Source organism: Platichthys flesus, chromosome 7 (genome assembly GCF_949316205.1).
Source record: "Platichthys flesus chromosome 7, fPlaFle2.1, whole genome shotgun sequence".
NCBI classification, from domain to species: domain Eukaryota; kingdom Metazoa; phylum Chordata; class Actinopteri; order Pleuronectiformes; family Pleuronectidae; genus Platichthys; species Platichthys flesus.
The window spans coordinates 17,049,054-17,119,460 of NC_084951.1; the positions used below are offsets into that span (position 1 = coordinate 17,049,054).

The window sequence follows — 70,407 nt, forward strand, 5'->3', positions numbered from 1 at the left end:
AGCCTACAGAGAATTGTGGAGAAAGAGCGACAGAGAAGGAGAGAGACGGAGCAGCAGAAAGGACGACTGGAGCTGTAAAAAACAAACACTCTAACTGGGTTTAGAGACATTTAGTAATGAATGTAATCATGTGTTTACATTGACTTTGCATGTGTGCGCATAAACGTGTTGCTGCTGCTGCTGCTGTTGAAATAAATCCTAATTTCCCCAAGCCTCAGATTTCCAGGAAACGAGAAATGCATTTTTCTCTTAATCCACCGGAGCTTGAACAGATTTTACGAGCCAGAGTGGTTGTAAGATTTTATCAATTCGCCGAGGACCATGTAATCCCTCAAATAAAACATGAAAGTCTCCAAAACTGGAGTAATTAGGTTCCATTAAATGCTAAACCCGTTGCTCAAATGCATTGCGATCATCGGTTGGTATCGCATTTTAAAATGTTTTCTTTTAGGGGAAAAAACTCATTATCGCTCCACCCAACTGCAACATTTCGGTTTGAATGGAAATCCAGTTTTTTCTGCTTTGAATTGTTATAATTATAAAATGCATCATAAGGGCCTCATGTAACATCCTGTTCTTACAGGTGCACATGTCAAGTTTTTTAGGGTTGTGTAACACATGAATCGCATCCTTTCATTTATAGGCTCCCTATTGAAAAGCTCATATTTAATCTATAATATCAGGTCTACGCCAGCAGGACTTATGTGCTGAAACTATAAAAAGGGCAGCTTGATGAGAACATTTGAAGGATTATGTGGAAAAACACAAGTGCATGTGAAATGTACAGGCTTTATCCCAAGGCACGTTTTCACAAATCCACAATCTTCTCTCTGTATACGAGTGTGTGCCTGCGAAACCGATATGAGGACTACTTTGCGCCGGTCACTCATAATCTTTTCTTTTCTATGGGTGTCTGTGTGTGTGTGTGTGTGTGTGTGTGTGTGTGTATGTGTGTGTCTGTGTGTGCAATCGTGACATTCCAGCAGCAGAAACCTGAGAAGGTGGGACTCACAAGACACTGGATTCTGCTCTTTCTGGGGACCGAGGGGTGCTGAAGTGTCAGAATTCCAATTTCCTAAAAAACTGTCACTCCCAGTCACACACTCTGACCCTCTGCATCTCTCTCACATGGCCAAACACACTCTGCTGCCAGCATTCTTAGCCTCTGGAGCTTGCTTTCTCCCCCCTCTTTCCTCTCTTTCAGCTGTAAACACTGTCTCGTTTTCTCTCAGTTCCATTCATAAGGTCCCACCAGGAGAATTCGTGTCCCACACCACTGTACTGCGTCGCCACCCCCTCCTCTCTGCTTCACCCCTTTCCCCTTCCTTTCAAACTAAACACTCACTCACTCCCTTCACAGAGAGGCAAAGTAAAACAGGCAAAAGGAAGAAAGGGAGAGAAAGAGAGGGAAGAGTTTGAGAATCACAGGGCCCCTCCTACTTTTCGGAGATGCTCCAGCCCATCCCTAAATTGTGGGCCAATGAGGGTGGCTCATTCACAACTCATGCAGTCCTTCTACAATAGGTAAGGAGAGAGAGACAGAGAGAGGAAGAGACATTTACAAGGAGAGAGTGTGTGTGAGAGTGAGAGAGAGAGAGCGAGAGAGCAACAGAAAGGGAGGGAGAAAGAGTGACTGTGTTTGGGGGAGAAGGACAGTGAGAAAGGAGAGGGCAGGGTGAGAGGGAAGACAGGACAGAGGGGAAGGAAGTTACAGCAGAGTTAACCCCTGGGAATGAAGCAGGGAAGAGAATGAGGAGATGAAGAGATGAAGAGGTAGAACTTATGACTGGGACAGACTTTCAGTGAGGACAACCTGCACAGGAGGAAAAAGATCTGTGAGGGGCTTCCAAAGGGAGCGAGCAGATTTAGGACAGAGAAGAGTCAGTGGAACCTCCTCACCTTATCACATCTCTTAGGACATTAGAGAGGACAAGAGAGAGTGCAACAAGACAGGAGACCCTGCCGGTGTAGATGCAGACAGGTGGACAGTCAGACATGTTGCCTGTGCTTCTGCTTCTCTGCGCGGCTGGAGGAGTTTGGGGTTCCTCTCCCGAAGTGTGGGGGTACGGACGGGTCCAGGACAGACAGGGGCCGCCGGCATCACTTTGCCCGTCTCCATGTCAGTGTGAGGAAGATGGGATATTCGTCATGGCGGACTGCTCGGAGTTGGGACTATCATCTGTGCCGGCCAACCTCAGCGCCCTCACCACTTACCTGTGAGTAAAACATGCTCCTGTTGAGTAAGGGTGCTTGATCTTGTCCTGTTTCATCGTCACCTTTCCACATGCAGGCCTCTGACTGTGTCCTGCCTTTCCTTGACCTTTTGCCATTCTTGCCTTGTGTTTCCACTTTGTGTGTCATCCTGAACCCTTCCCCTTGCTCCCTAAACCTCATATCATGCATCGTGGTACCAACTCATCCGATATGAAAAAAATAACAACTTGACTGCCAATTGTTAGTCCCAACTTAAACATTAATTTGGAAATGAAAACACATTGCCAAGTAAGAATAAAATCACTATACATCGCATCTGGGATTTAAAAATAGAGCAGTGGGCAACAGTCCGATGGATGTGTTACCAGGTGCCACAACCCGCACATAGATAAAAACGGACAGGGGCCAAGTGGGAACATGTGTGTGTGTGTGTGTGAGAATGTTTGTGTGCGGACCACTATAGCAAAATGACTTGACCACTTCTTTCAGTGTCAGGTTTCCGAGCGCCAACTGGAGACCCAGCGTGAGAGTGTGTGTGTGTACGTGAGCATGTGTGTGCCTTTGTGTACATGTATGCATGAGTGCTTGTGCTCGTGTGTATGTCTTCTTCTAGATAATTTTCAATATCCTGAATATACAGTAAACAAACTTGTATATATAAATATATGATAGACTGAATTTACTTTTTCAGTAAATTATATATGACATAACATTACCTGGCACACAAATTTGGCACCTGTACCTCCTTGCTAGTTAACCCATTAATTAGCTTACCAGCTGGTGAGGTGGCTATCGCATTAACAAACGGTAACCCTCCTATAAAGCAGCACCAGAGCAACTTCTGCATATGTCTTCATACCTCTCTACTCACTGAGATCTCTTCACCATAGTCAGGCTATCCATTAAAGCCGTTTTATGACATGACCTCTGGGTGAAATCCGGAGAATTGGCTGCTGACGTTGACCGCAGTTTGCCTTTCACGTGCATTATTCAGGCGAGAGGTGGAGCAGCCGGGTGCAGAAGACAGAGGCAGAAAGTGACGAATTAACTTCGCTGCGTAGATCATGTGATTACAGGATCCCGACACTGTCGTCGGGGTCTTCTACGCATATGGGACCACTTTTTTCCCCTTCATTAACCCCCCCACCCGCTCGCTGTGAATCCAGCTTGCATCCCCTGATGTGTTCACATATTGAATTCTCAAGGATTTCTACAGACATTACACTAGGAAGCCAGGCAGATAAAGTCGGTAGAAACTGCGGAGTGTCTCACTTGGACATTTGTGTTCACACATGCACGTCCTCCAGAGAAAATATGGAGGAACTGCAGAGTTCATAGAATGTCTGAAAGCAGTTTAAGACTAATGGGAGAAATCTCTGTGGTTTTCAAGTCGGCTGCCATATCTTCCTTTTACAGAGCCTAGGTTGTGTAGGATCACCAGATCTTGATCAGAATATAGAGAATTAATATTGAATTAGAATCGCTTATTTCACCTTTGATGATCTGTTTTAGTCTACATACATGTAACTTAATGTTTTGTTATACTAGAACCCCATAATTAAAAAGGTGAGAATTGTTGACATTTTACCTAGGAAACTCTTAATTCTTTATTTTGATTGATAAATTGACAAAATGGTTTACTTGTGGGACTTAATTTGCAAAAAGGTGCCAGCAAAATGTTTAAATATGATCAGTGATTAGTTATGCTTGAAAGCTCAATTGGGGCAGCTGGCAGATTTCTAAACATACTGTAAGTACCATTAAAACATGATTATTAATATTATTCATCAAAAGTTTTTTTACTTTACCATAATAAGTTGGGGAAATCAAGCCCACTTCCAAAACACCACCCTGCTGTGGCTTACAGCCAGATCTCTCAAATTGCTTCACTGCGTAAGGCTCTGAGGACAGATTAGAGACAGATTGAAGTGATAGAAGTCAAATCCAGGAAATAGGGTGTGATAGAGCAGTTGCTCACTAGGGGCTCTGCAAGTATTACCGTGGAGGGATACAAGTCGGAGGGAGTGAGGAGAGATCAACAGTTTATGTTGCTAACGACTTTTAAAGAGGGACATAAAGGAAAGACAACTCCACTTGACGGATGCCCAACTGTGCAGCTGTCATTCGAGCCTGGGACTCCAGATATCACTGTGTCCCTCAGAACGTTAAAACACATGTAGAGTGTTTGGTGTTGCTAACTTCATCCAGGATTCACTCACCTCTGAGAACGTCAGGCTGCTGGGCCCATGAAGGGGCATGCCACACAACTAGGCCAGCACATACACACACACACACAAACGCGCACACACACACACATGCACACACACACACACACACACACACACTGGAAGTGAGTCAAAGAGGAAGAGTGTTGAGCCTCTTAGTCCTCCTCTAATATAAAAACATTGATGACCTGAAACTCCCTCTCCAAATGTACTCTGCTCTTAAAGGAACCACTATAGCCACGCACACACCCACAGAGGCACATGCGCGCACAAACACACAAACACACACACACGCTCTCTCTCTCTTTCTCTCTCTCTTCCTCACACACACACACACACGAGTAATTGTTCATTTCCCGTCGTTACCTAACAGTGGAACTGGACCAATTAGTGAGTTTGAGGGCTGATTTAGAATAAGATAAATAAACTCAGCGACCAACCGCACATGCCCACACACATGCAAACACATATTACTGCAGACGAGAGAAGGAGGGAATGTTGGGCAGCAGGAGAGATGCCGCAACAAATTAAGATACCGCACACAAGAGTCGCAGGTTACTCGTTTGCCTTGCTGATAAAAATCATCAAACGCAAACAAAACAACATCCCTAACCCTGCCCACATGCACACACACACACACACACACACACACACACACACACACACACACACACACACACACACACACACACACACACACACACACACACACACACACACACACACACACACACACACACACACACACACACACACACACACACAACCCAGAACATTGCACAGCAGGCCAAAGTTTCTCATTTCATCCTGGAGTATAAAAGGTTACAACAGCGGAGAGCCAGTCCAGTCCCCTCCAGGATCTGTCAAACCCTCCAGCACGCCCCACTGTGCAATGGAGGCAGGATTAGCCTTCCGGCACATACTGTAGGCTGCCGAGGTCACAGAGATTTGCTTGGGAACAGTCCACATTACAAACCACATCCACATAACGCTGTGAAAGTATATGACATCATTCACCCGTGTCACTGGAGAGCTCTTCAAAGTGAGCACAACTGTATGTGCTGTAGAAACCGAAGGGGGCAAGCCAGGCTATGAATGCTTCTCTCCATTTTCTTGGAGGACTCCAATCCATAAAGGTGGAAACATAATTAAATTATCATCAGGGGAATACAAACAATTATAACAAAATAGTGAGGTGAATGCAGATTTACTACGCTAAGGAATTCAGCTCTTCGAAGGCAAAGATGCTTCCAGCAACTCACAACAAAGTAGGTCGAGATTTATGGCAATAATCGTTTCCGTGGGCAACGCATAAAATGAGCTGTCATATGAAACGCTTTGAAAGCACTTCTCTTTGATATCAGATTAGAGAGAAAAAACACTGCCCGAGGGTGTGTGTCTGTTCTGGTGATGTGCGTGCATGTGTGTTGATGTGTTGATGAGTTGGAGAACACTATGTGCGTCGGGGATTGGTGCTGTTTTATGTGTAGCTGCAAGCAAAGTAACATAAGAGATGGTTCCGCGGTGACACAATCAGTAGGCTGTCTATCACAACTGTTGGCCAAGGTGCAAGAGAGTTAGTCAGCTGACCCCTAATAGACTTACACCTATTTAGGAAAGAATGTAATTGTGTTGAGTGTAAGTAATAAGTTCAGGATCTTGCTGCTGTACATAAAAAGTCAGTTTTGGAAGGTTGTCAGGTGCTTATGTTTACACATCTCACGTCTCTCACAGCAGCGTTCACTGTGTGCACACAGGTGTGTGGGAGGGATGGAGTGTGTGTGCATTTCGCTTGTGAGTCTGAGGCTGGAGTTGAGCACCGATTAGGTGATGCTTTGTGGTAGTGGTGAGTGCGGCGAATGTCTAACGGTGTTTTAACCAAGGCCAGGAAACCACGCCGAACGCATTACTAGACAGAGGAAAACCATGGAGTGTGCAAACGCATTCATATGTGTGTGTGTGTGTAAAGACCACCCAGCCTGCTGAGGGTTTTTTAGTCAGCATGAAGCATGAAAAATTGAAGGAGGGAAGATGAAGAAAAAGTGATAGAAACTCGCAAGGAGAAGGGTGAAGGATGCAAAATCGTGACCGAAAAATATGAATAGGAAGATTTTGAAGACGAAGGTCAAGTTTAAGCAGGAGAGCGCGCGCACTCACACACAAGCATTTAAAAACACATGCGCATACTTTACGTACACATGCAGGAGACAACATCCTGCCTCTTTGTGGTGGCCGTGACTGTAACAGTCGTGTGCGTGTCATTTAGCCATTATGTTGATGGAACGATTCCTATCATGAGCAACCGGGGGTCACACTGTAAACAACATGTCTGAGAGAGTGAGACACACACACATGAAAAGAGGGAGACGTTGTGAGGGATGAAGGGGGGAGGAAGAGTCGAGGGGAATGAATGAACAAAAATAAGAAAATTGCAGAGAGAAAAGAGAGCTGTGTGTGTCTTTCTGTGTGTGTGTGTGTGTGTGTGTGTGTGTGTGTGTGTTGGCAGTGGAGGGTCCTCTATACAGCCGCTATCAGCTCCAGCATCAGTGTCCTGGCTCCAGGCGTCTATGCTAGCCCCCCACCTCAACTACACCTCCCTTTCTTCCTCGCTCTGTTTATCCGTCTCCCCCAACCCATTCTGCTTTCCTCACCTGTTTCCTCTGGCCCTCTTTAGTAAGAAGAAGAATCCATACATTAAGTGCTTGAGTGTGTGTGCGTGTGTGTTTCTTCAGAGCAGGTGTTGAAGCTGCTCATACAGCACTAAGTGTAAATGTAGGATCACTGATGTGCAATGGAGTTCTCAGAAATTCTAAATGAGTTCATATAGCTCAGGGCAGCGGGCTGGAAAAGAGAAGGACGTGTACCCAAGCCAAAAGGTGTAAACGTTTTCAGGGTGTGTGCGTGAGGAGGTGAGTTGGATCAAAGCCGATGAACTGTCAGCTGTGATCAGAGTTGCAGAAGAGAGCCGGACCTCAGAATATACAGAAGTTGGACACATGCGATCACAGTTGGCTAAAGATGCACAAATGTTTTCTTTTCACATTTCCGTCAATCATTTTTTTTTCCAGGCCTTCATTCACTCCTTTGTTGCCTTCTTCCTCCCAGCAAGGTTGAAATGTGTCTCTCCCAAACTCCCTGGAGGCTCCGCAGTGAACAACAGAAGAAAAAAGCCACTTCCGTCTGCAACAGAAGTGATATTTATGCCAGAAGGGTGTTGGGGAGAAGGGCTAGGCAGTTAGCGGTTCGGATGGTGCAGTGGTTTGTGGTTTCCCGAGGGCAACCTGGGAGGCTTTTAAATGTCGCTCAGGGACAGACGGCAGGTAGGCAGGTAGGCGACAACAATGGAAACAATGAAAATTCCCTTAGGAGCGGCCGGCAGAGGCCTTAGTGTGCTCCACCGCTCCATATCCTGTCCTTTAGAAAAACGTAGAAAGCAATCACGACACGAGATCTCGGAGAGAACTGGGGTGGAGGAGACAGGGATCAGGGAAGTGAAGTGGAGTATGTCTTTGGACTGTGTGAGTGTGTGTGTGTGTGTGTGTGTGTGTGCACATGAGCCTGCATGTCCCAAACCGACGTGGACTCCACAGAACGGTGGTTGGTAGTTGTTGGGGTCAGAGCCGTGCTCGTTGACTGAATGTGTGAATCTGTAGGTTTCGTGCGAGCGCAGCATGACGACACAGGGGCTGTGGAATGTGCTCCCTGTGACGTGTGTTTGAAGGGTGAAGGGCTGCCTCTGACTGAGAGGATTCAGAACGCCTGCATGGCCCAGATTCCTACTCAGCCCCTTTCCAACCCTGGAAATCCATGGGAATGTGAGTGTGTGTGTGCGTGTGTGTGTGTGTATGTGCATGATTTGCACTAGCCCTCTTATTTCCACTACAGAGAAGGCATTGTCCTATCCTGGGCCGGCCCACGACAAATGTCCCCAACTGTCCCGGTGCACATACATGCATATGTGTGCATCTATACGAATGTGCACCCATGACCCATTCAAGCTGTCCTTTGTATCTGTATATGGTGGGATAGCGCATGGGTTGGATGATCTGTCTTAGTAGTATCAGACTGATTTAAACAAAACTTATAATTTTATGTCCCCATATATAAAAAATGTTACCTTGTCAGCCTCATCTCTTCTCTCCCTCAAGCAGGTCAACAACAACCAGTTTGAAAAGGGCTAAAAGTTAAACCACTATCTTTTGTCATAGTAAAATGACTAACTTCCTTATTTTTTATTTAATTTATAATTTTTTTATTCAAATTAACAAAACAGATTTTACTTGTCAGATTTATGACAAGGCATGTGCTAGAGTAATACATGAGAATGAATACACATGAGCGTTGATAGCAGTATGTGTAAGACATAGCTCTCTAAGTTCCCTCTCTACCTCAACATGAGTCTGTCTCTGCCTATCTCTGTGATCGCTGGCCAGGCCTGCCGACTAAAGTGGCTCATGTGGGGTTGGCAGAGGGCAGGTGATGACTAGTAAGAGCTAATGATACTTAATGCTGTTTCCAGCAACACACACACACACAGACACACACAGACACACACACACACACACACACACACACGAAAAGGTTGAGGTCACATTCAAGCATGGATATATGAGCACATATCCGTTTATCTACACACACAAACACACATACACGCTAACACAATGATGGGTAATGGCCTGTCCAATCTCCCTGTGTTTGTATCAGAGCATATAGAGCAGTGCTGATACAGTAAGAGTTAGCTGAGGAGAACAAATAAGCTATTACAGACACACTTAAATGGCAAACACCTCAGGAGACACACACACAGCGCATCGCCAGCCGTGGGTATAACTGCTCAGGAATGTCCAGAGGGTGGAAGACGGGATGCGGAAAACAGAAGGTGAAGAGGTGAACGAGGAGGGAAAGAAGAAGGAGTGATACAAATCTTTTTTCAGAGGTCTTCATTGTGGAGTTTTAGGTTAACTGACCTGAATGCAGAAACAGCAGTCAGGTCACGGTGAGGATATAAGGCAATATTATTACTTGTTGCTACGACTGGACACAGGTGTATTTCCCATCTGTTTTAAAGGGAGGCTTGAGGCAGCACGGCCCCTGCTGCACTTCTGCAACTGAAACCAGACTCACTCACGTCTCTATAACATGTCTGAGAAGGAGCAAAAGAGGAAATCTGGACTTTTTACATGCATGGCAAGGGGCCAAGCTAAATCTCTTAAAACCAACAGCAGCCACATGTCCTCATTGGTATGGGGTACGATTTCATCGGGTGCTGATCTGAGTTCAGTTCTAGATGTTATCTGCGGATGCTGTTAAATATATGGAGCAGATGAGCTGATCATAGATCTGTGAGTCCAGCAGTGAAGGAGGGAGAGCCAGGAGCGGATTTGAGCGGTCTTCTAACTAGATCCAGTGTCCTCCTGTTTCTGCCATTCAACCAAATGAAGTCATAATAGAGCCTGACACTAATACTCATCGGGTTTCATTTACTGTTGTATCCACTGCTGAGAATCTGCCTTGAATCAGTGTGCAGGAAAAAAAAATCACCTCTGTAAGAGATACCTTTTTAGGATTTTGGGAAAAGAGGTGAAATTTGTAACCCTGTTCTGCACATAAGTGGCATGTGTTGGTCCTGTGTTCTTGAGACAGTTTTTTTTTTACTCTGATGTAGGAAGAGGCAATGGGTCATGTGACGAGCCCATATGAAAGTCAGATAAAACGTACATGCCGAACAACAGATGAGTGACAATGGGCAGGGCTAGGAATGCCTCTCTGCCTTCCAAAGCTATGTGCTACCCACAACAGCTGCCTGTCAGTCCTGTCCACATGTTGGAGTTAGTTGTATGTTGTGTAGCGCCGACTGTTCCAACACTTCCTGTTCCATTACTTAAGTGCTTGACCTTTCACCCCCCCACACACACACACCCCCCTGGTCTCAAGACAGGGTTTGTGTGTGTGGGAGGACAAGGAACGGACACAGAGTGGGTCCATGTATGTGTGTATGTGTGTGTGCAGTATACCAGCGTATGAATAAGTCCCAGGGGGCATGAATATGTTTCCCATGACATGGCCTCAGACTAAACAGCCGCTCTCTCTACCCAGACATCCGCCTGTCATTCTCGGCAAAACCACAACGAGCAGGAAAGGGCACAAAACATGGGAACACAAAAACACAGACGCATCTCCCTTTTTCTGCCTTGTTATCTCGTCTTTTCTCTTCCTCCCTCCCTCCCTCCCTCTCTGTGGCCCTGCTCCTTTGTGGCCTGGTCCTCTCTCCGTGGCCCTCCTTGTCCAGGTGAAAGACTTCTCCTCACCCTCTCCCTCGCTCTTTGTGCCCCGTGAATGAGAAAAAAAGGGAGAATAAGAGAGGCAAAGATAAAGAGAGAGTGCCTTCGGACACAAAGGGCAGTGTACCCCTCCCAGGAAGTCTGAGAGAGAGGGAGAAAAAAAAAGCCCCACATCTTTAGAGGAAGGAGGGCAGGACAGCATTGTACCCTCCTTCCTGACTCTTTGTGTGTGTGTGTGTGTGTGAGTCCGTGTCTGTGTGTGTGTGTGTGTGTGTGAGTGTGTGTGTGCACGCTCATGTGTGACTGCGAGAGAAACTGAAGTCAGTCTATTCAGATTTAAAAAAAAGCAAACACACTTAGTCTTCACCCTCACTCAAAGTACACACACGCTTTTTCTGCCTCTGTCGCTCACACACACGCAAACACACACAACCGTTTAGGCCCTCTTTAAGGCGGCGCCCGAGCATTGACTACCAGTTGCATTGTATGGCATAAAAGATCCCCTTTCATCGCGGCCTTAACTGTTTCAAAGAGCTAAGCGGAGAGGATCTATCTGGATCCAACTGAAGACATTACTGTCATAGTTACTGTATAAGACAGCCAAGGTGTGGCTCAGCCGCTGCTAATGCAGAACTCCTGCCCTCTGGGCAAGACTCAAGTTGTTGATTTCCACTAAAGATCTATTACTCTAATGTTCCTCACACATAAGCTGCCTTCAAAGGCTCAGAGCTTACTGCCATTATTTCTGTTTGTTTGGTAAGAGTCTGCACCTGAGCGAGGGAGAAAGGCATTGGTGGGAGGGAGCAGAAGAAAGAGAGAGAGCAGAGGAGGAAGTGAAAAGGAAGGCCTCAGGGTACATGGCTCTTGTGCAGTAATTTTGTGTGTGTGTGTGTGTGTGTACTGTATATGTAAGAGAGACAGTTATGAAAAACATCCCTCTCAAAGGCAACAATGGAACTTTTTACCATTCTTTTACCTTCTAGACAACAGAATTCTCCAAAGTGAAATGTATCAAACCATCTCTCCTCCTGCTGCTCCGGCCTCAGCTTTGTCTCGCTGACACATTACTGCGCCGATGCTGGAAACACACCTGACTGATGATCACATCAGTCTGAGGGTGTATTCACTCACCGGGGTGGTCCATATCCTCCACCTCACAAAAGCCACACGGGGGCCTGGAGTGTGTATGGGTCCCGGTGGATGCAGCGTGGGTGTGTGTGTGTCTGTGAACATAAACAGGGGTGTTTTTCATATGATGTGGCCAGTTGTTTTGCTGCGCTAAATCACCAGCTCTTGTCAGAAACGCTTCCAGTTTGAAATCGGCTACAATGGAGCTGAGGGCACATTCACACCCACACACACCCACACACCCACACACCCACACCCACACACACACACACACACACACACACACACAGGCTTTGATCACAGGAGCGATAACATACTTCAGTAGTTCTGTTGACGGCGGAGAGGAAATATGATGAATCACATTATTGTAACTACCGGACTGTGTAACTCCACGCTCCAGTTGAAATTTGAAACACAGATGGGGAGAAAGCGTGAGTGTCGGCGATAGAGTGGCAAAAAAGAGAGAGGGAGAGAAAAGGGCCTAGGCTGATGAATGGACTTGTACCTCTGCTTCTTCATGCTTCCGTTCCCCCTTGAAGACAGGCTCCTTGCCATACTTACTCTATTCATCACAGCATAAAGCGGTCTAATATCCAGTGTTTTACCTTTCTTCCCATGCCAAGCCCTCTTCTCTTACACTCAAAGGCACACAAGCATGCACACAGTTTGGAGGGGAAGGACGAAGATCTGTCAGACCACGTTGTGAATCTGCAACAGCAATGGAAAGTAAATGTCCATTTCTTTCTTTTTTTTCTGAGTTTGCATAAATACTGGCATCAATTGAACCCAAGCTACTGTGCTCAAATGCACAAATCACATGCGGGCACATGAAAGTCTAATTCCTCTCCAGGGAACCAGAGAGATCACTGGGGGATTTGACAGTCATTGTGCAGGTTCAGAGCAAAGGGGGATAAAAAGATCAGTCGAGGGGCACATTTGTGAGTGTGTTTGTTGAGGGATGAACATGGGTCTCCGTGTCTGCATCTCCTGCTCCTATTGCTGCTCGGGAGTCTTTAGTTCGTCATTCAACAGGAGATGGAGATCTGAGGGGAGGAGACGCCCTGTTTGCCTCTGTCGGTTGAGAGATGTGTTGTTCTGCGATATCAGGCTCCTTTCTTGACACCGCGAAGGCCAAGATAGGGCAGCTCAGTTCCCCTCCGAATACTCACATGAAAAAATAAAGAGACAAAACCACACGACCTTCGCTTCTGTCCCTCACACACACCGACGTGCACGCACACAGACACACACACACAGAACCACAGAGCAATCTGTTTCCATGCACCCGGCAGAGTCGGTGTGTGATGTGGTGAAAGCGCAACCAGGGACTGTGCCCACCACATCTGCAGGCTCACTGGAAAACAATAGGGGTGTGAAAATGAGCGACAGACATCTTACCACACTCACCGCAGCCACCTATAAAATGGATAGAAATATTGCACACACGGACACAGATACTGACCCACACACACACACTCTCGCTCATTGGACACACACTCATGCCCATAAAACGGGGAGGCAGAAAAACCCTGATTGTAATTGTGAAACTCCCATGCGCCGGGCAGCCTGCAAATTCTTTAAACGCTCCCTTTCCCATTTCTTTTGTGGCCGTTTATTTGCGTTGAGAATATCTGCACGTCACAGCGCCAGCCGACACAATGCACATGTGGTAGTCATCAATCATAATTATCATGGTTTAAAAAAGCCACAGCTGTTATTTGATTTTAAAAACAAGCCATAGTGCAGAGCCTTCCAACGATACGTCAAGTTGTCAGCGGAGGCCTTGGCCTGCGCAGCAGATACGTCTCTCTCTCTCCCCGGGTTCCCAATGAGCTGGTTGGAGAGCACAGCCGAGCGGAGCTGCATTCAACCTTTCCCCATGACTCACCACTGTGTGTCTTTATTTTTAAACATTTTCTCTCTCCATTGCTGCGTGTTTATTCTGTCTGAGTGAGGCCGCTGTTATGGACTTCACACAACGTTTGTTTATGGCTTCTTTAATCAGGACCAGATAATGGAGAGTTGTCTCCATCCATGGGCGCATCCCAAGAAGATTTGGGTTTGTGTGTGTGTGTGTATGTGTATGTGTTCCTGTGTGGCTGCGTGTGTGTGCCTGCCTGCATGTGTGGGTGTGTGTGCGTGCGTAACCATCGTTTTATGATCAACTCTTGCATGTTCCAATAAATATTTCCCTCAGTAGCAGAGTCCTAAAATGCACAGGATTAAGGTTTGCATGTGTATTGTTCACAAGGACCCAGGAGGTGGTTGTGTGTTTCCTGAGCCATACGTGATGTCACCCAGTCCTGATTATGTCAATTTGTTTGCTGTTACTGCTTGAGATGTCATTTCCATGGCAACTTTATTATCACTTATATTTACCTCTGACTTTAATCAAGCAGTAGTGCATTACACTTGTATTTATTCCCAAATCTCGGCCCGGAGCCTGAGCGCACTGGGCCAAAATTGGGACAGACATGAAGCGTATAATTTACATGACATCACCACAGTGCTTTAGTGGAGAGCTTGACATGAGGTCCCAGGATAGCATCCCACATCAGCAATGGTGTTTTGGTTCATCACAAATGAACAGTAATTCATTCTATAGTATTTTTTAATTTGCTATAAATCTTTATAATTTTTTACTTTTTAAGAAAAATACATGGAATTAAATGACACTGATTATATAAGTTAATTAGATGCACTTTAGGACAAATGTTTTACCTTAGATTAATACCATGTACCACTGGCATAGTTGACTTTGACTTGTAATCCCCCTCTTCTCCTCTTTTATTTGCCTGTTGATACAGTTTTACAGCTTATTCATTGCACAAGCTCATCATAACTATTTTCCACAGTTGGCGAGAGTGTGTATTATGTCAGCCTTGTCCCTGTGGTGCCCCAGCAGAGGTACAGGGATGGGAGGTAATGGTGATTGGAGTAATGGAACTTGAAGATGAATTCGCTTCCCTTGTTCTGTTAAATAGTTTTGCTTCAGCACTGATTGAACGCATCCGCCCTCTACATATATGTGTCCTTGAGTTACACCTTGAACCACTTCCTCCGCAGTCAGACCTCCCAGGAGGGGGGCATCCGAAACAGGAAAGTCCCAATGCAAGGAAACAAACCTGCCATTATTATGCTTTCATAAGGAAAATATTCAAAGTCAGCAGAGGCTGTAAAAAGACTGCAAAATTATCTGAAAACCTCATGGGAAAAAGGGCACTGTAAAGATTGCAAGCTCATCACATGTGGAGAACACACCTCCTCTCACCACATCCCAGAGCCTGATGTCAAACATTACCTCTGACAAGGTAACACAGTGTTGCCGCACCAGTTAAACTCAATTACGCACATTTCTGAATGGAGTGTTGCTGTGGCTTTTTTCCACATCCTCCCCTGAAGCTGAATATAGATCCCGCCTGAAGATAGATCCATCCAGCCCCCCGTCAGCTTGGCTGCCTTGACAAACAAACAGCCAGTGTGTCAAAACTCCCAACTACGAAGGGCTTCTGAGAGCACAGTTTACACTTGCTAGCCCGGTGGTCTGGCTTTATGAGCAATGGTTATTGTCATACAGGCACACACACATGCAGACACTCACGCACATACAAGCCTCACTCCTGAAGACTCATGCGAGACCCCAAGGGCCGTGAAAGCAAAGAAGGGGTGACGTAACACCTCCTTGCTTTCATTGTGTTTATCAAAGCGATGACCTTACATGACTGGGGCCATAAGGTTATATATGTTTTCTACCAGAGGCTGACACATAAGATGTCCTTGTAGGTTGTGCGTGCGTTGAACGCGTGCATGTGTGTGCATGCGTGCATGTACGTATGGGAGCATCCTGCACCTCACCCTCTTTGACCGCGACACAGCTGCGTCAACACTCGCCCCCCAAGACACCCTCTCACGTCAAGAGTGTGTGTCAGAGAGATGGAGAGAAATGGAGTGTGTCTACGTTTCAGCCCTGAACAAAGGGGAAAGGAGGTGGTCTCCTGAGGAACCAGGGGGAGAAAAAAACAGAGGAGAGAGAGAGACGGAGAGGAAGAGAGATATGGAGGGAGACTGAGGGGTCAGATCTAAGAGTAGGTAGAATGAGACATCTGGAAAAGAGAAAGAGTCGCTGGGATGAGGAGGAAATTACAGCTGCCCAACAATGATTCATTGGGGAAAATTCTCCTCTACATCTCCTTCTCCTCCCTTTTCGTACTCCAACCTCTCTACCTAAACCTCTAACCTCTCTCTGTGTACTACTCCCACTCTCGATGATTGATCGCAACGTGAAAAGCATTTAAACATCTGCAATTTTACATGTTCCGAGCACCTTCAAGGAACATTGATAAGTTGCACACTGAATGATACGTTGACACTGATTTCTCTCCCCAGGGATCTGAGCATGAATAACATCAGCGAGATCCAGCCCAGAGCCTTTCACCGACTGCACCTGCTATCAGAACTGTGAGTACAAAATGATCAGCTTGAGTTTGATTAATAAACCAGCATGGCCACAACTCACCGATGACAAGAAAAGGTCCTTCCCCTAGCCTCTGACATGTGCAGACGTCAGTGATGGGAATTGATGACGCTTGGCCTGCCTCTGATCTCTCCTACCAGGAAGCTGCCTGCAGCAATGTGATAGTATATCTTGGGATGTCTGCATACGAGAGGGAGGCAAAGTGAACCTGATATTCACCAAGAGAGTAAATATATACGCTCCTGAAAGTTTTGAGAGAGCAGGATCTGTGCAGAGCATCCAAGCGGCTGATTTCTTGCCCTCCTTGACTTTGTTTCTGCTGGACAGCTCCGCGGGAGCAATAGACACGTAGACACAAGCGCTTGCCAAGATAAACACAAAACTATAGGAGAACTTCAGGACAGGTTGGAGAAAGTGAAAGAAGCAAAGATATGTGTTTTCCTTGCTTATAGCCTTAAGTAGGCTCTACGTGTGAACATTGGAAAGGTTTTGATTCAGGTGCCAAGACACTAAAAGCTATAAGAGTCACAATTCTTTTATTTTTTATTCAACAAAATAATCAATACGATGCCAGAAGACTGTTAAAATATGACATGAATTTCGGGAATATCTGATCTCAAAATAAGCAAACAAGACATAGAATTTGACTCATGCCACATGTGCCAAATTTCTTGACATGTTCTCTGTTCTACAGAACGCAGTTCGGTCAGCACTCGACCGAGCACGAGGTGTTGGTTTAACTTTCATGCTCTTAGCGCTGATGAAAGAACACCCGAGGTAGAAAAATCACCAAAAGGTTTTCGTACACGTATTTTGGTCAACCTCACCGACATCTGATCCAACCGCTCAGCAGAATTCAGCTAAGTCTTGGTTTGACAAAGGCTGCCCACAGATTTACCCTAAGGGTGGGAATGTGTGTGCAAGTGTGTGGAAATTCACGGGGGCTTACAGATTGTGTGTGTGGCAGCCTTCACCTGGTTCTTTTACGTCTGAGCCCTGCAGTGCTTGTGTACGTGTGTGAGAGAGAGTCTGCACTGGGTGTTTGAACAGTCCACTGTTTTCTTTGCTAATTCTTGCAGCTGCAGCCGGTGAGGCATGAGCTGAGGATGAATGTAAAAAGGTTTGCTGGATCACCATTCAGCTGACTCTGAATCCCAGTCAAAACCTGGATCTGCAGAGTAGAGCACAGCTGAATGAAGTTTTGTGACTCATTGAAGTGAGAGAATTATTGATAATTATAAGTAAATTAATTGCTGATCTGAAATGGTAAATATTAAATATATATCTGGTGCCGTATTTATCGGATCCACTGTGCAGATCGATGTCAAACGTCAAGCTTTACATTTGAATTCATTGGGGGAGAAGGGGTTTGGCCGTCTGTGGTGCAGCTTCACCTGCAGTGTTTGTCCGGACACAAAAACTCAGGATTTTACAACCCTGTCAATCTCGCTTCCTCTGCATCTCTCTCATGTTCTGATATTTTATGGATATGCTCTGTTGCTTTGTACCTCCTCCAAAGAGGATGTTCCTGCCCCACAGCCAGTTTTTATAGCCCTACTGACCATTTCTGGAGACATGGTGGGATGGCGATGATGATGTTCCAAGAACAGGGAGGAGCACATTTCTTGACATTCACCGTCTCTAAACACAAACCCAGTTGGTTTGAGATGGAGCGTTTGATGTGGGTCTGCAGCACTTGTTGGTAGCAAAGAGAGGCAAAGGCCTGAGCATGTTGTGACTGGTTGAGTGATAAATTGTTTGATGTTGGGATCTGTCTCCTTGCCTTCCCTCCCTCCCTCACTCTATCTCCCTCCTTTCAAATTCATTTCTATATCCCCCCATCTCCATTTTACTGCAGGCTATTCCAGGCTGCAGTCGCTGCCTTTGAACGTTTTTTCCCTTTTTTTTCTCCACTTTTTGGGGTAATCTCTGCTTTCTTACAAAACAAATGCTTATGGCAAGAAGTTCTGCTTTTATCTGGTCTTACAAAATGGGAAGGAGAGGAAATAAAGTTTTACTAGTAACATATATGATAACGTTTCTGAAGCGCCCTTAAATTCTGTCATATGTCTCTCATATCTTCACTCTGTTCTCACCTCTTTTGTATCAACGTGCAAACACAATAATCCTTTTGAACCTCAAATGAGGTAATTAAATTTATTCACAAAGCCTCTCGCAAATCTCACCAGGCTAAACCTCCCTTTGATTCACTGCGGCATTAATATTGATAAATTAGATTCAAGTCTAATCGTCCCACCCTCAAGCCCTTTCTAAATCGAAGTAAATCTTATTCTATTGACATCAGATCCCTCTCATTAAGCCTTCATTCAACACTTTGATTAGTGAATCGGCCATTAATTCAAATACACAAACCGGCACGCAAGTTTCAGTCAGGCTGAGCACAGACTGACTGCGTGCCCAGGGAATAATAAAAGAAGGCAACAGGCACAGAGACTGGTTACTCATCTACTTGATATATCAGAGACATGACATATCATCAAATGTTCAGCTCTAAGATCAAAGTTTAAAACTAGGAGCGACCAAGCCCTCCCCCAGAAGCCCTTTCTGATAAATACTTAAGAAGGTGACTGTTTTCCGCCCATCATCAAAGGATGTGCTGTTCGTACCTACGGAGATCACATTTCGCCTTTTCCCCTTTGACTCTCCTCATAATCAAACGTTTAGGATTGAGTCTGTCATGCTCATCTTATCATTATCTGTAGGCACTTATGTCCTCAGATCAGAGCATTTAACGTGGCCGCACAGGAAAATGAATGCCTAATCTGCGGTGCTAGCTCCTGTTATCATCTCAAGTCTGAAATTGCGATAAGTCTGTCTGGCATTATCCTTGACCTCTGGAATAACCATTCTGCCTGGGCTCTTCCCAGGCCTGTGCGAGTGCTCTCCAACTATCATACAAATAAAATCCAAATGTAAGAGGAGTGAAGTGGTGAGTGGAGGCCAGTGCTGCCCTGCTTGCCTTCCCCCTTGGTGATAAGATTGTCTGCTGATAGGCCAGGGGAATGACGTAGGTGAGGGTTAAGGGCTTACAGTATTGGCTGTTTTGATACTCCAGGTGCATAACACATCTGGGACTATCTAGGGCAATTAAAACTTTCCATTTTAGTGTTGCCAACTTTGGGTTTTGTCTGCTTGTATCTTACTCTCCCACAAAACATGCGGCCACATACACACCCACCCACCCCCACACACACATGCTGTTTCAACAAGTCTATATTTTACTCCAGTAATTTCAGAGGTTAACGCCAGGTTAAGTGGTTGACCTGCTGGCTGGACCTCTGAACAGAAGAAGGGATAACATTTCTATTGATGGACTCAGGGTGACAAAGGTCACACATGCATATGTATTTACAAATACACCGACACATGAACTGCCCCCGCTCTGCTAAAACCTGTTTCTTCTCTCCATCTTCTTTGATTCATCAACTTCTCCTATCAACCATCCTGGTCCTGCTGCCACTATGATGTCCTATCACTACCTGAGATAACATGCCAAAATATGATGCTGTTTCTGCTGTCTCGCTCTTCAATCCATCTTTTTGTTTATTGTTTTGAGGCAAGAGGACACGGTGATACACAAGATAATCAACAGTCGGTATGCTTCAGTAAAACCCTGACTGATCAGCTCTGGATAGCAGGGTGGTCTGCACCTTCGTTACCAGCGGAACCGTTCCCACTGTTCTGCCAAATACGTTTGAACTGCACTGGCTTCTATTATTATATCTGTGAAGCACTTCAATAAAGTTGAATTATGCTGAGGTGGAATTTTTATCTGTGTAGTCCGGGGGCCAAGAACAATTCTAACCATCCCCAAATCAATTTGAAAGAAAAAACAGTCGTAGCCACGGTTTGACAAGCGCACGGCGCCTTTCATTAGAAGGAGATTGATGTGGAACAACTAGGAGGCTAAGTGTGGAACATTCACTCATACGTACGATCATTTACACACAAGTACACACATAAATACACACACTGATATCATGGAAACACTTAGTCAATGGCAACTGCCGGTGCTCTGTTGATGTCTATCAAGAACGTCTGAACATTTCTTTCCTTTTTCAATATCCATCTTCACTTTCGACATAATTATCCATTTGACAAATGAAGTCTGCAAAAGGAGCATGATTCCACTCTAATGCTCTTTTGGCTTCAATGGTGCAGCTAATAGAGAAAGGCTGGGCTGGCAGTACGACGTGCACATCATACCATGGCCTTAACTACAATGTTTGTTTTCTAAAACTCAAAATTACTGGCGGTCCTGCTCCCCCCATACAAAAATACATTTATTTTTCTTTGGGTCTACCTATATCTTTTTTCCGAGTGTCTGTAAGCGATCACTGCATTTTAGTAGTGGCCAAAAGAAGGCACTTAAGGTCTCTGCAGAGAGAGGCTCAGATACATTTTACTGGTGTCAGGACCTCAGCAAGGCCTATTGAAACCGTTACCTCTGGAAAAGTACCTATTGAAATGCTCCCTGGTGAGCGCCTTGTGCAATAGCAGAAACAGAAATGGTATTGAAGTAGCAGACCTATTGTTCTCAGAGGGACAACGGACTGAGAGTATACAAGTTTCTTTATGAGTAAAAAGTCTGAATCTTAAACAAAAAGAACTGCTTTGAATGACTATTAGAATTTGTGAGGTCAACGTGCAGCAGTAAAGACAAATCAACCCTCTGTCAACTCCATCCTTTATTTCCAAGGATATATTGAGACATCATGTTGTGCAGTAGAAGTCTGTTTGACTGTGGTTCAAGTAGCATAACTAAAAGCCACCATAATAGCTTGGATATTAATCAGTCCATTTTTCTATTCTAGCATGTCAATGTGGGTCTACATCCATGTGTGTGTGTGTTTTTATGTTTTGTGTTATGAGCTCTATAAGAGTTCTAAACTGGGCTGAGTGTGAGATTTGGCAAGCGCAGGTGGGGTTATGTGGTCTGCCACTGCACAGTAATAAGGCTGAGACATGTTGACATGAGTATCACATGTCAGAGGGAGTTTGCTGGGAGCCCTCGTCCATTACCATCTGGATGATAGTGGTTTGGAAAAGGCAGGCCATGCTCTCAATCAATATTTCAGTATCCTGGCACTAATGGAAAAACTCAGCCGGAGGCAGGCTGCTTAGCATAAAGCTGAAATGTCAGGCAAATGTCACCTGTAGAGCGACGGCGCGAGGAAGAGGATGCCAGTGAGTAACGTTTAACTATGTGTGTGTGTGTGTGTGTGGGTGTGTATGTGTTTAATAAAAGTGGGTGGTCTCGAGCTGTGAAGACCAAATCTGTGTTTAAACTGCGCTTCCAGCTCGTGACCTTGAGAGTTACTCCGCTGGACTGAATGTTATTTATTTGGACATCTTATACACACTCACAAATGACCATTAGGTGCTGTGTTTGATAAACAAACTGATTGGATTGCTTGTGTGAACGTGTGTGGTTTTTCTCCCTTCGCTGTCCTCAAGGCCCCATTCAGAACGAGACCAATTTACCTCAAGGACGTGGAAAATAGCACACGCGTTTGCAACTGTGCACACATGAGCCCGCGTGTGCACACACAGCGCACACCTTACACGCACACATAAACACACTCACGTACGCACAAGCAAACATACTTCCACGTTGCACTTGTTGACCCAGTCTCAGTCTCATTCAATTCAGTCTTTACTCACTCATCAGAGCTCCCAGCATTGGTTAATGTTTCTAGGGTGTGCTCTGGGCCAATAGCAACCACACTGAATGGAATAGAATATTGTTATTTGCATACTGCCCCTACAGTAACCCCGCAGCAAGTACTGAAGGATGAAGTCATATCACAGCTCAATCCAAAAACACAGAATAAAGCACAAGGCAAAAGTTCTCTTGTGAGACTTGTAAATTTTTCGTGTGTGCCTGTGCTTGTATTTCATTTTCCTCTTTTATATTTTGCTCTCTCTCATTTTGATCTACGTGTTTCTCTCCTAGGCGTATCTCAGGGAACCAGCTGAGGTATATCTCAGGCCACGCTCTCCAGGGTCTCCACAACCTCAAAGTTCTGTAAGTAACCTCTTCCTCCTCTCTCTCTCTCTCGCTCGCTCTCTCTCTCTCTCTCTCTCTCCCCCCCCCACTGCGGTGGATCAATCCTCATCATCCCAGGTGGGTTGTTGCATTTTAGCTTTTTTGGGGAGGTAAGGGGGGTAAAGCTGTGCTCCTGCCTTAAAATAAAACACACAGGCCACGCATCATTAACTGCAGTTAAAGTTTATGGGCTAGGAGAGACCTGCCCTGCTTGCAGCTCCTTCATTCCCAAACTAGCCCTGTTTCAGTTGCAATTACACACACTCACAGGTGTAATGCAGGGACCCCCCAGTCACACCACCCACTGAGATTAGAGTAAGTGACAAAGAAATTACCCCCCCCCCCCCCCCCCCCCCCAAAAAAAAAAAAGCCACACAAGCCTGTTCTCTTAACACCCCATTTCTCATATTGTGTTCATGGCGTTATAATCCACAACCACCAGCTGTTAGGCCGCCGCGAAGTATTAAATCTCAAAGAAGTGCAAGGCGACCATAAAAACCATAGCACCTTCTGACCCGTGAGTGCAGCATCTAATGAGTTGTGGCCGTACTTCCAGTGGGGGCAAGACACGAGTATTAAGGAGGTTTTCACGAGCCTTGGCAACCGACGTCAATCCCCTTTTGGAGCATGGCTGAGATCAGTTTGAGGAGCCCTGCCGCAGAAAATAAACCCAGCTAGAGAACTGTGGTTTGTAATTCGAGGGGAATCAGCGGGGATTACCAGGCGCACAAGTCGATTCCTCTTTCACCTTGTGTTGTGAAACTCACCAAGACAGAATGAGCGAGGCAGCCGTGAATCCTGGGCTATTAAGTCATTATTGCGGATGGACACACACATCCTGAAATCATAATACATGTCTGCGAGCATTCATGCCTCACGCAGAAACACCCAGGAAAGATTTGGACAGTCCATTTGTCTTCAGAGCAGCGGAGCCATTGGTTTCCTTTCTCAATACATTTCTAAAGTCAGAACAAATGGACTGCTGACCTTGTGTAGGGTAACCGCAAGGTCCCCGCCCATACAGACACACACACACACGCACACACACACACACAGTAAAAGGTTATGAACCCAGAGTGCATTACAGCGAAGCTCCCCATGGGCAATTTCTTTAAAACAGGAAAAGACTCAATTGGCTGTATTTATCATGGCATCGGGATCCCACTGGAAACATTCCCCTGATCCTCTCAAACCGGTGCAGCATTCTTTTTTTTTTTCACCGAAGCATCGTCATAGCTTATGCAGAGAGCTGCTGTGGAACACACTATGAGACACAATGAGTTATGTGAATAAATATTAAAAATATATGCTTTTTATACCTCGAGACATCCAGAATGCACTGTACTGCCAACTTTTCAACCATCCCTTCATGCCAAATAAATGAATGCAATTGTAGAAATTAAAGATCTGACATGGCAGAGGACGACTCAAGATTGTGTCAACTAGAAAAAAGATGCAGAGGTCTTATCATATATCCTGTAATCTCAACTGTTTAACTGTCGCTGTGACCAAAGGTTTTACAATTTAAGACTGACTGCTTCACCACGATGCCACGATAAAAGGCGGTCATGGCGCCAATGATAGTGACACACCGGAACACTATACACGATAATGTCAGATGACTGGTCGCTATAAATACATAAAAGAAAAGAGAGAGAAAGAAAGAGAAAGAGAGGGAGGGAGGGGAAAGAGAGGGCTATTGTCTGCGCCCCACTTCCTCCCTGATTTTTGCTCCATTCTTCTGAGAATGACATCAGCAGCCCACCCAAGGAGCGTCTCTCTTTCTTTTCCTCTATCCTTCATTCTCTGCTTCTCTTCAAGCTTTCACTGGCCCTTTCCTTCTTGTGTCAGATTTCCCTCACTATGGAATTGTTTGCTACGCCTGACGTGCCCTGGTGCACACACGTGCACTCTATCGCCTACAGACATGCAGTTCTATCTGCAACTCAATTATCTGCATGTGCCTTTCAGAATGCTGCAAAACAACCAGCTGGAGAGTCTTCCAGATGATGCTCCATGGGACCTGCCCAACCTACTCTCCTTGTAAGTCTGTCTCACTCACACGCACAAATACACACACTAATCATGCTACTCTACCGCATCCAGCAGGGAAGGAAACATCCCCTGGCCACCCACCCACACACATCTGAGTTCTAACCGCAACGCAGGTATAGAGGACCACTGACATATTACAGACCGTACCCCAACGCTGGCTGCAACAGCTCGACATTCAACTCTGGGCTGCCTGGCGGTGGGAGTCACAGCCTGAGTGTTTCAGTGCAGTTCCTGGTAGCATCTGGAAGCCATGAGGGAAACAGCAGACACTACAGGCCGGGGAGAGCATCTTCAATGAGCTGTGAAACAACCCCATTTTCCATCAATTCCCCCTCTCTTCCACCTCCTCTCCTCTCCTCCGTTCCTATCCCACCACCCACACCGCTATCCCCCTGGCTAATGAGAATGTTTGGTGGCTTAATTGTTTCATTTGTGGGGTCAGTGTACATTTGTGTGTGTATGTGTGTGTGTGTGTGTATGTGTCAGTTTGCATGTTGTCCATCTGTAATTCCTCGCCCCCCCCAACCCGTCTCTTCACAACTATGTACCACACACGTACTCCAAATCCCAGCTTTCCAAATTAATAATTCTCTGTAACTGTCCATCAAGCCATTTCCTTAATCACAGACACACACAAAATGTTGGACGTGCACATGTAACTCCGCTACCACCTACAACGTTTCCTTGTCTGCTATTAAGCAGGCCCGCTCTCCCTCAATACAGCCATCGAGCCTGCGCACACCCGCACACAGACACACACATTCTGTACTCCCAGACAGGCACTGCATCTCAATCTGTACTTATCTGTGTGTCTTAATTAACAATTTTCTGCTATGATTATGTGCCTGTCTGTCTTTAGGCTGTGTGTGTATCTGTCTAATCATGTGTGTGGTCTTCATCTTAATTTCTTCAGATAATGAAAACACATACACACACACACACACACACACATACATACACAGCCTGTGAACAGAGACGCACCTTGTCATTACAGTAATGATAAGCCCAGCAGAGAAAGATTACTGGAAAGGCTTTGGAGTGTGAAGCTTGTCGGCGCCTCTCAGTGACATAAAACACACCAGGTAAAAAAGAAAGAGAGACAGCATGTGAGTCAGCACAGGGGTTTTAGATTGGTATAAATGTATAAAGGAGGCTTTCAACCCTAATAAATAATGACTTCATCTTGGACAAGAATCCTTTTAATCGGCAGAGATCTGAAACCGAGTCAATATTTTTGTCTTACTATTTGGAACAGGCTAATTACAACGACGACGCAGTGAGAGTTCTGTTGTTGAGTTCTATGCCATCATAAGCAGACAGATGTGTTTTTGGTCCCAACCCACAAGTTAAGTAGCATAATTACGACTGATGAGTTCCACGAGCCACATTAAATCAACATAACCCTGTGTTTTTTCTAGATTTGAATCAATGTTGTTAAACGCGCTTCTCCAAGTTCCTCTGTTGTGTAAAACTTTAGCCATCTGGAGAATTAAACCAGTGGAAGCAGGTCCACAGATCTCCTGGATCGTTCAAGAGAACTTTCTCTTTCAGCCTCTATTTCTCTCTCCTGTAATTGTACCTCAGACTTTGATGTGATGGACAGGAAATAGTTGCTGCTTTATTGGCTTCTGTGGAACATTCCGCGTTCTGTCTGGACCTTCTACAGACCTGGCAGGTCCACCCAAAGGAGCAATTACTATTTTGCCCTGGAGAACAAACCAGAGAGTTGACGGGTCTTCCGTAGCTTTCATCATGCGATTTGGGTCAGGGACAAACAATGTCCACAGTTGGAGAGCACATGATGCACAAGGACAAAATCTGTGCTCAGGAAGTGGAGAAGAGGACATTTTCTTGGATCTGTTTGTGTGTGTGAATGCAAACGCTCATGTGAATCTATACGTTTGCAGGAGGGTGTCCCTGTGTGTGCTCGTGTGTGACCGTCTGCCAGTGTATACAGTTGCCTCCTCTGATGGAAAATTTCCCTGGGGAGAAAAGCCCAGAGTTCAGAGTTCAAGTTCAGATTTCACTTTGATGATGCTGTTTGTTTGGCGAAGCCTCCGAGGGGTGAGGAGGCTGAGGAGGAGCTGCATGCTGTAGCGCGGGAATCAAAGAACCTCAGCCGAAGATTGATAAGGGGGGGATGTTTGAAAGATGAACAAGAGTTAAGGAGTGAGACGCAGAGGGGTTTGCAGCGGCAGGGAGTGCATCAATGAAGATGTAAGAAAAAAAATGAGAGTGTGAGTGGGGGCCGGAGGGAGGAAACGGAGATTAATGAATAAGTGTGAAGGGCCAAAGAAAGAAGAATAGCGGGAGGAAGTGGTCTCAGCTTGTCAACTCTGCCCTGAGGGGATCATTCATCACTTTGGACCATGTGTATGCATGTGTGCATTTACGTGTGGTGTGTGTGTCACAATCCACACGCATTGCCTGCGGGGTGAAGACACAGTGAGAAGGGGGAGGGGAGTGGGGTGGGGGGACAAAGGTTTGTTGGGTTTTCTATGGTTGAAGAGATAAAAGTGCATGTGTGTCATCAGCTGAAATGTATATCTGTGCGTGACATGGAAACACCAGGGACTGATAGCGACAATGAGACTCCAATGGAAAGAGCAAAAGAAGGAGAAACAGCTGAAGACGCATCTTTATCTGTTCCTCCCTTCTTCCGTCTACACATTTTCCCAGACGCGGAGGGAAGAAGGCTTTACCCAAGATAAATAAGGCAAAGCAGAATAAAACAGGCCTCACCTCAAGTGTTCCTACACGTTTGTGTCCGTGTTTTTCTCATCTAACATTTCATACATGTCTGTGCTAGTGACGGTAGACATGGCTTAATTAGCATGGGAATAAATCATAATGAGATGCTTCTAAGAAGCTAAAGCGAGGATGAAAGCGGGAGGATTAAGGATTTGTAATTCTCATAATAACCTTCCTGGAAGCCAAAGTGTTTCAATACCACAACACACAACCACCAACACACGCACAACTACAGATACACACGCACGTAAGCAAACATACTGTACTTAGGCTTGGTGATTATCTCGCTAATCTCAGTTCCTCTCACCCCGCAGGCGTCTCGATGCTAACCTGTTGTCTGAGGTTCCGGCCGGGACCTTTCGAGGGGTTCGCTCCCTGAGACATCTGTGGTTGGACGACAACTCCCTCACAGAGATCCCCGTCACGGCCCTGGACTCCCTGCCCGCCCTGCAGGCCATGACGCTGGCCCTCAACCAGATCACATATATCCCAGATTATGCATTCACCAATCTCTCCGCCCTCGTAGTACTGTAAGTGGCATCTTGAGTTGTTTACGTGAAACTCTCCTTTGTTGGTTTCCCAGCTTAGAAGATAAATGTTTTGTTTTGCTGACTTCGAAAAACGGGGCGGTGATGATTGCAGTGTGTGAAACTGTTTTCAAAAAGTTACTCTGGTTTTATTAATAAGAAACAATGTGTCTGTCTTCTAGCCATCTCCATAACAACCAGATCCAGAGCATGGGCGCGAGGTGTTTTGAAGGTCTACACAGTCTAGAGACACTGTGAGTATCTCACACACATGATACACAAATATGTGCTTTTAGAAACCTAGGTTACTATTACAAATTACAAATAAGACACACAATCCCACAAACACACACCGTCCTACATGTATGCACCATCGAAAGCTTGTTTCATAGGCCTAAATGAGTACCTCCACTGTTTCCCCAAAACAGAAATGCAGGCTTTGAGATGACAAACTATCAACATTAATTTTGTACTGTAGTGTTTACAATAATCACATAACCTTAGCGTAACCCCAATGGATATGAAGCCCTCCCTGAAATAAAACCTCAATAAGGTAACCAAGCGTCCTGTTTGTTGCTATTGGAGCCCTCGTAATTAACAGTATCTTAATAATACCAAGTGTAATGAATAATTAAGTGTAGTTCTAAGCTAGAGTCATAAAGATTAATGCTCTGGTCATTTCAGCAGGTTCTTGAATATGCGCCAAAACACAACCATCAAATAAACGGGAATGTGCAAATGAAAAGTTCCTCTTTGATTAGCAACAACGATCGTCAATAGGTTCCTCTGTGTTTTGTGAAAAGTAATTGTTAAGTGGCTCTGAGGTCAAACATGGCCCAGCGTGGCTACGGGAGAGTTGTTTGAGCGTACGTGCCGCAGCTTCGATAACTAGATCCTAACCACACACCGATGTGGAAACCGCAGAAAACTGACACGGCCTCATGAAGGAGGTGGCGAAAGAAAGCAAGAGAAATTCAGACAGCGCAACTGTGTCTTTGTGGTGGTCCGATGGAAACACCGTTACTGGCACGCCGCTTTACAACCTGTTGAAGTGCAAGAAAAGCTGCGTTCCTTTTTCTAAGCATGTTTGTGGGTAATTGCATTTGTTTGCAGATAAGAAAGTACTTCTGCCTGTGCTCTCAGAAGCGCATGGCCAGATTAACACTTAACTTTAAGCAAATGTTCTTGCAGCGCAATGTGAGGGAATGGTGTGTAAGTCAGAGGGAGCCATGGTAAAGGGATGAAGGGAAACTGGAGAATGAGACAAAGAGGGATGGAGACCAGAATAGTGTGTGTTAAAGTGTTTGGGCCGTCAGCGGTGGGGAGAGACGGATGATTCAGCGGGATAAGATGACAGGTGTCATTGACGTGGGGATTGCGCTGGTATGAGGGGTTAATCTCTCACAGCGGCCTCGCTTATGAGAAATACGAGAGACCATCTGCATCACAAGCACTCTCCCCAACCCCTAGTGTGTATTATAAAATCATTACTACGAAAAGCCATCCAGAGGACTGCTGGAAAACAAAGCAGCAGCATACGCACACAGGACGGCGAAGCAGAACCAGACAGACTAACGTTTCACGACATCCACGGAAAAACACATGAACCTATCAGGACTTTGTCAAAGGAATTCTTGCTATTTTTAAAAGAATAAAAACAAATCCAGTCGAGAATGCTTTTGTTCGTGATGGCTGAGGATCGTCAAAGACAGCACACATGCCAGGGTATATGTCATAAATACTTAAATACTGCTAAAAAATATTTCAGCAGGATGTGTTCACAAGCTCATCTATATTAAAGGCAAGAAAGCTGTAAAATAAATAATATCATTCTGCCACCTGTACACGAGCAGGCAACTTAGAGCATTGGTTGTTTTGATACGGTGTTTCCTGGGAAACTAATCAGAGACAGACCTAAATAATCAGGTCAGAGCAGCAGAGGTCAAGGGTCACATTAAATTCACACTCTACAGCTGCCTCTCACAGTGGAGAGGAAATGGCCTACATGGGCAATCAGACACACTTTCTCACACACCGACTATCGCATATTGATGCGTTATGATTGGCGGATCCTACATGGATCCTTCATCATGGTTTGGATTTCTATATATGTAATCACAGTTTGTTTATCTCCGTTTCCTTCTCAGAGATTTAAACTACAACGATCTGCAGGAGTTCCCTGTGGCCGTCAGGACACTCAGTAAGCTCCAGGAACTGTGAGTGTACATGCACACGCACACACACACACAAACACACTCACAAAAACACACCTGCCTGACATGACTATCATGGTTTGCGTTATCCCAAGTAATCCCGTTAAGTGATTTTAATGTGGCACTCGGATACAATCTCTCTCGCCCTTAGCAGGTGTTGGCTACACACCCCCGCTCCGGCTGGCCCGCACGTACACACAGACGCACACGCACGTACACACACACAAACCATGTTTTCCCCCAGCTTCAGCAGATGTTCGGCAGCATGCATATGTGTCACAGATACAGGCGTATGTGTGCGTGTTTACATCTCATGTGTCCAAAAATGTTTTTCAGCTGCGCAATGGCAGGTGCAACACAAGGAGATATGACTTGCCTCTCGCTCACACACACACACACTGTTGCTGCCACCATCACACAAACACACACACATACAAGAACACATTTTATCAGAAACATATTGATAGACCGTCTGACGAATGATATGTCCTTATGTTTGCAGGGGCTTCCATAACAACAATATCAAAGCCATCCCTGAGAGGGCCTTCGTGGGAAACCCTCAGCTCCAAACCATGTGAGCTCAAAGTTTATTCCTGACGCTACAGTGTGCACATGTTCGATAAACACAAATTTGACATCTCGTGACATTATGCACGACACGTCTCATTTCGCAAGCGCAAATAAATCTGAAGAATGTCTCTTTCTTGCAGTTACTTCTACGAGAACCCCATCCAGTTTGTGGGAAAATCCGCTTTCCAGTTCTTGCCCAAGCTGCGCACACTGTGAGTATGCGGTCAGTAGAAACCATTGCAGTGAGTTAGCCCAGACACCGTTTAAATCATCCTCTGTCCCTTGCAGCGAGAGTTGAATGGACATGTGTAATGCCCTACTGAATGATGTTGTGTTAGCGTATCGCTCTGCTCTGTGCTGATGTGGTAGGAGAGAGTGTGTTGTAAGAACATGTTGAATGGTGTGACTTATGATGTCTGGTGAGACAGCCAAAACAGCCTGTGTTGATGTTGGAGGAAAAGTCAGATGGCTGAAATGAGCTGTTAGACAAGGTCTGTGTGCATGAGCGTGTGTGTGTGTGTCTGTCTGCGTGTGTGTGTGTGATTGAGTGAAGGAGAAAAAGGGTTTCTCTGACAGATTTTCTCCCCGTTTGACTTCAGTTCACTTAACGGAGCGACCCAGATTCGTGAGTTTCCCGATCTGAAAGGAACCACCAGCCTGGAAATTCTGTGAGTGTCTCCTGTATGCCCCCGCACACACCACCCAGCGCAACACACACGCGTGGTATTATTTCCTTGACTGAGCCTTTAGCGCATGCAACAACAAAGACTGTGAGAGGAAAACCGAGAGGTTAAGGTTTGAGGGCAGGGATGCAATCCCCAGACTGGAGAGAGATAAGAAAAGAGAATAATTGTGTTTTATGGTTCTAGGAAACACAGTGAAGTAACAGGAGTCTCAGGGAAGGGATAGGGAGGGTAAGGCTAGTTATGCCAGCCAGTGACAGGTTTGGCGAACCTTTACAGCTCCCTGTCTGACCAAGTTACACTCACAAAACTGGGGGATCCTTTCGCTTGCTTGCACTTCAACAATGATCACAGGATTCTCTCTTTCTCTATAGGACGCTGACCCGGGCTGGTCTCTCCGCTCTCCCTCTGGATCTATGTGAGCAGCTGCCTCGCCTCAGAGTGCTGTGAGTACATACGCACACAATCAGGAGGGGGGGGGAGTGTGGGAGAGGGTGAGAGGTGCAAAACTGATACACAAAACCCCACTGTGGAGAGCCGTGCCCCCAAGCAATCACTCGTACAGCCACTTGACTATGAAATCCAATCACCACCCCCTACAAAATCATTGTCCTGCTACATGTATATCGCCTTGCTCGCAGGGCCGAGTGTTCACACAAAAAATCCTGTCCCCACCATAATTTCCCACGCTATAAATCCACAGCTGGTCACTGTGTTTATGTGTGTGTGTGTGCTTTGTGTGTTGTTGTAGGGAGCTGTCTTACAACCAGATAGAGGATCTGCCCAGTTTTTACCACTGCTCCGCCCTGCAAGAGATGTGAGCAATTCAACTCCAGTACATACACAAAAGCATCACTATCAATGTTTGTGCGTGTCCCCCCTGATTCATATGTGTATTAATGTTTGCCTGTACATTTCAACAGAGGATTACAGCACAACCTAATCAGGAAGATAGAGTCGAGCACCTTCCAGCAGCTCACCTCTCTCAGAGCACTGTAAGTCACCGTTTCAACCTGCCATGAATCATTTTCATGAGAATGCATTGTCTATACCAGTGGCTCCCAACATGGGGGTCAAAGATTTGTGCTTATTCATATGAAATACTACACTTACCTCTTTAAAGTCATTATTGTGTGATAAGGGGTCTCAAGTACAGATTGATTGCTTTTAAAGGGCTCATATGACAGGTTGGGGATCACTGGTCAAAATACAACTATGTGTACTTATGACCCCTTACTGTCATCTGGTGGTAATACAAGAGTTTAAGTGTAATTTCACTTCCTTTCAGTTCACTTTATTATTTTCTTTGTCAGTGATCTGAGCTGGAACCTGATCGAGTGGATTCACCCGGATGCCTTCGCCTCTCTTCACTCTTTGATCAAACTGTGAGTAAACACAGACACACGGCAGTCACTTCTGGTCTCCCAGCGGTGTCACTTTCAAATTTATTGTATCTTTAATTAAGGATAGGCAATATGTCAGAGCCTCGGATCTTGCAAAAACACTCCATATTGTGTGTACCACCAAAAAATGAAAACAGTTGTCTTTGGCTGAGTCTACAGAGAACACTCGTGAATTTATTGGTTTGGAAAAGTGCTCAGCGTGGCCAGGAGACGCATCCCAGGTCATGCCAAAAAAAACTGCTTTACTATGTGAGGAATGATTGAAGTATGTCTTGCTACACAAACACATACACTACATCTGACAGGACGTGTTATCTGAAGGGAAACTGATGGAGCCTTGTCCGACCTCTTAAAAACATCTAAGGCACCGATGCTTTTTTGTTACCCAGGATGAACCTTTGCTATATCTGAATTGAAAACAGCATCGTAAACACTAGCCATCGGCCTGATCTGACACTTCTGTTTCTTTCTCTTATTTCTTTCTATATTTATCTCAGGGACTTGACAGAGAACCGTCTAAGTTCAGTCCCCGTTGCAGGATTGGCGGGGCTCACCCATCTCAAGCTGAGGGGCAACACAGATTTATACGACGCTTTCAGCCCTGATCATTTCCCCCGTATGAGGTAACACAAACACACACAATCACGCATGCCTTATTATTTCTTACTGGGTGTATTCCTCGACATGAACTTGAAAAGTTCTCCAGAAAATGATAAAAGTTAATTAACCTACGCAGGTGTGTATCCTGTGGCTGTAAGGCAAATGCTGCCAGTCCCATCACCTCAATTATGTTTCCACGCACACGTTTCTATTAATAACTTCGAAATTCAAAAATTAACTAATTACGTTTCCCTGCAAGCCATTCCTGACGTGAACTTTAACAATGAGGAAGCGTGCATGGGTCGCAAGTTAATTCTTGTTCCCCTGATCCCTGAAGGCCAAGAGAGGTGCAGTAAAGTGAAACTGGAGATTGAGTTTCAAAGCAGATGGCAGGTGATCAAGTGGCAATGTCAGCAATACTGTAGAACATGGTCCAAAACAGAACTCCTGGCAGAGAGCTACTTGAAAAGAAACTGCACATGCACAGCAACTGTTTGTGTACAAGCATCCACACCAAAGACAGTCGAGCCAGACCTCAGAAAAATTGATGTTTTTCCAACAGATGATGGGTAATTTAGTTTGATTTGTGATACGTACTTAAAAAAAGAGTTCCACATTTTCTGAGTCTGACTTAAAACAATATTCCCAGGCACATGAGTATATTTCTTGCTGTATTGATAACTTCAGTTGGAAAGATATCTATATCAAATGTGTTTCCATGTGCAGTTTATCTGAGGCTAATATGAGGCTACAGCCCTAGAGGGTTGTTAACAATATAGAAAGTTCCCTCCTTTTACATAGAACAGGGACTGTGGATTTTGGTTTCATACATCTGTTGTGATGTTGTTTTTTCTCTGGCCTGTTGTAAATACTGTGTTCACCTGTTTGTTACAGGGTGATAGAGATGCCTTACGCCTACCAGTGCTGTGTATATGGCTCCTGTGACACCTACAAGCCAGCCAGTCAGTGGGACACAGAGCAGAGCAGCACCGATGAGGACCTACACAAGAGGACTGTGGCCATGTACCCAATCCACGCTGACACACACTGTAAGAAAGCACACCCTTCCAACATCTGTGTGGACGCATGTAGAGAATAAAACACGCATGGAGCACACCGAGGGGTAAACTCATAGATGGAAATCTGAGCCCCATATGTCTGGGCGCACAGGCAATTATTGACACAAGCCGCCTTGAGACATGTCAGAGTCCTGCAGAAACCACAGCTACCTGGCAGCCGATACGCTCTTACACTCGAGTGTGGACCCTTCCAACGCGTTCCTGTGGCAGACGTAAAATATAAACACTAATAAACCAAAATTAGTTTGAAATTAAAACCATTAAAACCTACACCATTAAAAAGCTGAAGATAAACAATTTCTGGGTGAACCAAAAAGTAACATTAACAAAAGATGATTGAACCATAGCATGCCATTGATTCAAATGTATTCACCTTTAATTGTTAGAAAAACAGTCGGGATAATCAAATTTCATGCAAGTGCTTATTATCTTCTAGATGTTTTTCTTTCTGTCAGGACAAACGAATGGGAGAACACCCCCCTATTACAACGACCGCCAACAGCCCGCGCCACACACACTCTAACATGCATACACTGTGTATGTGTAGATTTTCACCCTTACGATTCTTGCTTCCAGATGACCCTGACCTGGAGGAGTTCCAACTGGAAATAGAAGAATCCAAACTACAGACCAGCGTCCAATGCACACCCACGCCAGGTAACTACAAACGACACCTTCAGTGACCAATTAGCTTGCAGACGGTTTTGTCAAAAGCACTCCTCAGTGATTTGTTTGTTTGCAGGTCCTTTCCGTCCCTGTGACTCTCTGCTGGGCAGCTGGCTGGTCCGTGTGGGCTTGTGGTCCATCTCCCTGGTGTCATTGCTGGGGAACTCCATCCTGCTCCTGTCCCTCTTTGGCTCACCCGGCTACCTGTCGCCGCTTCGCTTCACTGTAGCCTGCATGGGCGCCTCCAATCTACTAACAGGCGTGTGCACGTGCACCCTGACCCTCGTGGATGCTCTTACCCTGGGAGAGTTTGGTCACCATGGTGCCCGCTGGGAGGGGGGTCCGGGGTGTCAGGCAACAGGATGGGTCTGGGTGTTTGCGTCTGAGGCGAGCGTGTTGCTGCTGACTCTCGCGGCTGTGCAGTGTGGCGTGAGTGTGACATGCGCCCGGGCCTATGGGAAGTCACCATCTCTCGGAAGTGTACGCACGTGTGCACTGTTCTGCCTCACTCTCTCCCTCACCTTGGCCTCTCTCCCACTCGTAGGAGTTGGGGAATATGGGTCCTCACCTTTCTGCCTTCCCTCACCTCTACCACCCCCGTCCTCTCGGCTGCCCTCCTCCCTGGGCTTCCCCGTGGCGCTCATTATGATGAACACCCTGTGCCTGCTTATAGTCACAGGTTCATACATCCGCCTTTATTGGGAGTTACTTAGGGGAGAGTGTGAGGGCTTGTGGGACTGTGCCATGATCAAACATGTTGCCTGGCTGATATTCACCAATGGCCTCCTCTATGTACCGGTAGCTTTCCTCTCCCTCTGCTCCCTCTTGGGTCTCCTCTCTCTCGGGGAGGAGGTGCTGAAATCGACCCTCCTGCTCCTCCAGCCCCTGCCTGCCTGCCTCAACCCCCTCCTCTTCCTACTCTTCACACGGGACCACACGCAGATCTTCTTCTGGTCTCGCCCCAAAGCACGGCCGCAGCTACGCCGGGACCACACCCTGGACTCGCTGGTGTCTGTGGAGACAGAGAAGAGCTCCTGCTCCGACTCGTCGACACAGACGTCACTCTCCGATGCTGATGCTCTGTACAGTGAGGGGTCCTCTCTCCAGCCCAGACTAGATCCAATACGATTTTCCCACTGCTCCTCTACTTCCTCCGTCCCCCTCATCCCTTGCCAGATTCCCACTCCTGCTGCCAGAGATAGAGACAGAGCGACAGAACGGGGAGGCCTGAGCGAGGATGGATGTCTGAGGAGTTTGGACCAAGATGGGATTCATAACACTCTCCCTCTGTATTACTCCACCATGACCCCCTCTCTCAGCTCTCATCCATGAGACTCCAGGCTAGCTGTTTGAATAGCTGGGACACTATGGACACTCAAGGACCATAATCGAACAGCAGCAGCAATATCAGCTCTGGGTTATTAATCCTCAAGCACCTAAGAGTGAGTTCACAGAGAGACAATAGTACTTTTTAGAGGTCTATGAGAACACAACAAAGTGCCTCTGAAATAAGAGAGTGCAACTTAAAGTTCCCTTCAGAATAAAGACTATTAAAATGAAACACCACAAAACAGGGTGACTGTCAAAATAAAGCACTATTTCAGACACGACTCAGTGGACTGTGTCAGTCATGTACTCGTACGACAGAGAAATAGAAGCTGTTAACCACATGGAAAATCTCAACGGCAGACAAATCAATGATTTAGCGGCTGGATGGGGATTTAGGTAGATCCAGTAGAATTGTATGTGTAAATGTTTATAATGAAATGTGATCACGAGACATGCGAATTAGAGGTTACAGAATGTTCGGTTATATGTTTAAGTGGAGTTATCTTATTTGTCTTTGTTCAAATATAAGTTCTTTACTATTGCTAAAGTCTGTTTCAAAATAAAAGGGATTCATCATCAATGCGCCGGGACATTTTACCAGAGTAAGCTAACATGTTTTTGCGCACCGAAATGTTACTGTCGGATATATATTTCTCAGCAGCTGTGTAGTATTGGTTATTAAAATGCACCAGGAGACGGATCACTCAGAGTTTTACATGGTTTACAGGATTTTATCTCAGATATGCAACTCTGCCCAACAGGAGGCAGGCAGTCATACAGACTGAATGGGATGTAGCTATCTTTCTACAGACATTAGAGCAGGCTAGAAATATGTACATACAATGTAACTACCTCTGAACTAGCATGCTATTGACTCAATACAGCCTTAAGATGTTTGTCTTTCTTTTTATACGATAAACAGCAAATATATGATTTTATATGTTAAGAAATAAATGCTTAGTTCGTAAAGAAAAGGTCTTGCTATTTAGGATGTACATACTTTGTATACAATTTCTCAGCATATGTTTGAATAAAATTATTATCTTCATACTGTATATACTTCTTACTGAACCACTCTGCTTATGCATGAAGCACCTTCACAATAGGAGACATGGTCTGGTGTCTAACATATTTAAGAAAATCAATCAATTCAATTAGTTTGAAATTAACTTTAATAACACACACAAGCATAAAAAATAAACACATTTATGAATTAAGAAGAGGAATCCACATATAATAGGTTTAAGTAGGTATCAGCACTAAATAAAACATTTTAAATAGTTATTAACATGAATATTATGCATGTTGGCTCTGGACCTGTGAGGACGAAACTACACACAGGTTTTCTTTGCTGACTCCGCTCCCTCCTGTTGTGCACCGAGCGGATGTCTTTTGCGGGATGAAGCGTTCTGATCGGGAGTATTTTCTTTGTTTTCCTCCTGAACTTCCTGAAAAATCAAGACAGAACCGAGCTAGACTTTGCACATCCACACAGCAAAACTGAAAAGTATAAAAAAAATATATACTGAATATATACATATCAAGCTGCATCAACTTGTTGCAGATGATTTTAAGTCAGTAGACAGAACGATCTTAAGAGAGCACAGCACCACCTTCTGGGTAAAATAAGCTATGCACACAACAATACAATAACAGAAAATTGCTTTGAAATAAGGATAATTAATCCTGAAACCAACAAAAAAATTAAGCCAACCTAAAAGTTCAGTACAAATTAAACTAGAATGATTCTTAGTAGAGGACATAAATCTTCCAAGGCCCAACAGTTCCCTTTTGAAGCACATTTAACTTCACTAGATCCCGATTTTTACATGGACCTGCACCAGATTGAACACACATGACTATCAGTCCCCTAAACATATTAGATCCTTTTTCAACAGGATCCATGAATAAATCGCTTAGAAATCAATGAACAAAGGCCCAATCTCACAATGTTAAAAAAAGTGAAAAGAATTCCTGGATCTACGCAAAAATTGAATGGTTTCTTCAAATTTGATGGTAATCTGTCCAGTAGTTTTTGTATAATCCTGCTTAAAAAAAAAACAAGCAATGCTCCTTGGCAGAGGTAATTGAAAAGCTTCAAGAGGAAAACTGCTGAACAACTTCATCACCGTCACACCAGTGACTTACCGTGTTTTTCTGAACGGCATGATCCTTTGTCCACTTCCTGGCCGTCTCCGTGAACAGCTGTTTGTTGTATTTGAACTCTGATGACTGCATTCACAAAATGTCAGTGTCTCTTTAGAGGTTACACATTTTTTCTATGTATTATTGAAATGCATTATACTGCTACTTTGAAATTGCAAGAGGATTGTATATTTTACTTCCTTTCTAAAAAGGTGTGTAGACTAATTAGTTAGTCTATCATTAAGAAAATCACTGGCTGGAATACTATAAGAGAGAGTTCATTTATTTCAGTGTTGAATACATTTTAAGCACAGTGTTGTTTAGTTCTTGTTGTAGAGATTGTAATGTCCCAAAACTATTTTTGAGAAAGCTCTTATGTCACATGGATATCACGATATTCAGCAAATCAACTAAACCTCACAGTGTGATCATGTATCAGAGTCATTCTCCTCTAAAAGAGAGCATACATGTTGATACAAGATTAAATGTAACTCACTATATCGGCCATGAGCGGGTCGTCTGGATTTGGCTCAGCCATGAGCAGCTGAATGGAGGAGAGGACTGTGGAGATGTTTAAGGACGGCCTCCAGGCCCCCTGGATGAAAACAAAAGGCAAAATTGAATATATAAATATGAATGGTGTACAAGGCCATTCTTCTTACAGCATATAACCAAACAAATAATGTGAAAATGATAGTGTAATTAGTCCTTAAAGTCTTTAACGACCTTTGGTGGGAGTTTGAGAGCATCATGGCAAATACGTCCGGAATTGTCAATATTTGGATGATAGATGGGGGTCAGGAATCGTATTTTGGGAGGCTCAAACGGGTACCTAAGAGAGGAAAACAAAAATGAATAATGCAGCTGGTTTCAGAACAGAGAAGTCGTTCATCAATGTTTAACCTCTGTGAAAATGTACCTCTCCGGGACCTTGATCTCCAAAGAGAAGAGTCCACCTTCATAAGGAGTTTCTGTTCCACCAACTATCTCTGCAAATGAGAGGCAGATAAAACAGATATTAACCATGATGTGGTATGATCTGGAGAAGAAATACATACAGAAAATAGTTATTAATATAATAGCACAGAAGTGCTAAAGAGGTTTTCTTCATATAGCTCTTTTATTTTATGTTTTTCTGATCTTTTTACATTGTCACTGATTCTAAAGAGCCATTATGATGAGATAATTCAAACCAAAAAAAGGGACATTTGGGGAATATTTAGAAAAATGTGTTTTCTAACTTTTCACAGACACTAGACAACTATCAGTATAAGGTAACACAACTCAACACAATCAGCAACCTTTGAAATGAACGATTAACATCTATGTAAAACAGTTGCAAGTCAAACTGAATGTCATGAGACTGATGAATTAGCCTGCATACATTTTCGCTAGGTGTACTAAATAAACTGGTTAATGAGTGTATGATACAGGTACAGGTCACTGAGTGTCTTCTATTTATCAGGTATCACATTATTTATCATCAATGACAAACTATAGTGTAATTGGCCTGAAAAATAGAAAGAGACAGAGAGTTTACATACGTGCCCGGAGGTCGTCCATCCGCTCCTCCGTCTGCCAGCAGGTTATTCCAGGTGGTGGCTCATTGCTCAGCATCTGGAGTTCACGCTTCAAACGGGACGTCTTCTGCATTCTGCAAAATCGAGAATGAAGTTAATTATTTGATATTAATAATCACAAAGAGATGGAAAAAGGTGGGGTTCTGACCCCTTTATTTACTTTAAGAGAGATTATAACTCACAATAGAGATTATAACAACAAAATAAATATAACCAAAAAATGTAAAAGGTATATTTTAATGCTAGGGTCATAAACAAAAGTAAATAATACAGCATTTATATATTTCTGGCAATTGTTTTTTGGTTTTGTAGAATGTCCAATTGAACTGAAATGTGAATGCAACCAAGCTGAGTTTCCTACCAGTCAATTTACACTTTGGAATATGGAATGTATCCAATATAATTACAACAATAATCATAACAACAATGTAAATATCTGTGTCTGTGTCCAATCTTCAAAGAAATCAAATAAGACGAGACATTTGCCAATATATGAATCACAGTCTTCAAAACAAATGGACAACACAATAATTAAAGAAGCTAGTTTATTCAAAAGTCTCAGTTGAATGCTACGGACATTGACAGGCTTTAACTAGATACATTATTCTGATAAGTTCATTTGTGACCGGCTCTTCAAGCTAACTTGTTTCAAAATGCACGGAGTTAGCCGACCTGGTTGATTATCAACCAGCTGCCTCCTGTCGCCATTAACCTTCCTGACAGAGCGTCTTCCGAAGTCCACACCGGACTTTAAATGACACATGTGTATTTGACATTAAATCACACTCGCTTACTTTGACACCTTCCTCAGTTTGTTGAGCACTTCGTCTGCTTCTGTTCTCACGTTTCAAACGAGCGGACCTATGTTTTTAGATTTCCCTCTCACTCTGACCTCATACGTCACAGCCACTCCGGTTCCGCTTCCTGTTCCGCTTCCTCATCTTCTTCTTCTGTTATACTGCGGCGCAATGTCGCCACCTACCTCCGAGTTTATGTGTAACAACCAGGTCAAATTACAGCAACCGTGCTTAAACTGAATCAATATCAATGATCAAGCTTCCACTTTATTCATCAGATGATATTTTATTTCCATTCACAGTTATCACCTGGGAAAACCAGTCTAATGCTTCTCGTCCGTGTTGTCCTGTCCGTCCTGGGAGAGGGATCCTTCCTCTCCTTCACCCGTAAATGTTTTATTTTTAGGAAATGTTTCCTCACTCTTAAAGACAAACGATTCCATACCTTGTTAAACCCTATGAGACAAATTGTGAATTGTAAAAATGGGCTATACAAAAAAAAGTCCAGTTTTCCAAATTCAGTACGATCACCTTCAGACTCAGTTCACCTGTGTATTTTATCTCCACTTTTTCTTTTCTGTATATTATTGTTTGCAATTTGTATCTTTGCACCATGCTACCTCACGTTCACAACAGTTAATGTTTATCTACTTATATAATTAAATCTAGTCTCTCATGAGCCGTTCATGCAGAAAACCTGGTGAACCAGAGCTTGTCAGTAAAAAGTTTTAACCATCCAGAAATAGTCATTTATTGTTAAATGTTGTGTATTTTTTTTCTTACAAAACAATACATGAATAATTATTACAGTGTTTGGTTCACACATATACAGACATTTAACATCAGTTGGATTATTGACTTTGCATACATTTGCTACATTGGAATTTATGTTGATATCCGCTAGTATGTTTATAGTTGTAGATGTTACAACCACATTCTGCAGTTTTCATACAAAATAATATATAGTGTATTTCTGAGTGTAATTAACAAAGTAGATACAGTTCTGATTATGTATCTGTTTATTATGATAACTCAGTTTAGGAAAAGAAAAATGCAAAGGAGCGTAATCTCTATCTCTAGACATCTCACTTCTTGGCCGTCGCGAAGATGGCCTGAAAAGTGATGTTTTTGTACGGTTTGTCTTCCATCCTGACATCAGTGAAGCCAGAGTCTCTCAGAGCCGCCATGTAAGTGTCCGGGTGCCAGTTCTCATCGGGAATCATCTGCTTTCTTACCACCTTAGACACAGCGGACAGCTTCAGCGTGGTCACCATCAGGCCCCCTGGGTGGATTCAAGAGAGAGAAACATAATGTCATACTTTCACAGAGGCATCACTTAAAGGCAGTGATTGGTCAGATCGGTCCGTCTCACCGTTACAATGTCATATCCTACCTGCTTTCATTACCCGGTGTATCTCAGTGGCTCCCTTCCGGAGGTCAGGCCAAAAGTAATAGCAGTTACAGTGAAATACTTTATCCACTGTGCTGTCTGCGAGAGGCATTGCTTCTACACTGCAGTGGTGCAGTGTCACTTTCCCACTCGCCACCAGTTCCTTCACTCGCTCACTTGCCATCTATAAGTGAAGAGCAAAAGAAAAAGCTCTAATATAGTCACTTGATGTAAAATATTGTTATCATAACCAGGGCTGAAATTACGATCTCTTTCCCAGAGGAAACCTTGTACAGTCTGCAACTTGTTCAAAATTCCACAGCTAGAATCTGAACCAAAACATACACACCCACAACATAATGCACTCATGCCACAAAAACATATAGACATTGAATTTCAATACTTTATTCCCCTATGTGAGAATGTATGCCTCACCTTGTGCATGTACTCGGAGTAATCCACCCCAATAAGACGTCCCGTTGGCTCTGTGAGCAGTTCAGCTGCAGACTGCAGACCCAGACCTGGGCCATGGCCCACTTCCAGCACGGTGTCCGCAGGTTGGATCCCACACAGCTGCACGGCGTTCTCCTCAAGGAATTGGTTTTTCACTTTAAAGAACTTACTGACCAGCCACCCTGCCACCGATCGGGTTGGCCGACGCAGCTGTTGTCCCACTTTTTCAGGCCACATCACTTTAGAAACACAGCAGACAAGGCATGAGGGCGTTTTTGCAATTGGTCTTACAACTAAACTTAACAACTTCAGAGATTTCAAACAAACTGCAACTTACAAACAATGTTTTTAGCACTAGAACTTGACCAGAGGCAGACCTTTTTTTATTCCAAAAATTCAAAGGCCCTTATGACAAAGAAATAACTGAGGCTCAGTAGTTTAAAGTTTAACCATAAACTTTACTATGAAAAAAAAAATTTGGGTGAAGACTGTACAACAAACAAAAAATCAAAATATACAGCACATTTTCTAATCGCAGGATTTGCAATCCACAGTTTCACCAGATTTTCAAGGACTTAAACTTCTAATAAAACAAGTGCAGAGGGTCAAGGGATGTGGCTTTAGGATATAAGATTAAACATGTTTGATGAAGTTGGTATGTTAAACTATAATCAGCTTTAGACTTTGCTCAATTCAACACCTTAAACCTCCTGTGCTGTGTTAAATCTGCCGTACAGGCTGCTGTATACCAGCATCAGTATTACCATTGCAGCCAAACAGCTATGATCATGTCCATGATATGTACATGTTTAAGACTTTACCTCAACATAGGTGCATGCCATGAGTATTGCATCTTATGATGACCCCCTTGTTACAAATACCTCTACTACAGTGGTATATTAACCAGTTACGGCCGATTTGCATAATTTCTACACGAAACAATGTATCTGACATGATTTCGCAAGATAGTGAACGAGTCACAGGACACGTGTGCGGCATTTGCGCACGTTATCTGGCGAACAGCTGTGTAGGGGATCCGATATTTGGTTACAAGCGCAAACGTAAGTTTGTCACGCACGAGCCTCTCACCTTGGTCCTTGCGTGTTTTCACTTCACGCGCTCCTGACTCGAGTGTGTATGTTTTGCTGGAACTCAAAGGAGAAGTACGGAAAGCCTGAAGTGTCTAAAAGCCTCAGACTATTTCTCTCGTATCAGATCGCACCTTTTAAACACTTCAGTAAACTTTCCCTCGCTGTAAATTCCAACCATTCACGTTTCCCATTATTTAAATCTCGTATATATCTTTTTATTTATTTATTGTACATCCCCGGGGCTTGGCCTGGTTGTTTATATACAGAATGAACTACACTTTCCCTATATAATAAACGTCTGTTTGGAGATGAGAGGTCCTCTCTCGTTTCCTCCAAACCGCCCCTCTGGCGCACGCCCATCTGCAGGGATCTAGTTCTCTTTCGTTTTCATTTCCCGGAAGGGACGAATGTGAAAATAGGAGTTTTATTTCTTCGAGAGTCATTTTCATTCTTTGTCTGCACTGGAGTTCTGACAGGATTAACCAGGAGTTTGAGTTCGTGTTTGGAAGAGTTTTGTGTCTGACTACAAGGAAATAATCCTCTTTCTTTCAAAGGTTTTTATTTTTCAAATGGAGAACGTTTCCCTGTCACCTTTGGACAAGGTGAGTGAAGTTATCAGGAACAAGCTGTTTAATGATGTGCTGTGTTTCAAATTAAAATATGAATAACAACCAAAACAACAACAATAACAATAATAATAATGGCAGTACTAGTATTATTATTATTGCTATCATTTTAGATTGTTTTTAATATTGTTTTTAAAATATTTTAAAATCCTGCTGCTCTGCTCTTAATGACTGAATGTGTGTGTACTGAAGACTGAAGGGCATGTGTGTTCATGTTTTGCAGCAAGAAAACAAAGCCAACACTCTGTCATCCACAATGCATGGAGAGCAAGCCAACAAGTCTCCCAGTGTGCTTCACTCCCCCGCACACCATCCTCAGGGGGATCTGTGGCATCTACCTGGACGTCTACGTGAGTCAAACTCTCCTCTCTGTGTTCGACTTCTGCTCCTGGAGGAGACAGCTCTGAAAAGAACGACTGCAGCAGCAGTGGTTTGTTTGAATTGATTGCATTTACTCTGCAGGAATAAACCCTTCTCTGTGGGATAAAGAGGACGTGGGCCACTGGCTCCACTGGGCTCAGAGGGAGTACTCCCTGCGACGGTCAGAGAAGGGACGATTCGAGATGAACGGTCGAGCCCTGTGCCTGCTCACCAAGGAGGACTTCAGACGCCGCTGCCCCAGCTCAGGTATGAGTGTGCTAAAACAAGCTTCTGCTGACTCCGCTCTCTGATTTTGCTCCTGTGTTTTCACGTGCACTTGTGTGGTTCTCTGCAGGTGATGTTCTGTATGAGATCCTACAGTGTGTGAAACAACAGAGGAGGGCTGCTGTCTGCAATCCGCAAAACACGCCTCCCTCCCTGCCCCCGGAAAACCTACACAGCCAGGGCCCAGTCCGCTGCCAGGTCCCGGCAGTCAGAGTCCAAGAGCCTCGGCCTCCAAGAGTCAATGACACCCAAGGTCAGAAGGTCAAGGAAAATATTACCGAACATACTCTAAATCAATGAGAATCTGAATCTGACATGTATATTGACACATAGACTGAAAATGTCAACTTTATATGTACCACAGCTTTCAAAAACACAGCTACTTCAATGAACATCTAAAAACACAATGAAAAGGAAGATTAAATGAGATAAAACTTTAATAAAACTAGAGGGGTACTAACAGCAAATCCCTCCAAGGCTCAACAGTCTCTTTAATAAAACACATTTAAAGGCACTAGATCCCAGATTTTTAAAAAGCAGGATCTGGTGTCTTGCAAATATATCAGTCCTCTTAACTTAAAAATAAAATCAAGTTCCATGAGATATCAACGAAAATGTTGAAAAATGCAGTATCTCCCAATGTTAAAGAAAGTGAAAACAAAATCCTGGATCTGCCCCCTGGTTCCGAATGTAATCAAATTGCAATCAAATACAACAAACTATGAACTGTAAATGTCTGATTGTTTTGTTCTGCGTGTACAGACTGTGCAGAGTGTGAGGCAGTGAACTGTGCACACACATAAATACACATTCATTGGCTTGTCAAATCAAACTTGTTTTTCTTGGTTGGATTGTTGTTGTTAATACTTCCTGATAGACCACACGATGTGCAAAAACATCATGCTGCTCTTTCCTGCTTTGGTTTTACTCCACTTGTCAGGACACCCACTGACTTCTTATCCCCACTTTTGCAGGTAGTTTTTTTAATGGTAATTTGAATGGCCCCTGAAGTGGCCCTGTGCATGGTCGTTGGAAATATACCTGGTCCCTCTTTGTTAATTGTGACTTCTTAAGGCTCCTGATTTAGAAAAATCCTAGATCCTCCACTGGACCAGTGCCTTGCTGGGCAGTTTACGAGATCGCAGTCCGTCATAGTTGTAATGTTAAGTCTTGTATGTGAAAAGCAGAGGAGCAAAAACTTCAGCATTTTCCCTATAAAGCTGCAGTTAAATAAGTACTGGTAACTCAAATCTGTGCATAATGTGTACTGGAGTACATGTACTTTGTTACTCTTCACTGGTGAGAATATCTCACTCTTTAATCTGGTAAAACAAACACACACTTTCCTTGTTTGTCCCTCAAACACACACATTCCCTACCATCGCAAGGTACTTTCCTTAGAGGAAGTACAGTGTGTGGGTGTGTCGCATGTACCTGTAAAACCAGTGATTATTAACTCCACAGTTCAGAACAATCACTTCATTCTAAGCACGTTATCTTAGTAATAAAATGGCCTCTTCATGTCAAACATTCACTAGCCTACACCACACACGTCAATGTGAAAAGTCCAAGTAGTTGTAAAAATCACTTTTACTTTCTGTTGAGCTCTCTTTTTTTCACAGTTCCTCATGTTTCTCTCTCACACAGCTTCCCCCGCTTTCACCAGCGCAGCTGTGGTGAGCGCTGTGAGCCAATCAGAGCCCGCATCACCTCTCAGAGATCGTCAGTCGATCTTTCACAATCACCCTGCTCCTCTCACACATATAAGTGGGTATATCAAACTGTTATAGCAGTTAGAATGATTTACTGTCATGTCTGATCTGCTGTCTCTCTCTTTTGTTTTCCTATGTACCCCCCCCCACCACCACCACCTCTCTTACATGGGTCCACAGCTGTCCCCACATCTCCCCACAGCAAAGCTCGGTGTCCTCCTCCAACAAAGAGCATCAGCCAGGAGCCTCTTAACCTGTCCAGTCGAGAGAGGAGCCCACTGCAAAAAGTCAACGGCCGCATCCCAGGTACTGATACGTTCATGTATTAATAGTTTTTGGGAAATATACAAATCTGAAGTATTTTGTTTTAGAGAGAGCACTAGGGGGTAGACAAACTCATACAAGTCTGACACAGCTTTTAGACGTTAGACATCATTAAGTCTCGGAGCAACAAGTGTGAAACAAGGCTCTTTCGTGGCAAATAGAGACAAGGTCTCATATTAACTCTTTTATCACCTCGTTCATCTGTTTTCATTTTGTTTGTGAGGCAGAGCTAGAGCTGGGTAATAAAACAATATCAATCCTTTTTGCAATAAAGTTTTTATCAAGTGAAATGTAAAAAAGAGTTCAATATCTATCGCTATAATGTTTATGCAATGTACAAGCACAGTGAGGAGGTTTAACACATAATTGAGCTTCTTCAGATTGATGATTATCTGCTCATGAAGAAGAGGTTGAAACCATAACCTCACTCAGGAGCAAAAATCTGTTCCATAATTATTGAAATCCTTTTATTGCCTAGCTCTTATCCACTGCATATCAGATACCTGATAGAGATTTAAATGCCAATAATTGCTCATAGTCTTGCTTTTGTTTTCATTATTTATTCACCGTCAGAGTGCAGACTGCTATGGGACTATGTGTATCAGCTCCTGTGTGACGAGCGTTACCAACCATACATTCGATGGGAAGACAGGGACAGCCTGGTGTTCAGGGTGGTCGACCCAAACGGACTGGCGTGTCTCTGGGGAAACCACAAGGTGAGCACTTCGGTCTGTGTGGTTCGTCTGACAGGGGACTTCGTTGTAAGAGGCGTTACGCAGCCCGTTTTATAACGTGCGATCTGCATCTTACAGAACCGAGACAACATGACCTACGAGAAAATGTCCCGAGCTTTGCGGCACTACTACAAGCTCAACATCATCAAAAAGGAGCGAGGTCAAAAACTCCTCTTCAGGTCTCTGTCCTTGTCTCTTTCTCATTCACTGTCAGTATCTCCCCTTAATGAAAGCTTTAACAACAACTAGTTATTGCTTCCTGTCTGGCACCCCTCAGGTTCCTGAAACTCCCACACGACATCAGGAAACAGCAGGCCGACCCCGCCGAGTCCCCAGAACCCAGTCCACCTCTGTACGGGACCTTTCCAGACTGCAGTCCCACGCACGAGATCTCCGAAGACCATTTTGAGATTTCCCCTGATCGTAGGTCTCCACAGCCTCCACTAACTGGTTCCCCTTTAAGATAGAGAAAACGGTGGTTGATTTATCTTCTGGTTTCCGCTTAACCCAGGTGCTAAAGTTTTAACAAAATGCTGTTAGTTGTATTGTCAGAAATTGTTGCACTGTGAGATTTTATTTTTCTGTTTTTTGTCTGTGATCAGAACAAACACTAAGGGATAAAGAAAACTGTGAGAGAAATCCAACCAATAATCCCCAGAATTTAAATTTCTCAGGTGCACTCAAAATAACAGCATTAAAGTTCCTACACAGATCCTCGTGCACCAAATCTTGCAAGTCTTGTAGGTAAGTGGTTAAAATGGATGGTGATGGTGTTCTACATTGCATTTCTCAGATTGGACGAAGAAGAAGAGATTATTCATGTTCACAGAAACAAAGTGGTGTAGTTCAAAAGCCAGGTTTACCATGAAAACAATTATTTTTCTATAGTTTGTGATGAATCAATTTGAAGATGAGGTATTTGTTTGTGTTGTGTGTTATATTTCATTCAAATGGAACGTGGATAATTTAACATTCTGTCTAACCATTTTATGTAGCATTTTTCAAATTACTAAATTACATGTAAAATATGTCATTCATTTGATGTTGTGATGCACTTTAATGGTGCAGAAAGGTCTTGGATTGGATCTTAGAGCACAGTGAACGACAAAGACAAACGAGACAGATCAAAACAATGTGGTCCATATCAAACACAGCCTTGTGTAATATAGGTCACCTGTGAGCTAAACACGCTCAATATAACAATAGTTTTTTTTTATATTGTTATATTGTTCGCTATTGTTGTTTTTAATTTGTTGTTTGTAAAGTGCACCAACCACACCAAGGCAATTTCCTGTATGTGCAAATATACATGGCAATAAAAAGAATTCTGATTCTGAACACAGTAGCCTACTATTCCCCAAGTCAAAGATGGCCTCTCTACCTGCAGGGGGTGCTGTGGTAGCATAGGAGACAGCAGCTGAGATGTGAGAGTACTTCACCGCCAAGATAATTAATTGATTGTAGGAAACCAATGACTAAATTCATGTTTGTATCCTTGATTAAGTAATTGACAAATAAATGTAATAAACTATAATAAACTTGTTAATAAGTGTTGTAAATTACTTTGAATTATCATCACTCAATCATTTTTGACTAAAATGCTTTAGTTTTCCTTTTGAAAAATATTTAATCCTAGATAACGTTTCTCTGCAAGTCTGTACCAAATGTACTGAAGTGAGCGTTTTGTTGATTCTGTTTTTGTTGTTGATTTGAACTTTTGTTTATTCGTTCAGGATTTCCAAACATCTGGAGAGCTTTGTTTATAGTTGCTTCACATGGAAGTCAGTGTGAGATATGCAAACCAAAATCATGGGAGCTTTTAGGGCTAGAAAGAGAAAAAAGTAATTGACAGTACTGCATGTCGTACCAATCAGTGCCTGAATTGCAACAAAACAGGGGCCAGTACCATATAGTTCAGAAGTTCACAACATGATCACCGCATGTTTCTTGTATATATTTAAATTAATATTTTGGTAACCACTTCAAATGTATTTTGTATGCCTGTCATAACACCTTCCGAAAATTCGATATCTGTTGGCCTGAACCTAATACAATTGTCCAAGATTACAAAGTGTTTTGTCCCAGATTATCAAATTCCGGCAGAATTTCCTTTTTGGCACAAAGAAAATTAAAAGCTGTGCCATGTCTCCTCTGAGTGTGATATTTGCATTGTTTCCTCTGGTGTGGCATCCTGAGGATAAGAGGAAGGTTTGTTGATCTAATGTGTAAAACACATAATCCACATGTTTCTATATTTATTTGGATGAGATGGAAGGGCAGAAAGTCGGTCGAGCAAACGAATCCTAGCACAACACGGTGTGTACTCGTGTGTACGTGTGTACCAAGACTCCCCAGGAGGTGGCGGTATGCAATAAGAAGTAATGGTTGAGGAGAAAGATCAGAAGGACCAGTGTGTAAGAGCACATTACTGGTACCACGTGGGTATGACCAATATGGTATGTCTAATTGAGTGGTGCTTATTAACACTCAGCCATTTCCCACTAAATAGCTCATCTCAGCCGGCTGGAACTGGCTCCTCTTTAAAGCAGAAGTTGTGCCACAGCACAAATGCTTTTCACCATCTACAATTGAAACGGATTATTCAAAAGCTTCAGAAAATGGCTTCAGGAGTTGTCCATTGCCATAACGGTGAAGTTCCTCAGTCGATCTCCTTCTCTGGGTCTGGATTCATGGCCACCTACCAGTTAGGGGTGGCCCAGTGTTTCCATAACTATGTTCCCTGGATTCTGCGCACAGCTCCGTATGTTCTCGGTGCGTCGGCTGGATCTCTGGTGGCAGCTGCTGTGGTCTGTGAGATGAGCCCAAGTAAGTGACTTGATCATTTCTTCAAAACTGTCTCATGATGCTTACCATTGCTCTACCACTCACAGCTCTCTGTGTTTTACAGTCACCATTCGGGATGAGATGATCCACTTTGCCAAACAGATGAAGGCTTTCCCACTCGGGCCATTCAACCCCTCAGTCAACGTGTTCCACTGGTTGGAGAGTATTTTAAACAAGTACCTTCCCCCCGATGCACACCACTTGGCCAGCGGTCGTCTCGCTGTGGCTATGACCCGTCTGAGTGATGGCAAGCACATAGTGACGACTGAGTTTCAGTCTAAAGAGGATGTCGTACAGGTGAGTTTGCCCTATAGGTCCCTGAGTATAAACATACGCATGGCCATGTGTAATCCTTGCACGTTGTCTTCAGGCCCTGCTTTGCAGCTGCTATGTGCCTGGGTACTGCGGAATTTCGCCTCCATCCTTCAAAGGAGAAGTGAGTGTATTTGATGCTTTTCCCGCAGACTCACTTGCAGCCCAGTTTTTGTCGGTTTACATTGTACTTAATGTGATCATGTCTTGCAGTATTATGTCGATGGCGGTTTCAGTGGCATGCAGCCTGTACCGCCTGTGTCCTGCAGCCACACGTTGACAGTGTCACCGTTCTCCGGAGAGACCGACATCTGCCCCTCGGACACGCCGTGCATTTGGGACATGGTGGTGAGCGGAACCACGCTGAAGGGCAACATGGCCAACAGCTTCAGGGTCCTCAACGCTCTTTACCCCATTGCTTTAGAGGTCAGTCCCACAATTGTATCACTGGATGTACCACTCTCAGTGGACGGTGCTGATTTATCATTGTGGATCAAGGCCACTTATGCAACAATAACACTGAGAAAAAGACATTTAACTATTTTTATATGTCTCTGTCTCTGCAGACGCTGGATCAAGCATACTACAGCGGCTACAAAGACACCATCGATTTTCTTCTGCGCAATGGTTGGTCAAGATATTGTGAAATATTGCAGACCCAAGACACAAACGTTTTGTTAAATGCACTCAACTTTAACCTAATTTCTGTCAATGACATGTTTTTTTCTCCCTGTGTGCAGATCTTGCCCCATATTTAACGATGAAAAAATTATCCCGGGGGCCATTTAGCTGCAACCAGGGTAAAGTGTGGATGCATCTGGACACCACCACAGAGGAAGAGGAGGAGATGAAGGTGGAGCAGGATAAAGCCACACTGATGTCTTTTACAGACAACAGACATACACAGATGGGCCCTGCCAAAGTCCACAGTAAGAGGTAATAAATACACTGAAATATACTGTACACAAAACAAACAGGACTCACGGCTGAGGATGCCAAGGTTGTCTGCTCTGACACTTTTTTATTGGGAGGCAAGGGGGCGAAAAAATATTCACTTGTCATCTTTCGTTTAACGGAACAGTATTTTTGGGGATCGGGAAAACGACTCTCATACATGTTTGGTGAATTTAAAGCTAGAGTTATAGCAGCTCAGCTTTGTGTCAAGATATATGTAATACACATATTTATAATTGAATTTACTACATTTTTTTATGCCAAGTGGTTGAACAAAATGCATTTATCTAAATCAAAATATATATTGTAAGTTCAATGCACATTCTCTTTAAGGTAATAGTGCTTATCTTCATTTGATTATATGTGAAGGGTTCAATAACACATTAAAAGCAGGTAAATAAACCAGGCTGTTGAAGTCTGTAGAGTCTGGTCAATGCTCTGGTTCATACCTTGTGCAGAAAAACAATTTTAGCAATTAGTCTATTAAAAAATTCCATTTGTTTGTTGGTTTGTTTGTTTTTTAAGTTTGCAAGCAAAAAATCAAGAAAATCATCTGAATAGATTTCCACAAAACCTAGTGTAAGGATGTGGTGTGGGTCAGGGAAGAACAAATTAAATTGTGGCTGTGGATCCGCATCAGGTTTTCACTTTGTTGAACATTATTACCATTTTCCCATTTAATTATTCATGGTTTTTGACTAAGTGTATTCGTTATGTCTTTCCTCTCTTATCCTAGATTGCAGACGCTGCACAGCTTCACTCCAGGGTTGTTTTTCTGGGCCTGGCATTGCTTGAGACATTTTTTCTTCTTCTTTTTCAACACAGTTGTTTGTAGCCTCAAGAAGAACACCAAGGACAGGTAAAACAATTGCAGTGCTCTCCTGGAAACCCTGTTCACTTTTTTTTCGATGTTGTTTACTTATTTTACCACCAATTTGAATACATTTCTGCTGTTTCTCAACCTGACTCGACTGGACTCAGGTTAACTGGACTTGATTTGTTTCTTTGTTTTAGGATTATGCCCATCATCTTGTTGTTGCGGTGGCTGAAAATCCAGGCCGTGTTTGAGGATGTACGACAGACTCGCTCATCGACCTGCAATAACTCTTCTGTCCAATCAGATAATATCAAGCGTGGGTGTTCACCCAGGCAGCTCATCACTCCGTCACGGCATTTCAAGGAAACAAAATAAAAATCAAAACTTTATTCTTTGTACCAGCGATCACAATGACTTCTACATCGAAAAATAATCCAAGGCTGAGTTTGAAAAATGTCTTTGTTTCATCTAAGTTGGTGAAAATTCTGCTGTTGTTTTTCATACTTTTTCGTTGTATCAGTGGCAAGCCAGACTTCACCAAGGCCTGGCTGCACTTGTATTCTTTTATTTTACACTCAACACTGTACTGCATATGTGTTCATATTATTACAGCACATCAAGCAAACCAAACACTTCCAATTAACAAGCAACACAAGACTCAGTACCAGTTAACCAGTGTTTAGTCTGAAAGTGACTGTGTTTACCTTCTTAGGTCACTGTTACAAGTTTCGCTGCAGGGAACGAATTTACTGTTTCTAATTAAATTAGCATTTAAAAGATGGCAGCCAGTCCTGTGACGTGCTATTTGAACACTGCACCCTTTCACTCCGTGTCCCCTTGAGTGGTGAGCATTCGCCTTAAACTCTCACAGATCCACTGTTAAGCTTCTTGCATGAGCTTATTTCCTACATGGCTTCAGGAAATTCTATGAATCCTGAGAAATGAAATTGATGTAATTAGTAACCGTGTGCTGTGACACACAAATCCTCGACTTCACTTGGCTCCTGTAATTAAGATAAAAATCATTTTTGGAATCCTGTTTGTGGTTTCAAATTAATAAATCACGCTTGCATTACTTGTAAAATGTCTTTATCTTTTTATTTGCAACATTTAACACCACAACACACAATTTAAAAAGACGAATGAAAACACAATAAACAACAAAATAAACAGGCTGTCAGGTCACAAGTAGTACAAAAGACGATCATTGATGTCCAGTCAGTATTGTCCAAAAAGTCCAGAAGTTGGTTGAGGGTCAGAAACACGGTCCATGAGGTTCAAACCAGGTGAAGAGGAGGAAGGACCAAAATGAGCCCCGGGGGATCAGGCACAATGCAATAGCATTCTGTAGTAAAAAGTTAACAGTGTAATAAAATACAAGCAATACATTTCATTCCCAGACTGACACCCCTATTTGACAATATGCTCAATAAGGGTTTCCAGATCTTTAGAAACTGAAAGTGGGATCCTGACAGAGTGCGGCGAATATGTTCGAGGTGCAACTTGAAACCACGTCATTACGCCGTTTATTTATTTATGATTTCTGCCTCATCTGTCATTTGGAATCAGTCAGGTATCACATCTCTATCAGGATGCAGATGTTTAGTTACATCAACTCCTTTAGGTCAACAAATAAACAGGTTTACACTTATTTATTTCTACCCTGTGAAATTAAATTCTCACCCTAATAATTTCCTTACAGTCATTAATTTAAAGCAGATTTATCTTGTTCACCATATGCAATGGATGAAACAGTAAAATATGCCAATAACTATTTGGTCGGAGGTTTGAATCAGTGGTGTAGTGGTTATCAAGAGAAAACAAGAAATGTCCACCAACAGGTTGAGACCCAACTACAACCCAACTAATATCTTTATACACAGGCCACTAGGACACAAGAGTATTTTTTTTCTTGTGCTCTTCGTCGCTTCTGTGTTCTTGTATTCTCATGCTTGTGTTTACTTTCTACAGTGGTTATCACTGAAACATGGTTCTGGGCTCAACCCCCTCTTCATTCAGGGCCTTTGTGTATGTACGCCTTGTGCCTGTGAGCACTTTTCCTCCCACTTTGTCAAGGCTTTAAATGGCCTGGAGGTGTGGATGTGGGCATGAATAGTGGTTTGTCTCTATATATCAGTGCTGCGATAGACTGGCCTCCTGTCAGGAGTGTACCCTGCCTCTCAGCCAATAAGAGCTCTGATTGGCTGCAGCCAACCCCTATAGGACCCTCATACTGTTACATAATATCCCCACAAGATGGAGCTTTGAGCAGCCTGGAGCATTGCAGCTGAGAGTTAAACATTCAACATGACATCAAAAAGTCTACCTCTGCAGTAACACTTCAGACAAACAGCTCGGATTTAAACTCAAAATATGATCTCATTGATTTCTATTCAACTTTGTGCATGATCCAACTTTCCACACTCTAAGATAATATAAGTAAAAATAAGATTAAGATAATCCTTTATTAGTCCCACAATCGGGAAATTTGCAATATAACAGAGGCCAGAGTCAAAAATAAACATCAGTAAGTAATAATAAGCAACATGCAATATCCAAGTGTAATGATATTAATACTGACATGAAATATAAATATATAGACAATATGAATGGAATAAAAACTAATAAATAGAGTAGTCTAAGAATATGTACAGTGACTTGATATAATAATGATATATTGCAGAGGTAAGAGAGTCAAACCAGATTTAAAGTGAAGTCCATATGGGTGTGTGTCGTTCTACTGGGAGTAGAGCTGGTTGTACAGTCTCTCCCTGCTGTCTCAAATAAATGCAGTATTTCGGTCAGATTGATTAAACAGAATACTGAGTTTACCAAGCTCTAAGATAAATATCATTCTGCTTTTGTGCTGCCTCATTTGTTTGCAAAGATACTAGATGAATTACTGCAGGCACACTTTATAATAAACTAGACAGTATTTATCACTCAGAGCAGTAACCCTACTGAATGGCAACATGTGTTGGCACAGATCAGGGACAGACCATTTGATATCCATGTCCTTTCCATACAGCTGGTCTGTTACCTGTGGTGAGATCCTCTTATGTAACGGGTGTGGATGCATCACACGCATAAGACACGCATCTGCTGCTGTCCCAAACCAGCCACTGATCCAGCCAGTCAGCTGGCAACCAGCTGGCTTTGTTAAGACAGAGCGGAAACACACAAATAACTGAGCCATGTAGGGATTTATAGTTTGAGTTTGAGAGACTATATTCTGAATTTTATATTCATTTTTGATCATATTCATTTTGTGAGGATGATACTTCTAAAAGCATGTGACCTTTTCACTAATCTGCCTAACAACCGGGTGAACAGAGCGTATTAAGTGATTTGATGGCAAATGAGCAGGTTGACATTTGCAGTGTGTTTGACGTAAAATCGTAGATTTTCAGAAAAATTGTGTGGACTGCTTTTTGTGAGAGGAGAGACAAAGGCAGTGTGTCTGGTTTTATGTTGATTACAGTTTTACATCACTGCAACTGATCGATGGAGAAGAAAATCCAAGAGGAAGAGAGGATGACATTTGAAATGATGAAGAGGAATTTTGACCTTTACCGCTTAATGACATGCAGAAACTGCCTTCATCTGACTCTGTCCCGCTTTTTTCAACTGTTCCGAACACAATCACACACACAAAACACAATCCAAACTGCTCTCTCTCATTGATTTTCTTTTTCTTTTTATGTGATGCTTGACATCACATTTTTCAAAATCAACAATATGCGATGTAGCAGCAAGACCTAAAACCATACGTTGAAGGAAGTTCTTATAATTTAGTACTGCATTCATCAATGCAATCATTTCTAGTAAATAAGTATTGCTTGTAAATATACTTTAATAATGAATTGTAAAAGCACTAGCTGAGTGAAGCCTGTTACCTTGAACAACAACACTACAGTCTTCGTTATCCATTTTATGACTTTTCCTCACCAGTGAATTTGCGGCTGTAGGCCTGATTTGCTCTAGTAGAAGGAGTTGGAGCTTAATGTTACAATAATAATAACATGAATAATAACAAATCAAAAGAAGGAACATGAGACACCTTTTACTAATGTAGTGGAGTAGAAAGTACAGATATTTGCTGAAAGTGAAGTGAAAAGTACCCGTAAATATAAATCATAGAAAGTACAGACACATGAAAATGTACTTAAGTACAGTAAAAGAGTAAATGTATTTCATCCATACACTGTATGACACACAACAAAGGGCTGCAAATACTCTACAGCAGTTCATGTACAAAAGTGAACTCATATGCTCGCATCTCAAACATCCTCCAGGCACATGCAGGTGTATAATCTATTATATTCTCAGAACTGAAATTAACATGAAGGAGGTTTCAACCCACTTCTGGACCTTTACATTAACTTTCTTTGTATTTTCTTTCTCAACAAAAACACATGTGACATATCGAGTAAAACTATTAGAGTCACATTCATATAATGAAACATGGTTATAAAATTAAATTCACTCACAGTTCCCTTGAGCAAATGTGTGCATGTGTGTGTAAGTGGTTTGGACGGAAACATTATATGAATGAAATGATTTTACCGCACTTTTACAAACTAACCATCTGTTGCGCAAGCTATGAATATATCATTGATTAAAGTAAATTTACAACATCAACTTCACACAAATGAGTCAAAATGTAGTGACCTCAGGCTACAGCTATGAAATGGTCACAGAGATGTTGTTTGAGAAACAAAGCAAAGAACCTGAGAAAGACGAGGAGGAAATTCTGAGATCTGTGATGCTAATGACCATGAACCTATGCCACAGGGTCAATCAGGAGTTGTTGGCATGATTTGAGCGTGAGAGTCTGGGGTTACAACAAATTTAGCTGTGAATCTATTCTCCGAATCCACTTGTCAGTTCAAGACAACCGCCTTTGTCTGAAAACAGCACAAGACAGGTTGAGCATGTCGGCACCTTGTCCAGCTTTGCGTTGGTCGTAAGACAAGACAATGTCAAAGTAAGTTTGAGAAAATTCTTCGTCTCAACAGGACCAAACCTTATGTGACCAACTATCAGCTCCTGGTTGTTTGTCTGTCTTGAGGATGTGTAATCTGAGGGATCGGGAGAGGATGATTAATTCTGTCCACTCAATCAACAGACTTAAACAGATGTTGTCAGGTTTCACTACGGAGAACAACCTAACACGTCTTAATGAACGAACCTCTCTCTCATCGTGTGTGTGTGTGTGTGTGTGAGCTGTCGCAGACGAACTCAGACGGACCTGGTGACCTAAGTGGCGAGTTAACAGCAAAAGATTAAAAGGTCCCTGATTCTAATCTTTTCTTCCTCCTCCTCCGTCGTCTTCCAAATTTAGAACCCACTTGATAGATGAAGAAACATTTTCATGATGGTAAAGAAGAAGATATGTAGCACAAGGGTGTAGCACACCTCAAACACACTAACAGTGCTCCAAAAGGAGGCCTCCATAACGCTGCTCATCTCCTTTGAAATGGGTGACCTAATGCATTGCAGAGATGCATTGTGGTTCCGTCGCTTCTCGTTCCCTTTGTCGTGTATTGTAGAAGTTGAACTTTTCTTCCAGTAATGGAGGTACCTGCCAATCAAATTTAAACTAATACTCAACCCAATGTTGTGCAATAGTAGGAGTAGAATTGACGTTGGCTAATTATTAATAATCAGGAAATATGATTATTAAAATAACAATTATTTCTTAAAAATAATCAAAAAATGATAAAGCTATTAATTAAGAATAGTAACACATTTAATTAGAAATGATACGGTTATCCATTAATAATAGTTAAAATAATTAATGAAAACAATAAAATTATCAATTAAGAATAATACAAATCTGTAATCATTGCTTATTGTCGCGGGGCACCACCCTGGTTACAGGGACCAACAATTCAATCTTTAAATATCAGTCTCAATGATATAGGTTATATTAATAATCTCAATATTTAGTATTAATGATTATATAATAAACAATGAAGGGTTTTAAGTTCGAACACAGGCTATAGTAATCCAGCTGTATACACATACATATGCACAAATAATCACAGAAATACAAATACTTTAATTACAAAAGTATTTATTAAAAAGGGGAAATAAAGTTAATGTTATTTCAATGATTCTTCATTTAACAAACTCCAATATTTCAAAGATGGTAACAACAGCAGCAGCACTTATCACAATTGTCACACATGTAATACGGAGTATCTATGTGTGTGTGTGTGGTCGTGTGTGTCTGCCTGTCTGTGTGTGTGTGTAAGAAAGAGAAAGGGGAGTGGCTATGGCGTAATGACGTGGTGACGTCCTCTGGCCGAATTCAAGGTGATGTTACATTCACGTACTTCCAAGATGGAGGTTACCTTAGTGACGCCACGTTGCGAAAAGCAAAATGGCTGCTGGTCACTGACCTTAACAAAGGGGATCTTTAAGACAAAGAGATTTCTTATCTCGTGGTTTTGACGCCGAATGGCGTCGAGATGTATAAATGCTCGTTAAATCTAGATTTCTCCATGTAACATGAAATGTATAAATGTAGGTCGGGACGTGTGTAAAAACAGGTTTAGGAGGAGAGAGAGAGAGAGAGAGAGAGAGAGAGAGAGAGAGAGAGAGAGAGAGAGAGAGAGAGAGAGAGAGAGAGAGAGAGAGAGAGAGATCAGGAAACATCGTCAGAGACACCTACTAGCAAAGCAGGCAGTCCAGTTACGTGAGATTTATCTTTTAACAGATGTAAATCTCCGCACAATATCTCTGACGGTAACACGCAAAAAGGAAGCACCGGCTCTGTACCGCGCTCTTCCCAAAAACACAGTAAACAAAGAAACCGGATGTGTCGTCTCGGCCCGCCGTGTAGCACGGCTAAAAACAGATCAGCGATCTACAAACAAACATACAATCAAACAAATGACACGCTAAGTATTTAAACTAGTCTCTGCCCAGACAATAAAGCCTCTTACTGTGACCTCCGCGGTGTTGCTTGCGCGTGGTGCGCGGATTTCCCGGAAGTCCAGTGAATCTGTCGTTAAACTTCAGGATGCGTGCGAACGGGCGGATTCCTGGAAAACAAATCAGTGTCCTGGCCTCTTAAGCGGTGCTCCGGTGGGTCTCGTGGTTGCAACGGAGGTCAGCGCTGGACCGAAAAGAGCGAAGTCTCTTGCTCTTGGAACGGGATTCAGCTTCGTCTCTTCTGCAGGGATGAGCAGCGGTTGACGCAGCTGTGGATTTGGAAAGAAAGTCTCTGAGCTCGGCCAGCGAGCGAGTGAGTTCCTGTGCACGGCCTTTTCAAGTTAAAAACAAAAATAGTCTCTATCAAAGTAAGATCAGACTTAAGATAAAAGAAAATGAAAGAAATGAAAGAAAATAACTCTGGTTGCCCCCTTTAGCAACTAAATCATCTGGAAAGACCCGGAGGGGTCTGTTGACGTCTTCAGAGCAGGGAAAATGGCAGCGAGCATTGATGTCTCAGTGGTTTTATTCTACCTGAGAGGTTCTGCCTCCTTGAGGTGCTGGTCATAGGATGATGCTGGCTTTAAGCCAATTGAGTGTCAGAGTTGGACCTCAGTGGGCGGGGCTTGTAACTCAGCGGGGGTCCTGAAGGCTCTTCAGGACATTTCCCAACCACCAGGGGGAGATTCTCAGGCCTGCTGGAGAATGTTTTCCCTCCAAAAGTTTTACGACCCTTTGTCCTCACCGTCGGCTCCAGTGTCTGGTGTTCAGCCTCTGGACTGTGGCCCAACATTCCCCCTTTTGGTCTGGAGATTGGGTTGTGACCCCGGTTTCCAGGGCAAAGTAGGTCAAGAGTCCAGTTATAATCCATGACAGGGAATCCTTGAGTGGAGTTGAAGCAGTGAAAGTTAGTTCATTATGAGGCAGAGAGGCATAATTGTCTTTGAGGCATGAGTCTAAACAGAGAGAGGTAATTGTCTGGGCAGACAGGCTAAATAACATATATTCTAAAACACGGCACACATTTTCAATTTCACATAATGCTTATCAGCAGTTATTGTTACAATACCAAATGAATTTCGGTGAAGAGTGAAATGAAAGAAAAGGAAACAGAAGGAAATTCTGAGTATGTGCTGGTGTCTGAGGTAAACATGTGTTATCTTGTCAAACCACCACATTTAGAACGGCGAATCACGTTCGGTTGTTCGCTAATCGGTAAATTAAGGATGAATCCTACTCCTAGGTTCTGCAGATCTACCGATATAGGAAATTGCACTGCCAAGAGTAAATTGCCAAGTTTACCCGGGAGGGCTGCACAACCGTAGTGGTAGAGAACTTCAAGATTCACTCAACGAGGTCTAAGAAGGTTCACTACCTGAACATACGTTATACAATTTACTGACAGATGGTCTAAGACATGCAACTATTGATGATGTGAGTGGTTTGAGTGGTCTCTCTGTTTGGAGTTGGGATTTCTCCCCCCCTTTTCAGATGTGGAGGGGAGAGGGAGTTTTGTTTAGTTTTGCACATGGGGATCAGTGTCTGGTCTTTTAGGAGAGCTTGGAGGAACAGGTGGCACAATGTCTCTCTGTTTCAGCCACACTTCTCCGCATTAACTCCTGTCCCAGAATGCATCCCATGTTTTGGGTTTCGGTCACCATATCTATACTCCTGGTACTGATATGGTTTCCATTGGCTAAAAATAACTTCTCTGTTGAGAGGTATTCATATAATGAGATCTAAACCGATTGTGGGATTTTTGTTCTTGCTCCGCCAGGCATGCTGCTAGCATGACTCTGAGCGCATCAACATGTTCTTGGGCTTGTCGCGTGGCCCTCTGTTTGCAGAGGAGTGCCAGGTGACCCAGAACATAGGATAAACTCAATTTCGGACCAGTGGTGTTGTTGAGGTGTATGGTCAGTTCTTCAATCCTTGGATCGCATTAACTTAAATCATAATCCCTCAACTAACTCACTTCATCACTTGGAAAAATTGATCAGACTGGCGACTGTCCCTGACAGGTCGTCTGGCCTTGAGGGAGCCCTCGCCCCAGGGTGGTCCATGCTACTCATCTTCTGAGTGCGAAAGCACCTGGTGGGCTGCTCAAGCTTGCTTAGGTAAAAGCGGATAAAAACTTAATTATAGCATCACTATAAAATTCTTCAGACTGGCGACTGTCCCCGACAGGTCGTCTGGCCTTGAGGGAGCCCTCGCCCCAGGGTGGTCCATGCTACTCATCTTCTGATTGCGAATCGCACCTGGTGGGCTGCTCAAGCTTGCTTAGGTTAAAGCGAATAAAACTTAATAAACACTACACAAGATGCACAGGTGAGCCTCACTCTGTGTCTATATAGTAGCGCTATGTAGGATAGCTCGATGGCTCAATCCTTTAGACCTAGTTGGTTAACAACTAGTCTACTCGTAACTAGTCTCTCAAATCTAGTTAGTCTCTTTGAAATTCAAAGCATGCAGAAATTCTCCAATAAAAAAAAATTACTAAACTACTGAAACGTAGTCAGCAACCAACCATAGTGATACACAACGTCTGCTTAGCAAAGGGGATTAAGAATAACGAAAATTCAAAGAGAAATACATTTCCATAATTGTTTTCCTCTTAAGAAAATTAATTATAATTATCGTGCATTGAGATGACACAACCACTAATATGCAATAAGCATCCAACAACGGATACACAAGGCAATAGTATACCTGCTTGGCACAGGTGCAAAGGGATTACAAATAAAAAAAAAAATTCAAAGAGAAATAAATTTCCGAATTATGTTTCTCCTTAAGAAATTAATTATAATTATTGTGCATCGCGAATACACAACCACCGATTACACTCTGCAGCCAATCACAGATACGCAAGGCACGAGTATACCTGTGTTGCAAAGGTGCAGGGGAATTTAGAAATTAAAAAAAAAAATTCTTTCTTTGACAATGAATCTGGATCATTGTACACAGTATTATGATACAGCTGGAGTTATATAGCCTCACACGGGGCACCATTTATGTTGTGCAATAGTAGGAGTAGAATTGACGTTGGCTAATTATTAATAATCAGGAAATATGATTATTAAAATAACAATTATTTCTTAAAAATAATCAAAAAATGATAAAGCTATTAATTAAGAATAGTAACACATTTAATTAGAAATGATACGGTTATCCATTAATAATAGTTAAAATAATTAATGAAAACAATAAAATTATCAATTAAGAATAATACAAATCTGTAATCATTGCTTATTGTCGCGGGGCACCACCCTGGTTACAGGGACCAACAATTCAATCTTTAAATATCAGTCTCAATGATATAGGTTATATTAATAATCTCAATATTTAGTATTAATGATTATATAATAAACAATGAAGGGTTTTAAGTTCGAACACAGGCTATAGTAATCCAGCTGTATACACATACATATGCACAAATAATCACAGAAATACAAATACTTTAATTACAAAAGTATTTATTAAAAAGGGGAAATAAAGTTAATGTTATTTCAATGATTCTTCATTTAACAAACTCCAATATTTCAAAGATGGTAACAACAGCAGCAGCACTTATCACAATTGTCACACATGTAATACGGAGTATCTATGTGTGTGTGTGTGGTCGTGTGTGTCTGCCTGTCTGTGTGTGTGTGTAAGAAAGAGAAAGGGGAGTGGCTATGGCGTAATGACGTGGTGACGTCCTCTGGCCGAATTCAAGGTGATGTTACATTCACGTACTTCCAAGATGGAGGTTACCTTAGTGACGCCACGTTGCGAAAAGCAAAATGGCTGCTGGTCACTGACCTTAACAAAGGGGATCTTTAAGACAAAGAGATTTCTTATCTCGTGGTTTTGACGCCGAATGGCGTCGAGATGTATAAATGCTCGTTAAATCTAGATTTCTCCATGTAACATGAAATGTATAAATGTAGGTCGGGACGTGTGTAAAAACAGGTTTAGGAGGAGAGAGAGAGAGAGAGAGAGAGAGAGAGAGAGAGAGAGAGAGAGAGAGAGAGAGAGAGAGAGAGAGAGAGATCAGGAAACATCGTCAGAGACACCTACTAGCAAAGCAGGCAGTCCAGTTACGTGAGATTTATCTTTTAACAGATGTAAATCTCCGCACAATATCTCTGACGGTAACACGCAAAAAGGAAGCACCGGCTCTGTACCGCGCTCTTCCCAAAAACACAGTAAACAAAGAAACCGGATGTGTCGTCTCGGCCCGCCGTGTAGCACGGCTAAAAACAGATCAGCGATCTACAAACAAACATACAATCAAACAAATGACACGCTAAGTATTTAAACTAGTCTCTGCCCAGACAATAAAGCCTCTTACTGTGACCTCCGCGGTGTTGCTTGCGCGTGGTGCGCGGATTTCCCGGAAGTCCAGTGAATCTGTCGTTAAACTTCAGGATGCGTGCGAACGGGCGGATTCCTGGAAAACAAATCAGTGTCCTGGCCTCTTAAGCGGTGCTCCGGTGGGTCTCGTGGTTGCAACGGAGGTCAGCGCTGGACCGAAAAGAGCGAAGTCTCTTGCTCTTGGAACGGGATTCAGCTTCGTCTCTTCTGCAGGGATGAGCAGCGGTTGACGCAGCTGTGGATTTGGAAAGAAAGTCTCTGAGCTCGGCCAGCGAGCGAGTGAGTTCCTGTGCACGGCCTTTTCAAGTTAAAAACAAAAATAGTCTCTATCAAAGTAAGATCAGACTTAAGATAAAAGAAAATGAAAGAAATGAAAGAAAATAACTCTGGTTGCCCCCTTTAGCAACTAAATCATCTGGAAAGACCCGGAGGGGTCTGTTGACGTCTTCAGAGCAGGGAAAATGGCAGCGAGCATTGATGTCTCAGTGGTTTTATTCTACCTGAGAGGTTCTGCCTCCTTGAGGTGCTGGTCATAGGATGATGCTGGCTTTAAGCCAATTGAGTGTCAGAGTTGGACCTCAGTGGGCGGGGCTTGTAACTCAGCGGGGGTCCTGAAGGCTCTTCAGGACATTTCCCAACCACCAGGGGGAGATTCTCAGGCCTGCTGGAGAATGTTTTCCCTCCAAAAGTTTTACGACCCTTTGTCCTCACCGTCGGCTCCAGTGTCTGGTGTTCAGCCTCTGGACTGTGGCCCAACACCAATCAAATCATATTAATGTTAAAGAGGAGGCAGAGGAAGCTGGTCAGGCCGGTATATGTGTATTTTGTCGTGGATTGTATGTCCTCTGCCCTTCTCTTTATCACTGTATTGATAGCTAGCATAGCATGTTAGCACCTAAGATGTCTATATGATCCTGCTGGCACCAAATATTGAGCACGAGCAATGCCACGTGTTAACGCAACACGTAAGTGTGAGTCCAGCACAAAAGTCTATATGCAAACATTACAACATTTCATTGCTGTAGTTGTTATTTCAATGAAAAGTATAAAAAATTACAACTTTGTAAAAGGGTTAGGGAGAATTTATTTTTTTATGTTTGTCATTTCTGAGGTAGAGACGACATTAACACAGAGAAAACTGGAAGGACTCATCATCAACAGCCCGTTACACAATAATGTTTGAAATGTTAATGAAACCAATTGGAGGTGACCACTCTATTGAATCCCATGACTGGCTGCAGTGAATCACAGTTTTGTTCTGAGTTGGCTATAATTATGCAAACCTCCAGCCCTGTGTCATTCTTAGCTCCCCCTGTTCCATGTAAACAGTTCAAAACATTCACAGAAAATGCAACCACAGTCTCGGTTAATTGTTGGCCTCAGATGCTCCAGTGTGGAGTAAAGTTAAAGCAAGACTAAACACCGGCAACAGTGGCCTCTGCAGCCACAAGTGGTAATAATAGGATGCTGTTGAGCTTTAGCAATCAAGTTCATGTACAGACCAGAGGCTGAGCTGCTAGTCGGCACTCATTTCTTTAGATTGACTGAAGTCATGTGAACCCACGGCAACCGTGCACTAAAATGTCGACACTGCAGGAGCTTGTCTCTCCACTTCTGCCTCTGTGTGACAAAGAGCCGTAAAGAATTACACATGTCTTGTTCCAGCTCATGCCCAAGACACGTGGTGCAAGAGCAAGCATGCTAGCGGCACAGAGCGGTAATAAAAGAGTGCAATTCAGAAAGAGAAAAGGAGACAAACCTGACCGAAATCCAACAGGGATTCTCTCTTTGGCCTCTGAACCCAACCAGAGCCGGATGTTTCTTCCAATTAGGGGCACATGCAGCGTAGTTGATAGTAGATAGCCCAGCCAATTTGACTGAGCCCCATCCAAACCCAAATATAATTTTAAAATGTATATTTATGCTTTTTTAATTACAACATGAATTTGTGTACATTATATACAATGAAGAGCACAGCATCATATTTATAGCTTCATAGGAGGTTGGTTAAGGTTAAGATAATTATAAATTAATGATTTATGGAGAAGGGGAGAGATTAAATGAGTTTGTACTTCTTCTCACTCCTTTCTGAATATGTAGATTAAATCATTAGGTGTTTGATATTTTTCCTCATCACTGGTTTTCGATAATACTTTTGTACAATTTCTTTTGTTATTTACATGTTTATAATAAATACAAATTAATGAATGAATGAAAAGGAAATGTTTTCCAAATTCTTTATTTCAGGAAATGTTTCCATAACTTGTTCATTTTCCTTATTATAATAATTATATAATATAATATAATAATATTTAATTATAATTATAATTTAAATGTAAAAATAGACACATAATGCTGCTTGCAGGGCCTTAAAGGACACATCAGCGGTTGTAATGATGGTGTTTGCTGTAAGTCATGAGGCCTGGTCTTTAGAAACGGTATCTTGTCCTTAATTGTAGCAGTTTCTAAGTAACGTTGACCAAAGCTGGAAAATAATTATAACTCTTTACGAAATATTGAGTTGTTGTCATGGTAGCGCTGACAAGTCACTGTTGTTTGATGAAGTTATAAATGTCTATCCTTGGTATTTATGGTTTTCATGTTGATAGGAAAAAGATCAGATTGGACTTCAGCACGTTACATTGACATAAACTAATTTCCTGTAACGATACTCTCCCCTTAACAATAATCATTACTTTCCCAACTCTGACCTTAACCTTTCCCTAAACTTCAAGCACGTCTTCACCTTAAAATTCACTGATACGTGTTTCTCCTCGCGCCACAATGAAAGAAATTCCCAAAATGTGACTGTAAACAGATTAAGGCTCCAGACTGAACAATACATAAACTTTGTGCCAGAGCTTTCCTCTGTGTCCCGACAGTCAGAAACTCTCTCTCTCTCTCTCTCTCTCTCTCTCTCTCTCTCTCTCTCTCTCTCTCTCTCTACTACACCTGCTATGGACTCCTCTGTCTGTCGTCTCACTTGCTGCCCATATATTCCACTCCGTTGTGGAACTTTCCACTAAAGCATCTCGTCAATGATGGAGCACTCTCATGCATCTTTAAGCACTTGACAAGTATCTTCCACTGTGCAGTTTCAGTTCTTTGAACAAACAAATTCACCAACGAAAGCTGTTCTGTTGTGGTAATCGATCAAGCACATGTCAGTGGTGGACATGGATTCTACTTTCTAAATATTTAAATGAATTTTAAATGGGGAACTAAATACTTTTAACTGGACAACTAACACCAGAAAGAAGCAACAATATCAAAGATCAAGGGTCACTGCTTGTAAAATACCGAAAGTAATCTGGTAGTCTCTATTACAGAGTTTGGGAAACCCCTCGGATTACGTTTCCAATTACAATTTTGATGAGGTATCTGGTGACTGTAATGGAATACAATTTGAGTGACCTCGTCTGACTCAACCTTGTTAAGGAGCCCATCAGTTTGACTGGCTGTAGTTAAAACCTCATAGTGCCATGAGAATGTGGGACACTCAAACCCACACACACGCAGAAAAAACAGACACTGGGATTAATATCAAAAGCTGCTTTAGTCCTCGCTGATATGATGGATGATATCTGGATTTAAAATTTAGGTTGTTGGCTATGTCCTTTTCAGATTTGAGATTGAATCCCATGAGGGCACCAGAAAATTCTTAGAATCACTTCCTTTAATTCACTTATGCAGAACTCAAGCGGTAGCTCCTCTCGAGTCTCTGTTATTCTAACTTGACATCAAAGATGTCACCTTGAAAATGTAAGGCACATATTTTATTGACCTGCACCAGTTTTTTGGGTGCAAAAGTAACATGTAACAATTTTGTTCTGGTTTGGCAAATCACAATAACACTACTAAATGACACAATTATAATACTAAAAATGTCCTTGATAAAGACTTAATTTCAAAATTACAGGATCAGTTGTGTTTTGTGTGTGAGAGCATGTGTCGTCTGAACTTGCAGATTTAAGTGGGAGGCAGATATAAATTTCACTTGGAGGCTATTTCCACACCCACTTGCAACCTATCCATGTGTCTGACACTCCATTACCATACAACAGGTAGTGTGTGGACTCAAAGATCCCGTCTCCTCCCCAGTGTCATTCATCCCTCCTTTCTCTCTTTTCATCAGTGGCTCTGTTTTCACTCTTTGCCCTTGGATGTCCTATGGTCATAATCTGAGACATGCATCCTATCATAGTGTAGGGTTCCTGTTCTAAGGTTAGAGGAACTGCAACCTGTTTTACTGCAGTAGTTGGAAAACAAGACTGGGATCAAGAGAATTCTGAGTTTTTGTTAATGTTCCCAACACTGCATAATGAGTTGGTTGAGGTACGGAATAAAATCCGCTCTAAAGTTGACTGTGAGTAGATCTTTGGTAATTAGACATTTTCTTTAGCAAAACATTGTTGTGACAGTTGTATATTAGAAACCCCTTACTCTGAGTAAAACCTACTGCTAGAGTTTTGTGCACAATATAAGACGACACTGATATTAACAATTTTAATTTGTGTTTTTCATAAGTTGCTATGTTCTAAGTTTGATTTAATTTAGAGGCATTGAATATCAAGAACTTGAAAATCAACGGTATGAATATGTTTATACAGAAGCAAATTGTATATTAGTCACAGAAAACGATGTTGATATCAGACGCGGTCGTACGACTGTGGATTAAGTATCCTTAAACATTTAGTCAACAAGAGATCTTCACCTTGGCCCACCAGCTACTTCATAGGAAGTGCATGACAGCGATTTTTTATTGCTATTTTGTATTAAGAAATTAGTTTCACGTGTTCCCTCTTCGGGGGGTCTAAAAAAAACTTATTTTAGGGTCTTGTTGGTGACTGTGAAGCAGTTTTACTGTTTGTGGAGTGATTCCACAATTTATTGCTTCAAGTCTATGAAGTGAATCTATAGCCTTAGGTTTTAGGAGCTCCCTCAGGCCGAGACAAGGTTCTGAGGTGGTTCCTCAGAGAAGGGTATCGGGTGAAGCCGGCCACCATTAATAGCCCATCTACTCCTTGTCATCCAGAGGCTGGCATCCTGTTGTTGTCTGGAAGATCTCCAGTGACACTGTTGATTCACTTGCTTTAATGTGACCTCAACCTTTTCGTGTGTGTGTGTGTGTGTGTGTGTTTGTGTGTGTGTGTGTACGTGTGGCAGTAACATAACGGTGAAAGTAGAGACTCACTACTGATGGTTAATAGGAAATCGTATAAAACATGGGGCATTTTCTTCCCCGAAGGTAAACACCAAAGGCAATAAAGAGAAATTACAAGAATACCGACACCTCTTACTTTCTTCTTCTGTAACCTGGAGCACACACACACATTTTTACAGCTTCTTAGTGAGGAAACTCATTGGCATAATGCATTATCTAGCCCCTTACACCAACCCTAACCATCAAAACTAAATGCCTAACCCTAACCCTTAACCTAACCTAACCTAACCCTTATTTTAACCCTAACGATAAATCCAAGTCTTAACCCCCAAACAGTACATTAAATTGGGGTCACAAAGTGAGGACCTGCCAAAAGGTCCTTACTTTCCCAAAATGTCCTCACTCCGTAGGTTGTAGACTCCAACTGGTCCTCACAAAGACAGCTGTACAAGAACACACACACATACACACACACGTACACCCACCCTTCTAAAGAACATCAGACCACCACATTATTAAAATTCCAGAATATATTGCATCATTATAACAGTAAGTCATATGCTGATATTTACGAATGCAAATACAGTGTAATGGTCTTGTTGGTGTGATAAACTCTCACCTATTGTAGTCATGACAACACACGGTCATCCCTTCAGGCCAGTCCACCTCTGAGTAGCTACTTAACTGTGACTTTACAGATAAGGGACTGACATTTATATCATTAAAATGGACAGAGTGTATAACCCCTGTAATCATCTTTATATCCATAAAGCTGAAGTATCATCTCCTTGAGGATGCATATAACACTGAACAATGTAATTGATGAACCAACTAAAAATATGACTTTATTTGGTAACAGACAACTGACGTTTTTTAACTTCAAATAAAGGTTAACAACTTACACAATAGCTAACTTTAATCTGAAATAACTTGTGTTTGTAAACAATAAAAGCATTCTATTTAGGTTGGTGGTAAATGTACTTTTTTTGTGTGAATATTAATTCGATTTTATGCTCAACCGGATATCCAGACATTATACAAGACTAAAGCTATTTTGAGATAATATCCTGGAGCTATAATTACATGCCACTTACTTTCAAACATTTATTTTATAATCAGTAAATACCAGATACAAAAACAAACAATTTTTGACATTGCAATAAACACAGCATAATTTACAATTAGTCCTGCAACAGCCCTGTAACAGTTCTCTTTGTACCCTGTATTCACAGTCATCTTTGGATTTTCACTAC

General features: G+C 43.0%; 6 protein-coding genes across 8 annotated transcripts in view; 3 read left to right on the forward strand and 3 right to left on the reverse strand.

Annotated features, from left to right (window-relative positions):
- Positions 1-1,801: 1,801 nt before the first annotated feature.
- On the forward strand, positions 1,802-37,185 carry LOC133957188 (leucine-rich repeat-containing G-protein coupled receptor 6). Its single transcript, XM_062392652.1, has 18 exons — positions 1,802-2,216; positions 16,235-16,306; positions 22,300-22,371; positions 24,364-24,435; positions 27,513-27,728; positions 27,908-27,979; positions 29,873-29,941; positions 30,441-30,512; positions 30,649-30,720; positions 31,108-31,176; positions 31,566-31,637; positions 31,943-32,008; positions 32,115-32,186; positions 32,505-32,576; positions 33,092-33,217; positions 34,089-34,243; positions 34,850-34,930; positions 35,016-37,185. Exons 1-18 carry the CDS (start codon positions 1,972-1,974, stop codon positions 36,269-36,271), a joined length of 2,931 nt encoding a protein of 976 aa, XP_062248636.1. The 5' UTR covers positions 1,802-1,971; the 3' UTR covers positions 36,272-37,185.
- A 237-nt stretch (positions 37,186-37,422) lies between these two features.
- On the reverse strand, positions 37,423-40,947 carry ube2t (ubiquitin-conjugating enzyme E2T (putative)). Its single transcript, XM_062392651.1, has 7 exons — positions 40,788-40,947; positions 39,958-40,067; positions 39,333-39,402; positions 39,140-39,245; positions 38,910-39,008; positions 38,417-38,500; positions 37,423-37,716 (listed from the first exon to the last, which is right to left on the reverse strand). Exons 2-7 carry the CDS (start codon positions 40,064-40,066, stop codon positions 37,600-37,602), a joined length of 585 nt encoding a protein of 194 aa, XP_062248635.1. The 5' UTR covers position 40,067; positions 40,788-40,947; the 3' UTR covers positions 37,423-37,599.
- Positions 40,948-41,516: 569 nt separating this feature from the next.
- Positions 41,517-43,860, reverse strand: zgc:194242 (uncharacterized protein LOC100005854 homolog). Its single transcript, XM_062390928.1, has 4 exons — positions 43,723-43,860; positions 42,616-42,872; positions 42,184-42,364; positions 41,517-42,072 (listed from the first exon to the last, which is right to left on the reverse strand). Exons 2-4 carry the CDS (start codon positions 42,868-42,870, stop codon positions 41,876-41,878), a joined length of 633 nt encoding a protein of 210 aa, XP_062246912.1. The 5' UTR covers positions 42,871-42,872; positions 43,723-43,860; the 3' UTR covers positions 41,517-41,875.
- Positions 43,861-44,064: 204 nt separating this feature from the next.
- On the forward strand, positions 44,065-49,314 carry etv7 (ETS variant transcription factor 7). 2 transcript variants are annotated; one of them, XM_062392917.1, is made up of 9 exons: positions 44,066-44,326; positions 44,574-44,700; positions 44,813-44,977; positions 45,066-45,248; positions 46,643-46,762; positions 46,888-47,013; positions 47,605-47,747; positions 47,844-47,944; positions 48,043-49,314. In XM_062392917.1, exons 1-9 carry the CDS (start codon positions 44,294-44,296, stop codon positions 48,230-48,232), a joined length of 1,188 nt encoding a protein of 395 aa, XP_062248901.1. In that variant the 5' UTR covers positions 44,066-44,293; the 3' UTR covers positions 48,233-49,314. The 2 variants fall into 2 exon arrangements, with proteins under 2 accessions (XP_062248902.1, XP_062248901.1); XM_062392918.1 differs by lacking the exon at positions 46,643-46,762 and having other exon boundaries at positions 44,065-44,326.
- A 1,069-nt stretch (positions 49,315-50,383) lies between these two features.
- pnpla1 (patatin-like phospholipase domain containing 1) lies at positions 50,384-53,688 on the forward strand. Its single transcript, XM_062392516.1, has 8 exons — positions 50,384-50,591; positions 50,674-50,906; positions 50,980-51,045; positions 51,135-51,347; positions 51,488-51,548; positions 51,662-51,857; positions 52,612-52,734; positions 52,890-53,688. Exons 1-8 carry the CDS (start codon positions 50,384-50,386, stop codon positions 53,065-53,067), a joined length of 1,278 nt encoding a protein of 425 aa, XP_062248500.1. The 3' UTR covers positions 53,068-53,688.
- A 16,497-nt stretch (positions 53,689-70,185) lies between these two features.
- Positions 70,186-70,407, reverse strand: part of kcna10a (potassium voltage-gated channel, shaker-related subfamily, member 10a) — a 3,229-nt gene continuing 3,007 nt past the window's right edge. For both annotated transcript variants that reach the window (XM_062391095.1, XM_062391093.1), the window contains one exon: positions 70,186-70,407. This exon is cut by the window's right edge. The gene's annotated coding sequence lies outside the window, so the exon portion shown is untranslated.

What these genes read in the sequence shown, in the direction of transcription:
- zgc:194242 (XM_062390928.1), bottom strand. Translation starts at nt 42,870, where the DNA reads ATGTGGCCTGAAAAAGTGGGACAACAGCTGCGTCGGCCAACCCGATCG. An exon ending in ACTCCGAGTACATGCACAAG is followed by an intron (nt 42,365 to 42,615) that starts GTGAGGCATACA and finishes CTTCACTTATAG; the next exon opens with ATGGCAAGTGAGCGAGTGAA. An exon ending in ACACCGGGTAATGAAAGCAG is followed by an intron (nt 42,073 to 42,183) that starts GTAGGATATGAC and finishes GAATCCACCCAG; the next exon opens with GGGGCCTGATGGTGACCACG.
- pnpla1 (XM_062392516.1), top strand. Translation starts at nt 50,384, where the DNA reads ATGGCTTCAGGAGTTGTCCATTGCCATAACGGTGAAGTTCCTCAGTCG. An exon ending in GGTCTGTGAGATGAGCCCAA is followed by an intron (nt 50,592 to 50,673) that starts GTAAGTGACTTG and finishes TGTGTTTTACAG; the next exon opens with TCACCATTCGGGATGAGATG. An exon ending in CTCCATCCTTCAAAGGAGAA is followed by an intron (nt 51,046 to 51,134) that starts GTGAGTGTATTT and finishes CATGTCTTGCAG; the next exon opens with TATTATGTCGATGGCGGTTT.
- LOC133957188 (XM_062392652.1), top strand. Translation starts at nt 1,972, where the DNA reads ATGCAGACAGGTGGACAGTCAGACATGTTGCCTGTGCTTCTGCTTCTC. An exon ending in CTCCACAACCTCAAAGTTCT is followed by an intron (nt 22,372 to 24,363) that starts GTAAGTAACCTC and finishes TGTGCCTTTCAG; the next exon opens with AATGCTGCAAAACAACCAGC. An exon ending in CCAATGCACACCCACGCCAG is followed by an intron (nt 34,931 to 35,015) that starts GTAACTACAAAC and finishes GTTTGTTTGCAG; the next exon opens with GTCCTTTCCGTCCCTGTGAC.
- etv7 (XM_062392917.1), top strand. Translation starts at nt 44,294, where the DNA reads ATGGAGAACGTTTCCCTGTCACCTTTGGACAAG. An exon ending in GTCTCTGGGGAAACCACAAG is followed by an intron (nt 47,748 to 47,843) that starts GTGAGCACTTCG and finishes TGCATCTTACAG; the next exon opens with AACCGAGACAACATGACCTA. An exon ending in GGTCAAAAACTCCTCTTCAG is followed by an intron (nt 47,945 to 48,042) that starts GTCTCTGTCCTT and finishes GGCACCCCTCAG; the next exon opens with GTTCCTGAAACTCCCACACG.
- ube2t (XM_062392651.1), bottom strand. Translation starts at nt 40,066, where the DNA reads ATGCAGAAGACGTCCCGTTTGAAGCGTGAACTCCAGATGCTGAGCAAT. An exon ending in GATGGACGACCTCCGGGCAC is followed by an intron (nt 39,403 to 39,957) that starts GTATGTAAACTC and finishes TCTCATTTGCAG; the next exon opens with AGATAGTTGGTGGAACAGAA. An exon ending in ATGCCGTTCAGAAAAACACG is followed by an intron (nt 37,717 to 38,416) that starts GTAAGTCACTGG and finishes TTGATTTTTCAG; the next exon opens with GAAGTTCAGGAGGAAAACAA.